Raw genomic sequence first — 70,155 nt, 5'->3', positions numbered from 1 at the left:
AGGGAAGGATTAAGTTAGAAAAACCGAGGGCAGTATACACTTTGGCACCATGGATATGGTGCTGCTGTTTGGAATCTGTTTCTTCTTATGAACACATAATTAATGATGTTACATTCGCTTTACCAACGTGGTACTTTTCTGGGCATGACTTTTCGAACCTGGCTGAATTCCATTTGGTGTGACATAATTGCTCTTATATAATGTAACTATCTTTTTTTGTTCCTGGTGTCGTTTAGAATTGCTTGTGTTCTTTTTAATCCTCTTGTTTTAGTGTTGTTTACGATACACAGTGTTTGTGATTCAGGAATCGTGTATTCAGCCTACGGGGAACACAAATTTTCTTCACAAAATCAGAAATTGCAAGTTGTTCTCTGGGCCGTTATAATCCTGTATTTGCTGAGTCTGAAGTATTAATTGATGGTCTGCTGTCTTCTACTAAATTCTATAGCACATCATCCAGTTCAAAGTTATACATGGCTGTACACACCTTATCTTCTACTAAATTCTGTAGCACATCATCCAGTTCAAAGTTATACACGGCTGTACACACATTTTCTTCACAGGCCGGTACTGAGAGTGGAGAAAACGGTGATGACTTGGAGGATGGTTTTTCTGAACTTGAAGGTCCTACTGATGCTACTCAAGAAGCTTTATCTGGTGATGAAAACATTGATGATCAGTTGATATCTGAAGAGGATTCTGCTGCTACTTATACGAATAATGCGTTTTTGGAAATAGGTACTGAGGTTGATGGTGGAGAGAAAAAATATTCAAAAACAAGAGCTACATCGCCTATGACTGAGGCTATTCTAGCTGCCCCTCCTTTAACTATTCACAAGGTTCTGGATAAATGGGTTGAGGAAGGAAGAGAAGTGACAAGAAAAGAAGTGACATCGACCTTTCTTCATCTTCGAAAAAGGAAATTGTTCTTAAAGGCCTTGAAGGTTTTATTTTAATTCTTCTGTTGCCTCATTTTCCTTTGTGTAACCATCATCTCGGTCTTGTTAATTTTTGTACGCTTTGATGCAAAGGCCTATATTGCGTGATGATGAGTAAGGTAGCCTTTTCTGTGTTATTACTTGCTGTACTCGATCTATTGATTTGAGTTAGACCTCATGAAAGATTATAGGCCTGCTTCTTTGTTATCCATTCCCCTATAGCCAATGCATGCTCAGAAAAAGCCCATTCATGATAAATATAACCAAACTAAGCTAGTGAACTTATATTGTCACATGTTATTACGAGATTGTAGTTAAGTTTTTTGGTTTGCTGCATAAAGCTGGAATGGCTGGAAGCAGTTAAAGGAAATCTGGCCTTAGTTGAGTCTTAACATTCAATATGTTTATAGGATTAAGGGTTATTTTACTCCTATATAAGATCCACAAACTTACACAGTAAAGGAAGTTCATGTCAAAAGTATATTATACCTTTCTCGCTTTTGTACTTGCTGTCACATTGTATTAACTGTTTTTGAAGACTTAGTTGTCTATATGAATCTAAAGCTACTCTTCTTTCTTCTTTGTTCCTAATTTGTTTGCAAAATAACGTTTTGCATTCTATAAGTGATGTTATACTTTTACCTTCTTGAAATGCGTGCTTTTTTCTTGGATATTGTGTTGGTACTTTGATTCTATTCTTTTTTTTCCTATTCTACTGGTACTGACGTCTAAACTCGTTTTGTACAGCTTTCAGAATGGTTGAAGTCAACAAAGCATCTCGATTTTCTGGAGAGAGATTATGCTTCTCATGTTGATTTCATTGCCAAAGCAAGTAGTATTTTTCAAGCAGATGACTACATTAATAAGATACCTGAATCCTTCAGAGGGGAACACGTCTACCGTACATTATTGGCTAACTGTGTCGCAACAACACATGTGAAGAAGTCCGAGGAAGTCTTCAATAGAATGAAGGATTTGAAATTCCCCTTGACAACCTTTACTTGCAACCAGCTGCTTATTCTGTACAAGAGAACCAATAAGAAAAAAATTGCCGATGTTCTGTTGTTGATGGAGAAAGAAAATATTAAGCCATCCCTTTTCACATACCAACTTCTGATTGATATCAAGGGGTTATGTAAAGATATATCGGGTATGGAACATGTTCTCGAGACAATGAAGGCCGAAGGCCTGGAAGTTGATACTCGAATTCAAGCATCTCTTGCGCGGCACTATGCTGCTAACGGGCTGAAAAACAAAGCTGAGGCTGTGTTAAAAGAGATGGAAGGAGAAAACATTCAAAAAAACCGTTGGGTGTGTAAAACACTTCTCCCTATTTATGCTTCTCTCAGAAGGGCTGATGAAGTTGATCGGCTATGGGAAGTTTGTAAGTCTAACCCTGGATTGGAAGAGTGCATGGCCGCTATTGTAGCTTGGGGAGAGCTCGATAGGATTGCAGATGCCGAGGAAACTTTCGAAAAAATGTTGAAAATGTTGAAGAAACCAGCTTCGAAACATTTTTCCGTTCTACTCAAGGTTTACACAGATCGTAAAATGATAGAGAAAGGAAAGGAACTGGTGCGGCGAATGGCTGAAACTTGTCCCACTATTTGGCCATCGACTTTGGATTCACTTGTAAAACTCTATATTGATGCAGGAGAAGTGGAAAAAGCGGAGAAAATTCTTGATGCCGCTCATGTAAGGAACAAAGGGAGACCAATGTTCACTTCTTTCTTAGCTGTAATGGATCAATATGCGAACAGGGGAGATATACACAACGCTGAGAAGATATTCCAAAAGATGAGACAAGCTGGCTATTTCTCAAGACTCCAACAGTATCAGTCCCTTGTTCGGGCATACACAAATGCCAAGTCCCCAGCTTATGGCTTCACTGAGAGGATGAAGGCTGACGACATTTACCCAGATAAGGCGATGTCTAATCTGCTTACTCAAGTCGATCCATTTCGAAAGACAGAGGTGGATGAGTTGCTGGGATGAGGATCATGTAGGTTTTTTAAGGTTATTCGCAGGTCTCGTCTGGCAGAGATAGCTTCTTGAAATGTGAATTTTCATATGTACACGTTCATGGCCTTATTTAATCGTGCCTTTTGAATTCAGTTTTATCACTACCTATATTTTAGAGCATGAACGGAATCATAAATTTTGATCGGGGATCGGTCTAGTATAATTCTTTTTATAATCTCTCTTTCCTGTCTTTTTCGGAGGTTTAGATGAAGAAGGTTTAATTTTTAAAGCTTGCCAAACGGGACCGGTCTGTATAAATTAAATTTGGAAATCCTCCTCACCCGTCTTACTAACAAACCAAATTTCCATGATTTTCCCAAAAAAAAAAACAGATAAATAAATCCAAAAATTAGACGAATCGTGTTACATACGAATTCGAGTTCGGTTTTATTCAGACTATTGTTCGAAAATAAGTATTCGAAAGATTAGAAATTTATTTATTTAATATATAATTATATTAATAAAATATCAAGTTTTGCGAACAATCGAACAAAATAATTTGGGTTTGAGTATGGTTCGAAAAAAGATCGAACATGTTCGAGATTAGATCGAATTTGATAAATTCAAATATAAATCAAATATTTTTCGAGACAGCTCGAAAAACTCGCCAACCGACCCTAATATAGACACGATGACTGTCTTCATACATGGTAGTACGGCCCATTTTGATAAAACTTTGGTGGTATTTCTCTTTGATTTATATAAACTTAATACCATCAATTCTCAATTTTGCTACGCTCCATAAGTTGGAGGTTATGATTTTTTTAAAAAAACTATGAATTTATTTATCACTTCGAAGTTTATGTGGAAGCTCGAATCGGCTATCCAGCTGTTTTTCACAGATTGGAGATACCTTCTTGAAAAACCTTAAAGAGCACAACAGATTCTATCTCATTTGAGTAGCCACTGTCGATTTCTCATTGTAAATATTGAAATTTGAACAGGATATTCTGCAGAACTTGCATCTCTTTATGAATTGGTCTACTGAGATTACGGTCTCCTTGAGCTCAAAAAGGTTCTTGGAAAAAAAATGGCTTGATGTGCTGCCAAATTTCCATTAGAACAACGTAAGCCACTTTCGGGGCAAACTAGGGATAGGTCTCACGAGGAGTCCAATGATCACTTCAATGGGAAAAAAATTAAATCTTGCGCTCAACCCTGTCCAAAATCCACCACCGCAAAGGGTAGATCGTTGTGGGTGATGTCTAATTTAAAATTTTTTACATATACAACAAAATACCAGCAACAAAACACTAGAAACTCCGATAAACGAGACAAAGCTGAGATTTCTAGAATAGAACGACCAGAAAGGACTTGGGAATGATCAAGCAGAGACAGAGAACTAACAAGCGATCAAGAACTGAAGTCTTCCATAAAGTAGAATGGAGAATCTGGAATGATGGGTACGAATAAAGGTTCCTAGTGTTAATTGTCGCACATTGGTTGGATAAATAACCTTTGAGTGATATATATGGAATTGGACAATCTTCCCCTCTTGCGCTAGCTTTTGGGGTTGAGTTAGGTCCAAGTTCCAATCTTAACATGGTATCAGCGTGGACTGCCTATAATTAGGCCACCCGTTCTGCTCATAATTGGGTCATTTGTAAACTACACGCTCCAGATGTTTATTCCTGGACGTGAGGGGGTGTGTTAATTGTCCCACATCGGTTGGATAAATAACTTTTGAGTGGTATATATGGGATTGGACAATCCTCCCCCTTTGAGCTAGCTTTTGGGATTGAGTTAGGTCCAAGTTCCAATCTTAACACCTAATTTGCTAACAGAATCCAGATTACTTTCATGGCATATTCCCAGTTGTATACACAGAAGGTTTCAGTTTCGGTGGTGTTTCAAAATCGGAACCAAAACTACGCACTCACGATTAAACCGCTGTTCCTATATATATAAGATATCACACCGGAACCATGTAGAACTCTAGTGTAAATTGATATTAAATTTTCAAATCGTCTACCACACGAACACATTCAATTATGTAATTAAGTTATTTGATCTATATAAATTAAATTTAATCTCATATTTTTATTTTTTTTAATAAAAACTAAATATTAATAATCGTATATATAAACATGCAATTATCTTATATTGTATTTAGATATAATGATTTGATAAAAAGTTAGAAAAATAAATTTCAAACGACGTTTATTTTACTTCTTTGATGTATATGGACTACATCACAATATCTATTAAATATATATAACTTGGTTATTAAAATATTTGAAATCCACTTGACTTTGATATATTAAAAAAATTGAAATAAATCCATCAATCAACACACAAACTTATGTAAAATTCATATTTTCCGAGAATGCTAAAATCAAAATTTTATAAATCAAACTGTTCTTAATATTCTTTTCCTGATGCTTCTTTCTCTTGCACATTGTTACTATCCTTAGAAAATGAAATTATGGATTTAGTGCAATTTTAGCTGGCTGTTTCTGTGTTCAATTCGAAAAAATAATTGTCACTCTCGCGGTTGTGTTTGAATTGATGGATTTGAATTTGTAAAAAGACTTCAAATTAAATTAAAGCAATTGAAATATATAGATTTGAAATTATTAGATTGAGAAATAAATTTGAAATTGAAGAAAAAAAATATGATTAGCTAACATAAAAATTTTTAAATTATTCATTCTTATTATGAACCAAAAAATACAATGTACTTTTGAAGTGTGAATTTAAATCAAATTCACTCGAATCATTCAATTTAAACACAAACTCATTGGATTTGGATTTAGTGCATCTTTTTTCCTTGATTTTTGATCAAAATAGATAACCATTTAGCTTAGCCATGTAAAAATCTGTCTTGTAATGAGCTAGAAAGTAAATATTTTCTTTAAAACAAACACATAAAATTCTCTATAAAAAATGATTAGATCACTTATGAAAGAGGTCTATATCCACTGTACGAATCGACCTGATCTATATTTAGAGTAAAAAATAATATTTTATTCAAAAAGTCCCCATCTTTAGTAGCATTTACGAAAAAAAAAAAAAAATGGAACACATCCTTCGAACCAAACCTGCATTGATTTTATACTGATCCAGAACCCTTAGCATCTAACACAGCTTCGCGTTCATGGCGCCGACACTCCCTCTGGAAAATTCAGCATCAAAAAGTGAGTGCTTAGGAACAAGAAAAGATGGCTATACAGTAAATCTAGCCAATATTAGCAAGGTGGAATGCGTTTTCTACCACGCAGAACTATAGAAGGAATACCAACATTGCATATACAATCAGAACAACAGATGTCGCCCTAGCCTCTTTGAATATAGCCACACTTAATGCACATCATAAAGTACGAAAAATCCTGCTACGATCAAATTCACGAGCTGCATCCTTTTCCTTATCCAATCGTGGAAAAGACAACATTAAAGTAACTGGTGTACAGCATATGTCACTGGCTCATTATCAGTTGGTGTACACCGTATGTAGCTAACTAAATCCAGTTCACAAAATCCGGTAGTGAGGCAAGGACTGGATCATAAGCAAAAAGAAAATCTCAAATCCAACAGACTAGCCAACGAAAGAGCTCCTAAAACGAATTAGCCACCCCACTTTCGTTGGAAAGTCAATTTGAGACACGTGACATTGCCCACTTCTGGGAAGCCAACTTTTATGGCAGCTCATTTTAGACGCTAATAATCCAACCCCTAACGTAAACTCGGGCAACATTATCGACATTGACTCAGTGGTAGTACAATCCTTTTCGTCCCCATACACTGCATCAGTCTCCATGAGAATATGAAATATTAAACTAAAATCAAGAAGAGGAATCCCAACACAAAGTATGAGCCTTCTCCAGGCTCTCAAGCTTATCAGCACTTCACAATATCCATGGAATCATTGTGCGGCGTATGATAACGATGCAAATAGTAAAGGGACTGAATTGCCTAAACAATCACATTAAATAGGGCCGCCAGAACTTCTATTAAGGATGATTTTACGCTTTGAACTTGAAGAGAAGACAATAATTACTCAACAATTTACCACCCCTTCAACATTTGAACCACAATAGTAAGACACAGGAAATATAAAACTGAGAAGCATACCCTTCTTTCCCAGTATGGAAGGAAGCAAACGGAATCATATACCGGGGATATTGTTGAGATTAAAACAGCATTAAGCCCAGTAAAGAGTAAAAGTGCAGTCATAGGTCGAGTTCTATGAGGCATTTTGTTTAACGACTTGGTCTAACTCTGCAATCAAAAGATGGCCAAAATTAAGCCACGTATTAACAAGAACTAAGATCAAGAAACAACAAAAGAACGTCTAATCAAAGCTACAAAAAATTCAAAATCCGGCCTAAGCAGAAACATTTGCGATTTCCAAAATTCTACCCTTGAAAATTGTGACACTAATACTATACAAAACCCTCCAGTAACGCTTCAACAGAACATTTTGGGAAGACGTACTGTACTTCAACTCATTTCAATTCTAGTAAAAAAACAGAAGAAAAGCCAAATTCTTTTACAACTTTAATAAATTCCCATTTCACATGCAAACAAATATTAGGTCAAATGAATGCTCCAAATCATAATCAGAGGTAAAGTGAGACTATTTTCTGTATGATTTCATATTCTAAATGAAAGTACAAAGTATTGTACAAGGAGAGGGGAGAAGAATCTAGAATAACACCCTACTTAACCTTCAAGAAAAGCGAGGCAGATCCGCATATAAGTTCGCAAATCGATATGAAATCCTACCCATGAAGATTAGGCTAAGAAATTGAAGTCGGAAATTTACCACATTTTTACAGGGCTTACTGAAAGAAAAGAAAGTGGTGTCTTTGAAGGTGAGGGCGGTTTTAGCAAGATAGCGTGTTTATGGAGTTTTCAGTAACCACGATTTTAGATACTATTTGTTTTTAAAGAAATCCATATTACGGTCTGTCTTGTTAACCACGTGGACCAAGCATAAGTTTTAAAATTCAATTCGAATTATATAATATATAACAAAAAATTATTTTGAATTAATGTTTCGAATAATTAATTGGTGCACGTATTTATGTGAGTTAATCATTGAGAAAGAGTTGTTTCAGACATTATTACCAAATTCTAAAAATAAATACACTATTATGAATTTTTTATTTTTTATATATAATATTATCTTTTGAAGTAAAGTTGGCAAACTTTTGTAATGAATTCAATTTTGGTAATTTTTACTTAAAAAAAAGGATTACATTCCCAAGTTGTCAGGCCGCATATTTTTATAAAATTCAATTATTGTAATAAAGTTGAACCACGTAGTCATTTAAATCCACTTTTTACTTCATTATCATATTCCAAACAAATACATTAATGAACATAAAGTAATAATGATTTTCGTAAAATTAACATAAATACTCGAGATATTCATATTACATTTATAGTGGAGAAACATTTACAATTTCACTACCGTAACAAGTAGAAGCGGTATTTCAGAATCAATCTTGAACAAAGAGAATCCATGACCTTTCGGTAACTAAACATCTATCCTAGTATCGCTACCGACCATTCCTGCTAAAATCAAGAACAATTTATCAACTACTAACACTGCTCTATCTTCAACCAAGAAATATTTCAAATTTTCAGTCATAAGAAGACTTAAAGATGACGAAAATGAATTTAATGTCCACCTACTTAGATAGAACCGTATTACTCTTCCTTCGATCTTGATCATTCCCATTTCGCATGACCGAAAATTCTTTTTCCATGGCTGCTACTTCTCTACGCATTTTCTTGGCCTCGACTTCCATCGATTTGTTTAACGTCTCAACCTTTTTCGCTAACATCTGAGATATTTCCATGCCAACAATCCAAAACTCAATCAACATGGATGAAGGGAACAAAAGGGAGAGGATTAACACTACGTACAAACAACAAGAAGAAGAAGAAATGCATCGTCAAACCTCTATTGCACCATTTTTATCTTTCAGGCTTTGATCTTTCTCATGGCTTGCCTTCCGCAGCGTTATGACCTCTTTCTGCAACATATCATACAACGTTCCAGAAACATAATCTTCATCTTTTGTATTTGGGTTCTTCATCAAAGCCCCAACATCAGCATTTTCAAGGAGACTCGTAATCACTCCGTTGTTTTGGTTCTCGTCTGTCCCATTTATGTCTGAATGCATATTGCCACTGATTAATAATATGCAATCACCACAGGAAGAAATAGACAAATTCTTCGCTTGCTTTAACAGCGAACTCGCATCACCAATCTTCGATGATCTGTAATAGTTATCATTTCTTGATAAAGATCCAATAGAGGCTGATCTGGACAGGTTCTGATCTGGTCTTCCAATAGAGATCCCTCGTGCTCTTGAATTGCTCATACTTCGTCTGACGGATGAAGCATGGACTGCACATTTTGAATATGATTTAAGCCTTTCCTCTAATATTTTGAAACGTAACTGGTATTTATCCTACGCATATGACAATAAGAGAATCAAGATTAGCATACATCTGAAACAACATAGCCAGTAAACTGAAAGAGTAATTTATTTCGTTACCTTCAACTGTGCTTCTGACTTTGCAGCACGCTCTGATATTGCGAGCTTACCTTTCAACCGCTGCATTTCTCCCTGGACAGAAACCCGAAAATAAAAGATATTGGATAGTGAATAAATAAAACATGATTAGAAATTCCCCAACAAATACCACATTAGCTAGCAGTTATCATGAAACAACTGCTCCAGCATATTATCAAAGGTATATTCACAAACAAACAACATACCTGGTAAAATTTTCTTTCTTCCAGCCATTGCTTTACAGGCATTACTTTGTCATTGGCATCTTTCCAATCATTTGCAACCACAACAGCAACACGCTCTGCTGAAACCTTGGCACGTGCTAGTTCACGATCTAGCACTCTCTTTTCTTCCTGCCCAACATTAGCAATCAGAAACACCTCGAGAAATTCACATAATACCGAACAGCATACGGTATAAAAATAGATTTTTTGTGCGAAAAAACTAAAAACCATAGTTTCGAGTTATTTACAGTTATCTCTTCGACCTTTCTCCTGTAATCACGCACTGCATTTGCAGCAGCACCGCCAGCCAAAACAGCTTCCTCAAGCTCACAAACAGATTGTGTTAGCTTTTCAACCTCTGCAACCTTTTGCCTATGCATTCTGTCCAATATTTTATTCTCCTCCTAATTTCAAATCAAATTCCATCAGATATCTAGAGTAGCAGCTCATTAACAGACATCAGTTTACTCGCATGAAACACGCACCAAAATTTCTAAATTAGCCAAACCTTACACATTCCAATCTGTTTTATCAACTCCAGGTTTTTGTTCTGCAAATCATCGGCCAAAGATGCTTTTGCTAGAGCCATCTGAACCGAATGTTCTGCTTCCAGGAGAGCATTCTCTTTAGATTTAGCGAGCCTGTCAAGTACTCTATTTTCGTCCTGTAGTTTCGCTACCTGAGACAAAAAAGATACATGCGTGTCAACCGAAAACGTTAGATAGATATGTTGAATCCTGAACAGTAAATATATAGTGAGAAGAAAACATTTCACGGGATTTACGACGTTTGGCCAAAAAGGACCAAGTCCTTGACATGGATAAAATGCCAAGAGGGCTCTAAATATCCACTAATCTCAAAATACAGTCATTTTGAGAAGAAAATCATCGGCCCTTTAATTTATACACATAATATATATATCTACAGATTAGTATGGTAAATATCTTTCTCATTACTAAAGTACAATAAAACCATAATCTTAATAAAATCAAATTTGATTTCATAACGTAGTCTTTGTTTTAAAAATCAATTTGCTGAAGTTTATGTGTACCTCCGACCGTGTCAACTTCAACTCGGCCTCCAAAGGTGTGATGATTGCCTCAATGGGAGGCATCTCATCGTCTTTTTGTGCGGCATGCAGTCTTCGAAGTGTGGCTTCTGCAGCAAATTGTGCAGTGAGAGCTGATTTTTTCTCTTCAGTTAATTTTCTTGATTTCTAGGTTCTGAAATTCACAAGTAACAATGTAATGTCACGTGTTTTTCTTCCGGGTTTATACATCAAAAGCTTCCATGAGCCATTCTCCAGTCCATGTGTACCGTAGATGATAGAAACTAGGATATTAAGAGATGAAAAACAAAATAGTGGAAGTTCAAACAACCAGATATGTACCTTCGTTTCGAGCAGAGCTTCTCTGGCTTTTGACTTATCATCTACTTCTCGAAGCTTGTCAGTAAGCTAAATCAGCATAAAAATGTCTTAAGTATCCTAACAAATAGTGGTAAATGCAGAGCATGCGGTGAAGATATTTTTCAGTTGACATCCTGCAGTTATTCATCATTGCATGAATTTGAAAGGAGACAATCCGAGGATATGTACCTCCACAACTGCCTTCTCTTTAAGACGTTCGGAGTGCTTTAAAGCCTTGATTTCCACATTTGCCTCTCCTAGCTCTCTCTCTTTCTCTGCAATTTATGCAACATTTTTTTGGTAAGAATTCTAAAATCTCAATACTACTTCTTGTCTTAGCGGCAGAAGGTAAAGAAAAATCAAGAAAAGGTTGGGTTCTACCTTCACTGGTTTCTTAATTTCTTTCTTTCTTTGGGTTTTTTTTTTCGAAAAATGAAAATATAAACATGTAAAAAAATGGAGGGATGAAAAGATTTCCGTTTTTATGAACTTTCAAAAGGTTTTAAACGGCCATGAATTTATCATGATGTTTACCACAAATTAACAAGCAAGGAATGACCTGCATTTGATCTTAGTCCAGGTTGCATCTAAAAGCTTGATTATATTTCCGAATGCACAACATTCATATATATTAATCCATGCTTAAAATTCTATTTCCTAGATCATTTAGAAAGCAACCAATTATTTACAATTGTCTTGAACTAGAAAATTCAAATGCCAAATGTAGTTGTGATTCAAGGGTTTAAATAGCTATACATCACTAAGATAAGATAAGATTTTTCATATAGAATGGTGCGTTATTTGGTCCAAGACCAGAAATTTTCACATACACACTCTGTATCCACAAATTTCCCAAAATTTAATTGCACCTCAAAACTTAGTTTTTGTTATAATTAAAACCAAAACAATGCAAATGAACTGTCTGGATCGAGCGATCTACATCATTCATTGATAGAAAACCGAACCTGAGAAAACATATATAATTGCATGGATTCGCGTAAGTTTCTTGCAGAGGCTTCTTAATCAGACCACTTTTCTGTTAAATAAAAAAATCATTGGCATTTGGCAACACACGAATTCTGGTGGATGAAAATGCAATTCTTTTACATAACCTAAAGTTGTGGACTTGTGGTCCCTCATAATGATTAGAAAATGGATTGGCTTCTTGTTCCAACCGTATATTGCAAAACAAAAGGAAATGCATGCATTAACTCCCCAAAACAAAAAATTAATCAACAAACAAAAATCCAGATTTGTGGAAAAATCATGTTTTGAGAAGGAAAAAAAAAACCAAAAACCCATGCACGGAATGACGACAAACCTCGAACTTCGTTTCCGAGACGAGCGAGCTCGATTCTCACAGGATCAGAGCCATGCAACAGGTTGAAGATTCCATCCACCTCCGCCCCAGCTCTATACATAGCCGCCGACTTTGTTTTCTTACCCGTAAACGAGCCCAGTGATGTCATCCTTCGTGGCTCGATCCCACTGCCATTAGAACAATTCTGATAACTTCCCATTTGCTACAAACACCATGAAACCGAAAAACAAGGAACAAATATATAAAAACTAACAGAAACTCTCTAGTTTCCTGAAGAATGCTATCGAAGGTGTGTGTGCGTACATTGAATATGTGTCAACATACAAGAACCATTCGTATCGTAAATATATGATCAGTCATCAGCATATGCATGTACAGAGAGAGAAGCGAGAGAAATGAAGGTGCAAGCGGTAATGGAGTATACATAGGGAATGCCAAGGGGGTTTAGGATGGGGGTTTAGTCAGAGGCAGGAAACACAGAATCAACCCACTTTTGTATTACAAGATAGAAAGCGTGTTTGAAAAAGTAGTAGTAGACGGAGAAAGATAAAAGCGACATTAGCACATGCCAAGTGGGGGAAACGAGAAAGCGCGAGAGTGCACATGCAAATGCCTTTAGAACGTCATTTCTACTTCCCAATGGGTCCTTTGATTTACATATCCATCTACTTATCCTCAACTCCTTTAATTTGATCTTTTTTTCCCTGCCTTTTAAAACTCCCATTTTAACAAATACGAACAACCAAATTCACAAAAAAAGTAAATTTACAAATCAAAATGGTCAATTTTTCATTTTAATTTCAGCATTTTGTGTCCAGCATGCATAGCCCCGGCCCCCAAGAATGTCGATTCCATTATACAACAATGAATGTGGACATTAGCTAGAATGACATCGACTGGACTGAAATTTAATATCCATATAAGACAATAAAAATTCACAAGGCCAAGTAATAAGACAGAAACAAGAAACTAAACTAAATTTATAATAATATTAAAAAAAGTCAGCGTACTCGAGGAGAAATAAAATAAATAAATAATCAACCTTTAATTTGATTTTTGTTTTTGTATCTATACCATATTATAATACACGTGGATTAATTTTGAGGTCATAGTATATTTTTTACTATAAAATTATAAAAACACTTCATCTTTATTTAATAAAAAAATAGCATAAAAACCTATTTTAGTCAAATTTTTTCTTATGTATAAACTATCTTTCGAGTTTTTAAATAATTATATATAAAAAATACCTAAAAAGTTTTTTTAAATTTTTTATATTTTAATATCATCTATAGACACACATTATTTAATGTAAAAAAAATTTAATCTTTATCGCGTGCCAAAAATGCTAGTATCTATAATATATAATGTGTTAAGCTGATCTTGATTAAATCCTAACATAATTAAAAATTTTGATCAAATCTAACTGAATTAGAAAGAGATATCTTTTGGTTGACATAATTTTTAAATAACGGCTAAATAAATAAATTATTTAAGAATAAGATCTGTCTCCGAGTGGATCCGACACATATAATATACTTGCATCTTCATAATTCACAATAAAGACAGCGCTAGCTATGTAACAAACAAGCATCATAATAATAATAATATTTATATATTTGACAAATAAGACAGAAAATCAGTCTCCACAAAATGAAATCCAAATGCAACAACAACCCTTGTTGGCTTCCAAATGGTAAACAACCTTCAACACACGACCAAGAATACTAGTCTCTATTAATTATAATGACCCCCAAATAAATTATTTAACTAAATTATGAATTTTTGACATCATTTTATTATAAACGCTACGGAACGAAGGACTTAACGCGGATCGGTCGAGGATTCATCCATAATATATACACTTCCTATACAGTATAGAGGAACTAAACGAGCAAATTATGATTCAACATATATCTATGCAGTAATTATGGAGTATCATATAAATATAATCAAGAGATTATCATAAGTTATAAATCTTTTAACTATGTGTATCTATTTGAAATAATCAGTCTAACAAGTTCTATCATACTTGTAGGTTTGTCCTTTAAATAGAAGATTTTTGCACTCCATTTGTTTGGTCTGTTTCAAGTGTTAGATATACTGAAGGACACAATTCATGAGTCCAAGGCCCAATACTTAACCAACCATGTCTGCTTTTCTTTATTTTTTTGAAAAATATATATCTCACAAGAGTTTTTTAGAAAGAAAAAAGTGTCGTATTTATATAAATGTAATTTTTTTTATTGGTCTCAACCATATTATTTTGATAAAAAAAATTATAATTAAAAATCCCATGAAGATTTGAGAAACTATATAAAAAAACAATACTGAAAAATAGTATCTGTGGTGGATTCTGGTCCGTAAATGGCCATTCTCCAGCTATCTATGTACTGGTGGCCTGCAGGTTCATGCATTTTGCTCCCAACTCCATACGATCTAATTATGAAAACGTATGCTTGTGGCCGGAATATTTCATCCTGCCCCTGCAGACACCAAGAGCCAGAATTTTTCTGGCCCTTATATATATATTTTTTTTAAAATTTCCCCTCATGAAAGAATCTTGGCCGTTGATTGGGTGTGGAGGCAGTGCCCCCATACCCAGGATACTGCCCCCACACCCAGGATCGACCTTACCCTTGTGGCCGGCCACAAGCCTTTCAAATACCAACAATTATGTCGGCTTTACACCACTTATCTACTTGTCATTGTAGTAATTAAAATACAAGTCATGACATGGAAATCTTAAAAACCGCATACAATGAATTGATGTATGTTAACCGTGTCACTGAATTTCTTTAATTACAAGATTAATAAGTCAAAAAAGGAAATTCTCAGTATCCAATAAAATGTATCAGATCAAGAACAAAGAAATTTGGCTAAAACCAATGTGGTTTGAGTAAAAATCTACAATCTAAAACATTTTATGGTTTTAAAATTTCAAACTATAACAAAATAAAGACTGATTTCAATAACTTATATATAAGGCTAATGTCATAAGACAACGGTTTTCATTAAAACCGTCGTTGTTGTCTTTTGAGTGATGTTAAATCTATATTTTTTTTTATAGTGGCAATGACGCATCACAACCACCAAAATGATAAAGGCCTTCTCTTCTGCATGGGGAGAAATATTATTTGAGCTTATCGACTCAATGCCTCTATTATAGAAATATTCTGTACATTTCATCAAAATAATTGAAAAATTAATGGCATATAAAAAGCACTCAAAAGAATAATGGCAGCTCAAATACATCATAATGCAAATAGCAACAAAAAATTTAAGGATCCGATTATTATGAGTTCTGGTCAAGAATATGGAAATGGGAAAAAAAATGAAAGGACATGTGATTATTTATTGACAAGCATTCCGTGTTTTAAAAAAAATTTGTATGAAAAATATATATATTATTAAAATTTAAAACTTTAAAAATATTTTTACAACAGTTTTTTATGTTATGAATGACGTAACCATTTAAAAATAGAAAAAGATATATATTTTAGGTCATACAATTTGAAATTTTTCTATTTTTAATACTGTTAAATATGAATTTATATTTTTAATCTTATAATTTGCATTATTGTATTTATTTTGGGTTCCTTTATAATGTTTTTGTTTTTATGTGGTAAATTTGTACTTTTTTACTTGTTGCTGCTATTATATTATATCATATTATATTCTCAAAAGAACATCGATTTCATAATAATAATAATAATAATAATAATAATAATTATTATGGACGCCGGAGCGCAGATTCCAGCGTGTCGTAGATAGCGATGCGAAACCCTACTGATTTCTGTCTCGATGACGTCATGAAACAGGTGTAGCAAAACAAGAGGTTGATGCTGAGAAGGAGCGTTCAGTGCTTCACGCGTACATGTAGCGCGTCGAAAACACTGTGCCGACAAGTTATTTCGAAATGTATCCGTAATGAATCTAATTTGGTGTACCCTACACTGGATGATCGAAACCTGGGGAAGATTACGTGAAGTCGGAGCATCGGATCCAAGTCTCTCGAAATATTGCTGTACATCACGTGTCCGGTGGGGACAGATCACGTGGATTAAGCCAAACACCCCCCCGCCCCTCCCCCCCACCCCCCCCCCCCCAACACAAACACACAAAAAAAATTATAATTTTCCCCCCAAAATCATCATGTTTAATCTAAATATTTGATATTTTATTTAATAATTATTATATTTTTTATTGCTTAAAAATCATTGGGATATTATGTGACCTATATCGTGTTTGATCCATTAATATATATGTTTATCATTTGGAGGAAAAAAAAATCTACTTCATTATTATTACAACTTCATATGAGCAATCATTTGGTCTCCCATTTTGACATTTTTAATATCTAAATATATTTTTTTTTACTCAAAAATTAAGGGCGATAATTTATATCATATATTTTCGTAATGAAACTCTTTCATTAAATGCACCTTTTGATTCTTACAAACAAAACGATGATCCAATTGCTAACTTATTTTAACAGTTAATAGTCCAAATCAGTCATTGAACAAAGATTCTTAAGTTCATATATAAATATTTTGAGCAAATTTTTATATGATTAATTATTTTATTGAAAAGTAAACCACTAAAAAAAGAAGAGAAGAGAAGACAGGCTAGGTCAATCACTACACTCGAAAGTTCACCACCAGTTTGTTGTTCTTAATTTATCGTATAATCCGATAAGGAACGTGACAGTAGGAACAAACATATATGGTGTAATTCGATGATATCTTCGAATATTGAAGGATTGATTATTTCAGTCTATTCTTAAAATTTATAATGTAATCACAATAAATAAATTAAACTTCCAATTTCAATGAAATTTTTTCCGTTCCTGGTGACATGCATGCATAGTTTTTTTATATATCTTTTAATTAACTCGAAATTTTAACTAATTTAAAAAATCTCTGCATAATATTTGATGCTATAATTGAAATTTTCATCATTTCTGTGAGAAAGACCTAAATTGACTTATATACATGGGATGGAATTTAAAAGAGGATTTTTATAACAAACCCGTCAATTAAGTTTCATCTGAAAGCAAAATATATATATAATGGAAAATTTTTAATTTCATTGAATAATAATATAATTTATAAAATGTACATAAATATGCTAGCTACTCAAGATTCCTGTGAAACCGGTAACAGGGAAAGTTTTAATATGTAAGATCAGTTTAATGAACAGTACATATGGAATCTCACTTCTCATAAACGTTGTCGTATTTAAGACAAGTATTAAGGATTCATATTATGCAATTTAAGGAAACTATGCAGATTGAAAAGTCGAAGAAATATCAGAAAGCAGCTGACGACCAAACGCCAGAAGTGTCTGTTTCAAACAACAATAGCAAAGTCAAATTAAAGACTATAAAAACCTTACATTTGGAGAAATTATAAATTAATTAATTAAATTACTAAAAAACCATTTTTTATATAGAAATTATGTATTAAATTAGATTATGGGGACGATATATATACGTACATTCTTATTAACAATATTTATTTAAGATGCATAAGGTACGAATATCTACCGGCTTATCTTGTTGAGCAGTGAGCTCTCACTTTCTCCTTTCATTTATTGTTCATTGGTTCTCAATCTTAAAGAGTATATTAGTTGCCTTTTGTGCCTAGAGAAAAGCAGTTCAATAGATTTTCTTGATTTCACCATTTTCGAGTTCTTTTGCTTTATCTTTTTCCTCCCAAAAAAGGGAAAAATCTATTCTTTTTCCTGTAGTAGGAGTGCTAAATCCATTCGAGGTTTAAGCCCAAAAGGATGGACAAAGATGTGAATCAGAAAAAGGGAAACAAACAGCCCAAAATCAAGAAAAAGCAGCCACTTAAAGTTGTGTACATAACAAACCCTATCAAGTTCAAAACCAGCGCTTCAGAGTTCAGGTCCCTAGTGCAAGAGCTCACCGGGCAAGATTCCGATCTGCCCGAATCCTCCTCTAAGTTTGCGGCGGATGGTTTTGCTGATGGCTCTGGCGGCGCCCAACCAGAGAAGGCCGAGGCTGCGAATACAGTACTGGAGGAGAGCAGAAATACTGTTCATGCAGTACTCGAAGATACGAGGAAAATAGGGCAACACAATGGGACAATTCATGGTGCTGTGTCACAAGTATCCGATCCTGCGTCATTCTGGTCGTTCGGTGGTGTACCCCAAGGGTTGGATCCATCGTCGTTTGGGTCATTTGTTGATGAAATGTATTCTCCACAATTGGTTGAGGAATTTCAAGGGATAGTGGATTCAAACTTGAGCCAAGAATCTCCGCATTTTGATGTTTTCAAGAGGCTAGATTCCGTGTAAACTAGGTATGCTTAATTTGGCACGTAACCCTTTATGATTTATGATAGTTTGTTATTCATTTGTTGATTTTATCTACATTTGTTTGGGAAATTTCTAAACTTGGAGTGCTAGCTTTGATTCTTATTAACAAAACCCTTCAATTAGAGTTTGCTTATAAAATTAATTTTATAGCCATAGGCTTGTAGCTAAAACAAGAAGATTAAGCAATTCAATCCAAATTATATATATATATAAATCTATAATTTTAACGAAAGAAAATTGAAATGCATCAAATTCAAATGAAAAATTATTCAAGATAAATGTATTTTTCCCCTTAAGATGGAATTCAATTTAATTTTGCCACTATAAAAAAATTTCGATGTAGAAAATGGATCTACTTTTCGTTGGAATTATTCTAAAATAATCGATCGAAAAATTACACTTTTCCTGATACATTTGATCAACCTTATCACTATTAATCTAAGAAATAACTAATCAAGATAAAATATACCAACCTAGATTATATATATGTTGCAACTTGTGGTTGATCTTGTGATTTACTAGCTATTATTTTGAACTTGTTACTAGAACTTTCCTTTAATTTTCTTATTATTTATATACACATTAAATCATACTCTAACTCAGTGTTCACAGATATTATTGTTCATGCAACTAGGCTGATATTGACGGGCAATTGTTGATATACATTGTATTGCTAGAGTACAAGGGCAACATATATATATATAATGTGAAACAAAACTAATATCATTTGTTTAATAATATAGTACATCATTTGCCATTAAAATGGGTTAATGTCTAATATTGATAATTAGTGATAGCTTAAGCTTATAAATCATGATTTGATTTTCGGAATATATCCGTATATACCTTTGAATATCTAGTATTAATGTTAAGTGATCACCATTCTAGCTTCTACACTCTTATGAATTGTTCTATGAATACCTGGTGATTAATATTCTAAGAGAAGGTTGCAATTTTCTTTTAACTCGTGAAAGTTTGGTTTTCATCCAATAACTTGGATTTCTTTGTTTTAGTATTTTTTTGCCTGAAACTAATAAATCCACCGGACACTGATATTTTTCTATGTAGCTCATGTGACAAGAATTATATTACACACATTAAATATTACATACATTGTAATTTTCTCATATTCTAATTATATATAGATTTCATTCCCTCTGAATATTAATTAAGTACACATATTGATTTATATATGCTGATATTACTTGGAAGAATTTGCAGTTTAACTAATGGTAGAGTAAGAGGTTTCTTGGTAAAGATTGTTATTTCGATGAAGTAAATTATATTGAGGATAACTTTATCCCAGAACTTGGTTATATTTATGCATGCCAATGTCAAAGCATGTAAAATGAGGTCTTATTTTTAGCTTTCATGTGGCATTTTTGTTATCTTTTAATAATTTGTATTGGTCAAGGATTTTAGATGATTAATCTAGACTACTGATGTTGTTCGAGTTGCTTGGTCGGTTGAGTGTTCCAATTGAAATATTATCCTTAGATTATTTATTCGAATGCAAGAATAAGTTTTTACTCTTAGCTTTTCCCCATCCACGCTATTCTATTTCCCCAGTTTTTATGGCATAGCATTTATCTTGAGGCCGGGGGAGGACAGAATATAGATGGACCGTAGCAAATTTTCAAAATTTTTACAGCCGATTCGGAATTCGTGTTCCGCGGCTTGCGATAGAGTTGTAGTTGCTCTGTATTCTTGATAAATATAAATTTGTGAGTATCAGAAAAAAGCAACAAAGGAAGATGAATAAATATGCGGTTTTAAAACGTGCTTCTCTCTTCTTTTGCTTGAGAGTCAGCGGTAACAATTCTAATCACGTGACTCTAATTTAGTGAAGCTCGGACTGTTCTTCATAATATTTTTTTTTTCAGCAATAAATTTATGATATATGAGCTTCAGCTTGAGAATTGATGTGCTTTGGAAACTCTGATCAATGTTATTTTAGCCATCTTCGATATATATTTTGATAGTCATATTTTTCGATTTTCTGATTATCATATTTATGAGTTGGGATTGTTGATCTGGCTTCCCCGGATATGAATACTTGATGCGGTGTGCACTGTACTTAAATATTTTTTAAAACGATACTTAACTACTATGGTAACAGTCACTTCCTCGTTAATAAACGCTTATTAAATACATTATTTTATGAAAAATATATTTTTGATTATGTAATTTATATTTTTCTCACTTTTGATCATGTTAACGTGGATTTGTATTTTTATTCATATAACTTGCATTTTTATTTGTCCCTTTCTTATTGGACTCCAATATTTCCACCGAAAATCGCTTACATGCTGATATGGATTTTTGGAACGAAACTTATATATATTAAGTGTAAGTATTTTGCCTAGTTGACGAATGAATATCATGACATGCAATGTTTTTTTTTTCTAAAAATCCATGTCAACATATGCGATTGCCACATAAGCATTTTTTGGCTGACGTGACAATTTTCTTGCAATAAATGGGTTTCTCAAATTATAATTAATGTAAATTGAAAGTTTTGGAGTTAGCCTTCATTCTAAAAGCTACACACTATATTTTAATTTCTAGTTAACTTATGAGAAAATGAACAGATGTACGTGCGGGGTTTTCTAGTTAACACATAGACTCTCAAATCAGGTATATGGAACATTGATATTTTTTTAATATCAAAAGTTAATATGTTACATATTTTACTAAATAAAAGAGTTTTAGAAGCTTCCACCGGTATGCGCATGATGCATAACTATTTTCGTATCGGAGGACTAGCTGCTGATCTATCTCGTAGCTAGATAGATAAATGTTTGGATTTTTGCAATTATTTTTTAATCGGGGTTGCTGATTATCAAAAGCTTATTACACGAAATCCTTTTTTTTAAAACGAGTAGAAGGCTTGGGCATTATTGCACAGAAGAAGCATTAAATTGGGGTTTATCAGGATCAATGCTACGAGCTTCTGGAATACAATGAGATCTTCATAAAGTTAATCGTTATGAGTGTTACGATGAATTTGATTTGGAGGTTCAATGGCAAAAAAAAAGTATTCATTAACACGATATTTAGTACGAATAAAAATTCTCTTAGAATCGAGAATGAAGTTTTCATTCTGTACAGATTTCTCGATCAAACCAAGAAATAAAAATACAAATGCAAAGGTATTGTTTGGAATATAAATATAACTCCCATTTCTATCTAGTTGTCTTCAAACTAATATTACCGGGAATCATATTCTTTAAATTTAGTAGCAAAACAAGAAACTAATGGAAAGGGTGGCGCTTAATTGTTGGTGAATTCACAAAATTAAACAACCAAACCTAGGCCAGAATAGAATTATTAAATCTTGACGACAAATATCTTTTAACCAGCTTGTAGGGGTTTTTTTTTTTTAAAAAAAATATTAATTTAAAAAATAATGTAGATAGTCGGCCGGTTCTCTAATAACAAAGGACTTTGCAAAAAATGGCAGCATCCAAGCTGGCATGTGCAGTTGCATATCCAAATATAGTGGACGCTGCTTTATTTTTGTTTATTTTTTCATTATTATTGTTTTTTAAATTGAATTAGGATACATATCTTGTTTGTAAAATAAAAAAACATATGCAAAAATGATAGTTGAAACTGAATTTGAATCATTTGAAAAATAAACAAAGGTGAGTAAGTATATATACCCTACGAGTGGTATCCTTGGGAAGGATCATTTTCAGACTATCCAAGAGGCCCAATACTGTACAATATTTGGACCTTCAGTATCTGAGACCCAAAACTAAACGGGCTAAACATCTTATTTAAGCCAGGCCAGGGTCAGTTCAAGCTCACGGACAAAACTTGGGCTTTGGGACCGAAGTGGGTCCCGACGGATCCATCTATGGTGAGCGGTGGCACATCCATGGCCACTGTGCTGATGCAGCTAACGAAAAGATGGAATCGCAGGCTCAGCTGCCCTGGTCGGTCATACATAGTCTATATGTAAATATTTTCCAACAAAGTGGTTTAAAAGGCATTATGCCAAACTGGCTTTTTGCCCCTGATGTGGTCTCTCACGCAAAAGGAATAAATTAGATAATGAAATGATTGTCTGGGAGGGGGGGGACTGTTTGCCAAACTCTATTACCTACGACCAAAGGAATACGCTTGAAAATTTGAGGAGGCTTCTCTGTTCATTAAGGAAATGTGTGGGAAAGGATTCTCCATTGGTTTTGTTTCAATGAACAAAACTAAGTCCGTATCAAACACAATTGAAGGGAAAAATAAGAGCAATGAATCAGCCTCCTTGAGGCTTCAATCAAGCATAGTAAAAATAGAGATAAATAAGTTCTCGAATGTTTCTTGAAAATAAATCCTGTATTTTTTTATAATTAGATTTGATTTAAAAAAAGAACAACACTTGAAAGTGGATGAGATATATATATATATATATAAATTTATTAAAATATATCTTATTTTTTAGTCACGAAAACTTTTTGGAAAGTGGATATCGTGTTTATATATATAAATGTATTAAAATAGATTGTTACGGTATTTAATTTGTTTAACAAATAAAAATGATATAAGGTGTTTTTGTAAAAAAAAATTGCAACAATATTGGATTAGATCTAACATTTATATTATATTATAATTTTTTACTATACATATTTTTGTACGGAGTGAGTCTCATGTGAGACCGTCTCACGGATCATAATCTGTGAGACGGGTCAACCCTACTCATATTCACAATAAAAAGTAATACTCTTAACATAAAAAGTAATACTTTTTCATGGATGACCCAAATAAAAGATCCGTCTCACACATATGACCCGTGAGACCGTCTCACACAAGTTTTTGCTTTTTGTACTACCCTAATTTTCAAATGATTTTTTGGTCGTCGGAATCATGGCACGTGCCGGACAACATTTTTCTCAGACAAGCGTGTGCCAAATCGACACGTCTTACGCGAATTGTGTTTACCATCAAACTAAACCATGATTAGCTAATGCCAATCGCGTGTCCTTCCCGTGGAGTTAAAAAAAGAATAATTACAAATTTTAGGATTCTCTATTTTAAAATAAGGACACATTTAATATATTTTAATTAGGAACTTCTCGAAAAACTAATTATATATAATAAATGAATTTTAAATATATGTCCCCTATATATAAAACAACAAATGTAAACTTTCAGTAAAATGGCACATGAATAATTTCAAATATCATTAGTAAATAAACTTTCCCATAAAACATATAATTCTAATGACTTAATCAATAATTAACGGATAAACCAAAATTACAAATCACAACATAAAATATTTTTTCAAAACACACATTATTTTATGAGTGATGCCAGATATACACTTTTTTTTAAAAGATAAACATTCATAACATTAAGTTGGTAAATCCCGAATTACAAAACAAGAAAACCAAGATGAAATATTTTCATCTAGCCAAAGTAGATTAGAAGGGCTATTGAACGCTCTATGAGCAAGAAAGTATGTCACGATATTGGCCGAACGATACATATGCTTAATAGACATAAAATGATTCATTAACAAAATATTACTTCTTTTTATGGGTAGTTCTGTATCTGATAAAGAAAATGTAAGTTATATATATATATATATATATATATATATATATATATATAGATGATAGAAAGGGACACACACTAAAATAATAGGTGCTGATGTATACAAAATTGACTAACCTAAGATTAAGGATATATAAATACACTCGAGCTTTGTGTCTTCAAACCACATCAAAAAATGGTCGACGTTTCTTCTCATTACTACGGTTTCGGATGGCCGTTGGAGAATCCCATCGGCCATAATGATTATGTTTCCGGGGAAAAATATTCTGATCAGAACTCAGAATCCATTGATCTCCATTGTCATATGACTAGAGAATTTGGCGACACAAATAAGATCTTCGAGAAGTTGAATCATAATGCCAGTGAAAGGGATCGCCGGAAAAAGATGAACACCATGTATTCTACTCTCCGAGAGCTGCTTCCACACGAAGATCTGTCTGTAAGGCTTTTATTTTATATATGTTGTAATATATTTTAGTTAGTATTTGTAAGACTTGGGACCATTTATCAATATTAATTATTTAAATGTATACAGAGAAAAATGAGTATTCCTGCTACAATTTCAAGAGTGCTGAAATACATCCCTGAACTTCAGAAAGAAATGGGGACACTGATTCAAAAGAAAGAGAATCTCATGTCAAAGAAAAGTAAGATGGTATTTCAAGAAGATTCGACCATTGATTTTAGGAGGCAAAGATCAAGGAAACCGACATGTGATAATTCATCGTCAGCATTATCTGCAACACGAATAAGCGATCAAGAAATAGTTCTTCAGATTTCGATGGCTAAATTCGAAAAGGGTTCATTTTCTAATGCTTTGTGGTGTTTGGAGAAAGAAGGGTTTCTCGTGCTAAGTGCATCATGTTTTCAGTCTTCTGGAGGGAGGGTTTTCTACAACGCACATATTCAGGTACTCTAATTATATCCTAGAAAATATCAGTTCATCTTATGATCGATCTCTTGTTTATTTATATATTTTTTTGAAAGAAGATTTCCTAATGTTTTTGCTTGAACTTAGCAGGGACAAGGATGTCAGATCATGGATGTTTCGATTTTGAAGGAAAAGGTTTGGTCTTTTTACGACAAGGGAGAAGAACTTAGATGAAATTGTAACTAAGTTTTAGACGATTAATTAGTTCGATTGTATCCGAGGATGAACATTTTTTTTTGTCACACGAATCAGATGAAATTCCAGATCAGAAAGGACAAAATGACAGGTTCAACTTGTGTTACATCAATTACTATGCAAACTTACCTAAACATTATCAATTGAGCAAACCAATTACTTAATGCATTAAACATTGCATAAGTGTGAATACTCCGGATCCTTTATTTTAACTAATATATATATATATATATATATATATATATATATATATATATATATATATATATCTGTGGGTATTGTGTTTGGATCTATTTAAGTTACAAGGATTTGGGATGTATGTCAAAAGAAATTTTGTAGATCCATTTTCTTTTATAATTAAACAATGAACTTATTTTAGGCTATATAAATTAATATTAAAAGCTACATTTAAATACTTATGTTTTTCTTACATAAAATCAGAATTAAATGGAATTACCCCCATTTTTTTACATTTATTATTAATTTTTTAAAAATAAAATAAAAGTTATTTTTTATGAATAAAATACTAAATCGGTAATTCTTTTATTTTTTGGAGCAATTTTAATTTATTTTCTTAAATATACAAGATTATAAAAATGTACAAAAGAAATATAAAATAACCACTTTTATTTTTATATTGGATCCATTTATAATTTATGGTCGAACCCAACCTGCAGATTCGGTAATTAAAATTCGAACTGCACCGGTTAGATTAGATAGTAATTTTACTAATTTAATATAGTTTTAGACATAATTGAGTCGATAATTAATAGAAACTTGAATTCCTATTTTATTTATTTTCACAATCAAGCAAGGCATGCTATGCATGAAAAATAACATATAAAATCATATTAGAAAGGGAATATATTAGAATCTTCTCGATATCGAAAACAAAATATCGATCGGAAAATAAAATAAGATTACATGATCTAGAATAAAATTATCAAAAAATTATTTTCCAAACATTATGATTTAAGCCGACTGCCGAGTTAGTTGTTAAATGACATCCTAGCTATATGATCAACTATATATAATTGAGTGAGTCTTACATATCTAAATTTATAAGATAAATCGATTCGTTTCATACTTAGATTGAAAATTAATATTTTTTCATCAGTCATATCGAATAACATATTCATCACACCAAAATGATAAAGAGAGATTGTCTCACGAGTTTTGTGTTTAAATATTGGTTAAGCATCCAGTAATTGCATAAACAAATGATGGTATGATACATTCCACCACTGATACCTGGATGGATACATGGAAAAGTAAAGTATCCCTCTATCATATTTTGAAGAATAAAAAGATATGCTGTTCGTCGCATCAGACAAGTTGCCAACCAGCTTGGAATTTAAAAAAAAAAAAAAAAAAAAAACAAAGTGCGCAGCCTCTATCATCTTACTGCGACTGAGAACGACGTCCATCAATATAATATTTTATTTTCAAACTGTATAAATTATAATCTATGTCGTCAAAATATAAAATTATTATTTAATACGTACACCAGAAATTATGAATTCTATTACTCATTCAAAAATTAATCTTTAGGTGAACTACGTAAAATGTAGGAAGCGAAACAAAAGAAAGAAATTTATAATTTTTTTAAAAAAATTCAAGTCATAGCTAGTATACTCTAAAATCACGTACATCAGACTAAAATTAATCGTAATTATCACCATAATAACAGTTGCTTGTTTGGGATAAAAAAAATTGTCAAATATCATTTATCTTAAAAATAGATTTTAGTATTATCTAATTCGTATAAAATACTGCATTTTTTTTATCACCACAATGCGGAGGGATTCGAACTCGGAGAGCCAGCTAATATGCAAAGCACCAATTTATATTAAATAAACGCGAAACTATCTAAGTTCTATAAACAAATTATTGAAACTCTTTAATTTGATCGTTGGTTCAAACATCCTAAGAAAATATTATGCTGCTTAAACAAAGGAAATGATGCTTGACATTGAAAAAAATAAACTCCCAGCATGTTTTGTATTTACAATAATCTGTATGAATTTGCAAATCATAAAAATATAATAACATTGATGAAAATGAATGCTGAAAACTAAATTATGAAACCAAAATTGCTTGAAACTAGAGCTATAGAATTTTGTTTTTATTCTCTGGGAGTTGTTCTTATTCCTACTTTCCCCATTATCTTCCCCACGATTTTCTCAATGACCCATTCAAATTCATTCAAGTTCTTTCTGAGACAAACAATGGGCTTGGCTTAAATTCTATCGGGCTTTAGATATCTTTCTGTCAGCTAGGTAGTTCCTATTACTTGGTTTGTTGGTCAAATTTATATGTGCTCAATTAAAATTTAGTCCAAACAACGAGCTTTCAGATTTCATCTTTGTTGGACTTGTATAATTTTGGTCCAAACATATTCAAAAGTACGGGAAATTGCCCTTCAGTCTCCGGCCGTCGATTTATTTTGTATTCAATCCTTGGGTACTTTTTTAGTACCACATTTCCACATGAAGTGTACCACATTTTGTATGACATAGTGCCATAATTTTGTGGGTAGAGAATGAACCCAAAGAAATGTTTTGATTGAAATTTTTCACCAACTTTCGCTCAAAAGTAATCGCTATTTTCAATATAATTATCCGTAATTTTGAATGAAAAGTTAACTAAGTTTCAAAATAATAATCCAAAAAAATAAAACAAACCACTGCATAGTGCCGCCATAATGATTTAACTACGTTTTTAGAATTTTTCAAGAATATACATATATCCTAATTTTGATGTAAATTTTAAAAAGACAAAAGATGAGCAAAGCCATATTAGGTCGTCACCGACACCGATCCAAGAATCCAATAATAGAAGACATCTATGTAGCAAGGGGCGGAGCCAAAAATATAGCTCCACTCGGACTAAAATTTTAAACTCTAAAATTTTTTAATATTTTAAATTAATATATCCGGGCTAATATCATGTTATTCTAAAATTATAAAAAATTTACCTATAAATTTTTTCAAAAAAAATTGGACCACCCGGGCTAAAGCCCGGGTACAAGCTTACATAGCTCCGCCCCTGCATGTAGCAGAGGAAGGTAGGAGTAGGTCTCTTGTGAGACGGTCTTACAAATCTTTATCTATGAAACGGGTCAATTATACCGATATTCACAATAAAAATAATACTCTTAGTATAAAAAATAATATTTTTTCATGAATAACTCAAATAAGAGATTTGTCTCACAAAATAAAACTCGTCAAATTATCTCACATAATTTTTTGTCGGAAGATAGGAAAGAGCCCCCTACCCATGTTCTTTATGAGAAGCCGACGTGACCCACAATACCCGGCAAGAATCATGATTTGAAAACCCCACATTTTTAACACCAAATCCATTCTTGGAATCGGAGTTTTTGTTTTTGGGGATCATACCACATTCATTTATATCTTTTCTCCGGCCTCTAATAATTAATATCCAATTTAATTTCTTAGACTTTTCTATGGTGCTATACTGCCAATTCAATATTTGATTTTTTCGGTAAGAAAATAATCGTCATATAGTGTAATGAGTGAGTCTCATGTGAGACCGTCTCACGGGTCATAATCCATGAGACGGGTCAACCCTACTCATATTCACAATAAAAAGTAATACTTTTAGCATAAAAAGTAATACTTTTTCATGGGTTACCCAAATAAGAGATCCGTCTCACAAATATGACCCGTGAGACCGTCTCACACAAATTTTTGGCTAGTGTAATTTGATTTGATAGGAAGGACTAAGTCATCAAACATCCATCGTTTTGCGTATGTACTACGCATACCTTCTAAATAAATTGCCATGTCAGAAGGTCCAATGTATCTGAGTAATTTTTTATTATGCCAATTGAAATTATTAGGATCAAATATAAAATTAACAAGACACTTAATTTAAATATATTTAACCAAATTATTATTCACCTCATAGAAGTCAAATTGAATGTAATTCAGGCCTACATACATAGGATCTGTACGTTTTCAGCAGTGTGCGACAAATGAATTTAATTAAAAATTTAAATATATTGAATTTGTGGTATATCTTGATCAAGATTAAAAATGAAATCGACCTTATTTAATATCATTTATTATTGGTAGCTAAATACTTTACCTATACGTGCACTTGTACTTTAAAAAATATTGCAAAGTAGAAAATGGAGGGGTATACATTCTTCGTGTATAATTTGTTTTTTTTTGGTTTATGAATCAAGTCAAAAGATTTTCTTTTGATTCTTGAAAACAATGTTCGATGCATCTTTCCCTTATTTTTTTTTATTTTTTTAATCTTTTTACATACATATTTTTCATTTAACAAAATAGGAAAAATAAAATAAAATAGAGGCTGACTTTCTTTATATTAGAAGGCAAAAAAGTCAAACTTCACCACTCTGAATTTGTTACTTTTTTTAACAAAAATTGAGGTAAAAATGTTCCTAGAAATGAAACCTCGTCTATGAAAGAATTTCATATATGCAAATTCAACGTGAATATGTATCTAACCATCTAGGGTAATATTTTAAGCATATATATAATTATTGATTTTTATTCTAAGATGTAAGGTCCAATGAAAAAGGTAAAAATTTGTGTGAGACGGTTTCACGAGTCATATTTTGTGATACGTGTATCTTAATTGTGTCGTCCATGAAAAAGTATTACTTTTTATGCTAAGAGTATTATTTTTTATCGTGGATATCGATATGGTTGAACCGTCTCACAGATAAAGATTCGTGAGATCGTCTCACAAAAGACCTACTCGATGAAAAAATAGCGGACCTCAAATGTAAAAATAAATACCCATCATCGGATTTAATGTGCCCTCAAGACCAAGATAAAATCGAACTATCCGCTTAATTTCAAGATTGGATGAGGTGTTGACTAAATAAATGCAAAATTCAATGACTAACATAAGTTTATTTTTTTCCCAAAAAAAATAAACTTGAAAGATTAGTTTAGACGAAGTAAACAATTTGAATCAATTCAAATGCATACCTACTCAAATAATTAATATTGAATAAAAACCAATTGAACCGCTTCCCAATCGGTATTTTTACATCTCTATCTAATAGTTTTTCATTTTACAAAGAGTTGTTGTTGCTGTTATTATTATTATTATTGTTATTATTATTATTATAACCAAGTATTTTTATTGGGGAAGTTGGTGAAAAATCCCCAATCAAAACATTTCTTTGGCTTCACTCTCTATCCACAAAATTGTGGTACTATGTTATACAAAATGTGATACACTTCATATGAAAATATAATACTAAAAAAGTACCTAGAGACTGAACACAAAAAAAAAGACGACCGAAGATTGAAGATCAATTTCTCGATTTTTATTATCATGAAAGTGTATATATCTTGGGTGTCATATCCTATGCGATAGAGTGGCACAGAAACCATGAGATTTGTGGATGTATGATGTGGGAAATGCATGATGGGTCCTACTAAATCTTGAAAATTTAATGACAAACATGTAAGGTTTCTGTGGATTCGACACATTTCATTTCGTCGGTTGGGGCTCCACCATTACTCACCAAGCTCCAACTCTCTTTATATATATATATATATATATATATATATATATATATATACACACACTTGTTATTGAACATCTCATGAGTTTCGTGAGTTGTTTGTGCGAACATCTTGAATGAATTAAATGTAACACCATTTTTAAAATTTGAAAAACTGTGTGAGAAGACAATCAGTATAACGTCAGACACATAAAATTTGACACAAAAATATAATTTATCAAAATCTCATGAAAAAATAAATAATAATAAAATCTTATGATATAATTATTGTAATATAGATAAATGATATATTTGTTACACATTTAATATTATCTTAAAAGGGCATGAAACGGAAATTGGGCTCTCTTTGCACCACCCGCGCCACCATGAAGCCACCGATGTGGACATCACCTATATATATATATATATATATATATATATATATATATATATATATATATATATATATATATATATATATATATATATATATATAAGGGTAGTAAATAAATCGAGTCGGTTAATAAGTTTTTTGAGATGACTCGAAAAACATTTGATATGTATTCAAGCTTATCGAATTTGAGTCAAACATGTTCGATCTTTTTCCGAGCAGAACTCGAGCTCAAATTATTTTGTTCGATAATTCATGAACTGTTTGCTAGTATTAATATTTCATTAATATAATATAATTATATATAAAATAAATAAATTTCGAATCTTAATATTTTGAGTACTTGTTTTCGAACAATAATTCGATTAGTTCGCGAACATGTTCGAATTTTTCGAGATAAACTAAAAATCGAGCTTATTTCGATAAGAATTCAAGCAAAAAAAATTTAAAATTTCGAATTTCAAATTGAGCTTGAACTCGAATATAATTAGTTCGAATCGAATTTGAGCTTTCAATTTTTCTTCATATATAATCCCTTGATCACTTATACCACCTCAAACATTTGACAGAAATGAAATTTGAACCTCATATACTAGGGACCTGAGACCTCACACTCGTCCATAGAAAAAAAAACTTTGACGACATTTTTAAAATGAGAAAGAAAAGAAAACAAAAAAAAAAAATTCTTTTAGATAAAATTTTTCACTTTTAAATTTTTTACCACCAACTCCTGCCAATGCCCTCTCCACTTTAGAATTAAATAAAAAAATAAAAAAAAATCAACCGAGCCACTTAATTTATAATGCCTCCAAATATTTGACCCACCATGTTCAAGATTTGTTTGTTTTATATATATAAACACTTAAACATTAGATGCCACCATTTTATTATTGAGTAAGTCTGATGTGAAATCGTCTCACGGATTAATTATTATTGAGTAAGTTTGATGTGAAACCGTCTCACGGATCTTAATCCGTGAGACGAGTCAACCATACCCATATTCACAATAAAAAGTAATATTCTTAGCATAAAAAGTAATATTTTTTCATGGATGACCCAAATAAGAGATCCGTCTCACAAATACGACCCGCGAGAACGTCTCAAACAAGTTTTTGCCTATATTATTAACTTTGTATCGCTTGTCTTGGAATTCAATTCAAAGTAGGAAAAATATTGGGCAAATCTTTAGATGATATTTGGTCAGATCTTGCTTTGTGGATTTTCTCGTGTACTTAATGCCTCATTACAAATCTCATCTTCCCCCACAACTCACACAGAAACCAACGTATACCAAACGAATCCCATTTCAGCTACAAAAATACTATCCAACTTCTCTCCTTCCCACCTATCTTTTCTCCTTCTTGTTCTAATAATAACCTTTTTTGATCAAATTTTGAGCTTTGAATCCCGTTTTCCTCGATAACTTTTGGAGATTAAGAGTTGGCGCAATGGGTATGGCCGCAGCTGATTCTCAGTTCCATGTTCTAGCTGTTGATGATAGCTTGATTGACAGAAAACTTATCGAGAGATTGTTAAAGACTTCTTCTTATCAAGGTTCTTTTTTTATATGATTAAGTTAATGGGTTTTTGGTTTTGTTAACGTTCATGCTTTGATTTTGATTTCTGAGCTTGGTTTGCGCTTAAATTATGGTGCATTTTGGCTTTGGCAGTTACTGCAGTTGATTCTGGTAGCAAAGCTTTAGAGTTTCTCGGTTGGCATGAAGATGAAATCAACAACTTAAGTTCAACCTCCCCATTTCCTAAAAATCAGGTAATTTAATCGGGAATTTTTTAAAATCTCCAAAATGGTTTTTTTTACTCCATTATGGTAATTTATCTTACAATGTTTTAGATCTAAAATCGAGTTCCCAAATTGGCAAATTCTTACTATTATTTTAAAATAGTTTCCTCGAAAGCTCAAAATCGACGCATATGGTTATTGTTTAAATTCATTTTTTTTTTGCTGGAACTCACAGTTGGTTGAGGTGAACCTTGTTATTACAGACTACTGTATGCCCGGAATGACCGGCTATGATTTGCTCAGGAAAATAAAGGTATAACATATGATTTGCTGTATCCTGGAGAAGGTTGTCCAATGGTCCCTTTCTTGCCGTTCAATTTCAGATCAATTGAAATCTTTACCAAAATCTTGCAAAATCTTTCTCCCACCTAACATCCACACACACACACACACATATATGTATATATATATATGTACACAGTAAAATAATAATTATAACGTTATTAAGTCTCTTGTGAGACAGTCTCACGTATCTTTATCTGTGAGACAGTCTCACGTATCTTTATCTGTGAGACATGTCAACCCTACCAATATTCACAATAAAAAATAATATTCTTAACATAAAATGTAATATTTTTTCATGTATGACCCAAATAAGAGATCTGTCTCATAAAATACGACTCATAAAACCGTCTCACACAAGTTTTTGACTAATAATAAAAAGAAAATTCAACAATCTGTCTATTTGTTTTCTATATAAAACTAGAATTTGACATAAGTAGTATATGAATATATTCATAAATGATTAAAGTTTTCAATTTTACAGGAATCGTCATCTCTAAGAAACATACCAGTAATTATCATGTCATCCGAGAATGTTCCTTCAAGAATTACAAGGTAAAAATAATTTATGAAACATCCATCCATGTATGATATACAATTAAAATATAATATAATAAAATAAATGAGAAAATAGAGAAAAAAAATTATTATTATGTGCAAAATTGAAATTAAAGATTTTTTATGTTGGAAAATAACACAGATGCTTGGAAGAAGGAGCAGAAGAATTTCTTTTGAAGCCAGTGAGATTATCTGATGTAAATAAGCTAAGGCCACGTATTATGAAAACCAGAAGTTGGAATGATACTGAAGAAGACCCTGAAAAAAATGAGAAACAAGATTCACCATCGCCGTCTTCGTCGTCGCCGTCATCGGAAGAAACCTCGTTACAGATATTGGCACAATCACAACCACATTACGATCAAACAACACAATCTAGTAATAATAACAACAATAATAAGAGAAAATCAATGGATGAAGGGCTTTCATCACCGGAGAGAACAAGGCCGAGATACAATGATATCACTTTGGCGTCAAATTAAATCAGTATTCCCTTTTTTCTTATTGATTGATTATTATCGTTTTTTCCCACAAAAACTGTAAAAATTTGTATTTTTTTTCTTCTTATTTTAATAGATTTGTACACAAAACTACTACAAAGATATTTTATAGAGAGAAAAGGGAAGAAATTATGATAAAGAAATGTGTACACAATTGACATGTGCTTTTATTATTATTTGATATTTGATTGTATATATTTATTGAATTTATGTTTCCATTAAGAAAATATAAACTTCGTGATTCGTGTTATTTTTATTTCCACATATTTATATATTATATATATGAGTTTTTTTTTTTAAATATGGTTTTTTGGGTGACGGGTTTTTTTTATTTGTGGGAGTAATTTTTGATTGGGAAACGTATCAAGACCTATATTTTTTGGGACTGGTAAACAAAAAAATCGAATAAATTATAATTTAGTAAAATTTCAAGGGCAAAAAAAATCTATAAAATTTATCTTACCAAATAACAAATCCAATCATATATCCCACAAAATTATTTTCTCAATTTATTCTTCAAAACACACAAAGAAATGTGAAAATTAAAGTGTGTGATTGAACAGTTTATTTAAGCGGAAGACAGCCAATTGAGTGCCAACTAAAATTAGTTGTATCAAATCGTAGAATTAGTAGGAAACAGTTGCACATGGCCTTTCTTTCCAATGGCATGAACAGAAGATACACGTAGTATCCCGACAAATATTAATTTTTTTTAAAAATAATAATAATTATTATTCTATTTTTTTTAACAATATAATTTTTTTACCTTATGGTAAGACTTACCAACGTATGAAACAAATAAATTATGATACAAACTCATGAGTTAATCAATAAAATAATTCTAACAATTTGATGGAATGAATCCTTAAAAAAAAAAATCAAACTTTTTTTGTTTATGGGACGGTGTCTTTATAATCTGTAAAGATTTTTTGCTTTACCTTTGTTATTAACATTAAATTATAAAATAATCATTTTTTTTAAAAGGCATCTTTGGAAACGATTGTATAAAATAATCATTTAAGTACTAATATTACAATTTCTTGTCTCATCTCAATCATCACACCTTTGCTTGCACACGAATTGAATGTAACATTGAAGCACATTGGCATATTTGTTCATTTCTACTATCAAAATTCTGAAAATCACATCCTTGTCAAATAACTTTGGAGCTTGAGAATTTCAAATCAGATCCCCGTCTGCGAAACGATTCAAGATCATGGCTTTTTTTGTTTTTGTTTTTGTTTTTTAATAAATTAGCTCAAGGATGTGTATACTAAAGGGCCTAAACCGGTCCAGTTCTAAGAGCATTGTCTAAATCAGCAATCAAGTCATTAACATCCTCTATTCCAACAGAGATGCGCACAAGATCCTCAGTTAAACCTCTGGCCTCACGTACGGCAGCGGGTATGCTTGCATGAGACATAAAGCAAGGCAAACTGATAAGGGACTTCACACTTCCTGCAAAAATTGGTGTCTGAGTTAAACTAAAGATCTTTAAGTATCACCATCAACTGGTAAGAAATAGTGCTGCTGCACCAAATGATTGTGCACGTGCTCGACTTTGTGCACGCGCTTGATTGGCAAGAGACTAAAAAATGATTTAGATTGTGGGGGGATTCAAGAAAATAATTACAGAACAAGGAGTTACCAAAACTGACTGTTATGCTGAAATACTTGGTTGTCTCGGCTATGTGCTTAGAAAGTGCCAGTGACCCCGTCAAGAAACTGAAAACAGATCCAGCGCCCTTCGCCTGCATCAAGTGAATAATTGAACCAATTGATGTACAAGGTTAAATTTCCAATCTCCATGCATTTTTATTCTCAATTTTGTTTTCTTTTTATGGTCCAGGAGATGGCTGCCTTGTGTTGGTGTTTGCATGATAACAACATTAATCGAGCATTTCAGCTGATTTTGTACCTGAGAGTAATGTAAAGATCGCCCGGGATGATCAGGAAGACCGGCATAATTAACCTTTTTGACCAACGGATGAGAGGAGAGGAATTCAGCAATTTTTTGCGCATTTTCCTGTTCGTTGAAGTTTATTGAATCAAAAGACAGAAAAACCAACAAACAAATCGACAAAGAATCTTGGCACAGAATCATTGACAAATACCAATTACATTAGGTGTCAATATAAAACACTAAAATCAAGATCCCACCAGCATTCCATTTAAGGTGCTACAAATATTTTTTAATCTGAGATATTAATAGGATGCAAACAAGAAAATTCTCAACAGCAAGATATTAATAGTTCAACACAATCATTTTTTAAATGGGAGAAGAACCAAAAGAGAGGAATAATGCGCGGAGAAGCAAGTGACTACTGACATTAATCCCTACCCCCCTCCGAAAAAAAGGAAAAAAGTAATAATCCAACAGAGAGACTAGGAAATATCTGAAAATACCTGTTGCTTCTCAACCCGCAGGGCCATTGTTTTAATGCCTCTTAAACAAAGCCAACAATCAAATGGAGCTAGCCCCGAGCCTTCCGCATTCTGTAGGAAATAGAGTTCTTTCGCCAAGCTAATGAGCATTAAAAAAGAGGCAACTGCCAATCAATAAACAATGTTTGTACCAGCACATAGCGAATTCATTTGTCCTAAAGTTCGTAAAAAATTTAATTAGTACAATAACGATTAGAAAGGGGCATGCTTTATTATCGAGATCTGATCAAGCACAACAAAATGGTGAAAGCAGTAACTTAAAGCAAAATAGGATATTAGGAAAAAATCTAACACTAAACACACAAGTAGCATGCGAGATGCAAGTGAATTTCAAATGCTTCCATTCAACGTTCTACATGAAGGTTTTCTAAAATATATAAAACCTCACATCAGTAGACTTTATCATTTTCTTTTCTAATGGATGAAAGATGGACTGATTGATGATTCATCACCATATGTTATCGTTATTTTCAAATGTTAGTGTTAGAATAACTACACCGCATAACCTTTAGATCAAACAAAAGGGTGATGTTTGGATTTGGTTTGGTATTTAGAAATTATACTATAGAATATGACGTATAACTTGTTGTAGTCCTGACGGGTACATTTTTCGCTCTAGATATATTATATGAGAATGTCTTGATTATTCCAGTGATACTACGTGGGGTATATAATTTTTTTAATGGTGTTGGATGTTTTTAAATAAAAAATATAGCTTTTTTGTGTTAGAATAATATAATATCGGAGTACTTTTAGAGCGCGGTGAAAGTAAAATTAAAGCAATGAGTGAAATATATTTTTGGGGAAGATAAGAGTTATGTTTGGTTCATTTTCTAGAAATGGAAAATGAACCGAACATACTCAAAAGTCTTTATGTATTTCCTAAAAATATGGTCAACAAATTGATGACAGTGTTTATCTTCAACCAAGATCAACAAACAGAAACAAGATGGGAAGGTTAAGGAGGAATATCTTTCATCGTTAAAGTTGAGAAGATCAGAATACAAGTACAACATTGTAAATGAGAAGATAGTTATAAAAACATGGAATTAAGGCAGAAGTCAAATATAGGTAAAAAAATCTCTGACTTCAGAATTAGCCAATAGTACCTTTCTCCTTTAATAGAAAGTATGCCGGCCATGAGATCACTGTGACCAGATATGAATTTAGTTGCAGAGTGCATCACAATATCTGAAAAATGATTTGACAATCCAAAGTTGTTCAAAGGTGACTCAACCATACAACAAAATATATTTTTGGTAGCAGAAACAATTACCGGCTCCAAGTTCCAAGGGTTGACACAAAACGGGAGACATGATGCTATTATCTACCAACACAAGAGCCCCTTGAGCATGAGCAATCTCAGCTATTTTCTGAAAAACAAGAAGAAAAAGAACAGGTCATTATGGCAGCAGGAAATAGAAATTCCAAAAATAGGGACGGTGGAGAAGAGAGTAAATATTCTGCGAAGACCCATCCAACAATTTATCCACCCATGCTACTATGATAAAGATAAATACATGGGTATTGAAGGATGTCCCACCAGATACAGAGAAAAGATTTTATATATATGTGTGTGTACATCATCAAACATCGAGATTTAAGAAACTAATTTTCAGGAATTGCTCCTCAATCCAAACATACAAGAGCGAAAAAACACATAAAAATGCCCTAAATACAATGAACACAAAGAAAGTGGAAACCCGATGTGCTACACTAAAGATTTGGCCATAAAAGGTCACCTACACGGATATCAGAAATTTGTTGTCGTGGGTTTGTTGGACTCTCCAACCACACAAGCTTTGTCCAGGGGCCAATTGCAGATGCAACCTCATCCAAATTAGTTGTATCAACACGCCTATACCAGACATGATAATAACTAATCTTGCAACCCAATTTAGGAGGCTGTGGTATGAAAACTGTTATGAAGTAAAATTTTGAAGATAAACAATACGAACTTAACCACAACCCCTGATTTAGGAGTTACTTGCGACAATAAACGGTCAGATCCACCATACATGTCATCACCAGCGACGATCTCCTCACCTGTTATCAAAAGAAGAGAACCTTGTCTTAATTCTTCACCAAGGACTGACAGACTTGGATTGGTCAAACAACAACTTCATGATCTCACACAGTTCCAGATCAAGCTGCCTCAGATGGTGATGATCAGATGATGTTTGCCATGGAGAAAAACCAATAATCTACGCAAAGGAATTGATGATAAATACAGTGAAAATACCAGTTCCAACAAGATGAGTAACTGCTGACAGAGCAGCCATTCCACTAGTGAAGCACAATGCTTGATCGGCCTTGTCAAGCTTTGCAAGAAGTCTTTTGAGTAGGCAAATAATTGATGAAAACAACGTAAGAAAGTGCATGTTAACTGAGAACATAGAAAAAACAACAAAACTAATGGTTCGAGAAATGTACGGACCTTTCCAAAACATCTCGAGTAGGATTTCCACTTCTTGTATAATCGTAAGGCCCGTATTCTGTCGCAGAAGGCTGCAGAACAATCAAGTTGCCCATTGATAGAACTCAAATGTTAGCAGCACATTATTCCAAGAAATACACATAGATTACACAACATACAAGCAAAACTGAAGGTTCTAGAAAACGAATGGCCGATATCACATGCCTAACATATTTATCGACTTAATTCTTCAAAGGGGGGCAACTATAACACAAAAACTACTGAAGACAGATAACTTTATACAAAATTTATAAATGAAGATGTATGTCTTACAATCCAATTTTTTACAAATTGGAGAAAGATTCACAGCCTTGGAAGTCATCTGCAGACCCCTGGCAAGTGATTGAATTTCTATGATAAAAGAATATGGATTGACACCAGAAAATATGAATCAAAGTATAATAAATGCGGTATCTGCTCAGCAGGGATATTATTGAGAAAACAATATATACTAAATTGGTATAAACCTTTTTCATATTAAAAAATATCGGTATAAACCAATATTCTTTTTTCAGGAAAAATCTTTTGGCAGCAGCTGCATTTTTTATCATAATGATGAAGCATCTAAAAGTTGTGTGCATATACACTTATCTTCAAAGATACTTGGTGATGATTACAAATTATAATTGGTGTAGACGAAAATATTAATATTATCCACTCTTGGAAAATTTGAATATATATCCTCAACAGATCCTTAAACAATTAAATATAGTTTGTTTAGCCTTATGATTCAGAACATGCAACATTGAAAATCTACCTGCTTGAAAGTAGCCGTTTGATAGAGAGGTGTGCTTAATGCGCCATAAGGATCAAATTCATTCGCAAAGTGCATCAAAAGAGTAGAAATACTCAGCTCACTTTGTTCCCTCATGTCCATGGTCTCCTTTTCTGCTGAGACAATGTATGGAGCTCTCAAATATATATAATGTAAAAATTACCTCAACACAGGAAACTATCTATCGAAGGATAAATACTATGGAAAAAAAACTACCATTTGAACATTCCGCAATCCCGTCAACCAAAGCTGATGCGCTGACATCCATCTCTTTGTCTCTCATGCAGTTTAATTTTAAATACTGGTGACTCGAAGAACACTTGCCCTTCTCGGCCACAGTTGGTTTGCAAGCATAAAACAAAGGGCAATTCTCTTTGAGCAAACCCTAAAATATCAATATAGATTATCAGAATACCACCCTATTTAGAGCCAGTAGAAAGTTAAATAAAGGAAAAAATACACAATATGATTTCAGACAATTAGCAGTTTTGCCACAATTCCCAGTTTTAGTTCAAAGAGAAACTAAGCATCTGGTTTTCCATCAAAAAAATCAATTGGCTTTGGTAAGATTCAGAAATACGACAAGGTCGCCACACTTCCTCATGTTATATTTCCGTGAATAAAATACCATCATTGCATTTATGGCTTCTCTCTTTCCATCTTTTCACAATCTATATTTATGGCTTCTCTCTTTCCATCCTTTCAGTTTCATGGACTCAATTGGACCCTTGTTCACGTTTTAAAAAGTCTCTAAACAAACGGAAGACTAACCCAAATGCTTGAAATTTCTTCCCTTCTCTGCCAATGGCCCAATATCCTACACGTTCAAGAAACCCTTTTAAGGCTTTAAGAAGCCAGCGAAAAATTTTATGAAAAGGGGGGAAAAACTAACAAAAAGCACATCACTTTTGGTCTTGACACCAGGAAATGCCAACAGTCCCATGTTAAAATAACCACAGCCAGCTAATATGAGCATATATATGATAATTTACCTCAAAACTCCTAATACCATCACCATAGAGTAATAGAACTTCATTTAGGTATCACAGCAATTGATGGATACTCAAAGCTTTCATTTGCTATAATGACAAACGCGTAGAATCAGGCGCAAGTGTACTTCCATGCGAAAAAAATAATACTTACCCCACGGTCAATTGAGTTTGTTGAAAGATATGAAAAGAGTGATCCGAGGGACAAAGCAGAAGCTGCCATCGTTAATTTTCAGCAATGAGACAGACGAGGTTGAATAAAACGGGCGAACAAATACCTACAAAACGTCCAAATAAATTACAAGAATAAATATATACACGGTGTTACACTTCGGTATGTTCGTCAGGTAGTGTCAGTTCTATGAAATTACTCAACGTCCACACTAGTTCAAATCGAGCACATCAGCTCATTTGGCAAATAACCCTGAATCTAGGTGGAGAAAAAGACTTGGCTTGCTTCCGCCGACAGATGTATCGCCGGGCGGGGCTCGGTGGTGGGTCTGTAAAATTAGGTCGGCTCAGCGGCGCGTGTATTTGTGGGAAGGGGTACCAAAAATAAGCAAGCTTTTTCTTGTTCATGATTTTAAGTATTTTTTAGTAAATAATCAATTTTTTTTTTTATAAATCACACCGATAATCCACAAAAGGTCCCTGTAGTTAAATATGTGGATTTCTATTATAGTTTTAGGTTTAACTACGAAACATAAATAAAATGTTAAATCCATAATACTTATTTCACATTAGTTATCAAAATATAATGAATTTCAAATATCATCAATATCATTTGGATGAACTTGTAATTCATCGTAATTAACATAAAATATTACTTAAAAATGCCAACAACGAATTTAAAATTTATGATATCTCTTATCTAAAATTACAAAAATACACTTGAATATATTTAAAATCTCCCGTGAAATTCATTAATCTAATTACAACTTTATTTTTATTCATTATTCGATTTTGTCCTATTTTTATCATTCCATTTTCTTCACACACACACACATAGCACATTTTTAAATAAAAAAACAAACTAACGCATTCAAGCCATAATTTTAATCAAGTTCAAGCCCGAATTTTAATTGAAATTCATCTGAATTCATAATAGTTGATTTTTTTAAAAAAAAATATTCAAAGTAAAGTTTAAATAAATAAACATATTTAAAATTAGAAAGAAAGCAAGAAAATTACTTAAAAGCTAAAGCCTAAAATGAAGAGAGTACAGTAGAAGTTGAATTGGATTAAATGGAACTGGATATCATAATCCTAAATCCAGCCTAACAATATAATAATTGATGTCTTTTTGCCTCCACCATTATGAAGCATCGTGTTTCCCTTACTTAAAATCCACAGCACAGCTGCATTAAATCCCCTTGTTTCCTTTCCAACTTCTGTCCTCCATTAACATTTAACACCACAACTTTCTACACAACCTTGCAGTCCCTATCTGCACATTCATATCAGAAGTTGGTCGCCAAGGAAATCAAGAAAAAGTGACCAACGAAACCCAATCATTGTACTTTTCAAGAGAAGGGAGGTAAAGAAGATAGACCCACTTCATTTTCTTTTATTTTTATTGGTTTGATTTATTTGTTGATTTTGAGAACCTCTCGATAATCCTCATGGGTTGCTCTGCTTCTCGTTCTTGTAATTTCATATCTCAACAGCAAAATCCCACCTCAAATTCATCTTCTTCACGTTCAAATTCACAGTTCCAGTCCCCTTGTTACTCGTTTTCTGACCCTTCTACTACTCCGGTTTCAAGAACTGTTTCCATTGTTACCCCTCTAATACATCACCCGCCATCAAGGAAAGGGGACTCACACCACTTTGTTTCCCTCACTTCTACTACTTATGGTTACCTTGGGCTAATGGAGCCCCAAAACACTGGTTTTAGCGGGCAAGATTTTGCAAAATCGACGGCCCAGATGAAAAAGATTCGAGATTTAGGTGAATCTGAGGACTCTTTTTCCCCGGACTCGGTTGTCAATACGTGGGAGCTCATGGAAGGGCTAGATGACGATGAGTTTAATTTCCAAATAATGGGCTCCCATAAAAGAGAGATGGATGCGAGTGAGATGGTGAAATCTTATGATTTTGTGGAGAATGAGGAATCTAAGCCTTTGTGGAAGCATTTGTCTGAGGAATCTTTGCTTGCAAAATTGGACTTCAATGTGGTGTCGAGTTATCGAAAGGCATTGTTAACTAAACGACATGGATATGAAAGGTTTAAAAACGTTTCAAGTCGATCCCAAAAGATCGAATCTTTGGAGTCAAATGATTCATGTTGTCTGGTGTCCGTTGTTGATGATTTTTGTCATTTGGTCGGAGCTGATGATAGGATTGTATTGTATTATACTAGTTTGAGGGGAATTAGAAAGACTTATGAGGATTGTTGCTCGGTTCGAGTGATTCTTAGGAGTTTTAGAGTGTGTGTAGATGAAAGGGACATCTCAATGGATCAGTCATATAGGAAGGAGTTGCAGGGCGCGTTGAATGGGAAGACACCGAGCTTGCCACAAGTATTTATCAAGGGGAAGCACATTGGCGGAGTGGAGGAGATCAAGCTACTTAATGAGACAGGGAAACTGGCCAATCTTTTGGAAGGTTTCCCTCTAATGGACTTGGGATTTGTATGCAAGAATTGTGGGGATGCAAGGTTTTTGCCTTGCCCAAATTGCAACGGGAGTCGTAAGGTTTATGAAGAAGAAGGGAAATTGAGAAAGTGCCCTGATTGCAACGAGAATGGGTTGGTTCGATGCTCTGGCTGTTGCCGTTGAGTAGATTGTATATTGATCTGAATGCAAATATATTGGTATCTCTATGTGAGGTTGTTTGTTGAAAGGATTATGCTAATGAGTCATGTACCTATGGCTATTGGCGTGGGTTTTTTGTTTATGTAATTTATTCAAATGCTTGGATCGTTCCATCACTAGGTATTCGTGTTCGTTGTCTCCTAAACAATGAGATGATTTCATATAGTACCATATGCTAGCCTCCTTATTTTAATGGCCCCGAGTGTAAATATGCTGGTTTTATGTTGCTAATTAATTGCTTCTTTAATTCTTTTTGTCTATGAGAAAGTGATCGTTGAGATCAAACTGGATAGTCAATCATAGAACGAGACTGCATTAGAATGATTTAGGACTCCATTTATTTGAAGGCAGAATGATGACAGAGGAGTTGATACCAATATTGAAGGTTAAAGTTAAAGCCACGGAACTAGAGAGATTGTATGCTTTGCTATGTTATCCGACTTGTGAGTGAGAAATTTGTTGCTGTTGTTTTATTCTTATCTATAATAAGTGGATACATTGCCGGGATATGAACATGGAACGACAAATATATTCTTAAAAAGTTTATGATACAGTACCAGATGATGCCACTGTTCATAAACATGCATGTGTATGAAAACCAATTTTTTTGCTAGGAACTCGCAATGAGTTTGCTGCACATGTATATGAAATGAATTATTGACACAAGAAGTTATATTTTATTATGGGTATAATTTTCCAATTTAGTTTTACTAGGGGAGGAAAATATAATTAAAACTTTTTGAAGGACTTATACAATTTTCTGTTATTTTTGCTGTCTCGGAGGCTTCTGTTACATTTTCCACCGTCCACCACACGCGCTACCAAATGGCGAGTTCTTCAGCATCGAAGGCCTTCTCAGTTGTCGTTTTAGCTGCGGATCTCGGTATAGACGCTAGACCCTTTTTATCTCTACCGGAGGCGGCGAAGGCTGAGGAGGAGAACTGGAATGAATGCCCTTCTCTTCTACCCTCCGCCGATTATTTCTCTGACCTCGACGTCCTCCAATTCTTTCGCCTGGAAAGCGGCTGCGATAATTCGGGCTACCCTATTTATCGCATCGTCGGAAAGTACTTTCTGGGTAAAGTTTTTGCTTCTCACTTGTAAAGGACTTTTCTTTGTAATGTGCTACTCTGTTCTTGAAAAATCATGATGGAAGAGTCAGAAAAATACTTGCTGTGTCTTTTTGTGTTTTTTACCGTGATGATCAGGTTCATTATTTTCTTATATTTACCATAGTATACCTGACACTCGGAGAAAAGAAGTGTTTTTTTTTTTGCGCTTCTGGGAAACTATGAAATGAATTACGATGTACTGATGTTAATGATGATACAAGTGAAATGGAAATTACAGTAGGCAGGGTTCTTAATTTTTAAATTTAATTTCAGAATATTTTCTGTAGGTGGGAGTGTTTTATACTTTTGTGGGAAAATTTGGCAGTCACATGTATAAGGATTGTAGAGATTAAACTGATAGCAGAGACTCCAATTCATTCGCTTTGATTTTGTAATTGCATCAGTTTTGTTAATAGTGAGGCTGAACGTGTGATCACTGCTGGAGGTCGGAAATAGATTCATAGTGATTTTGCTAATTGTAAATTTTGCAAATTTGTCTTTGAAGTGGGTTTTGTATTTTACTTAAATGGTAATGTAGAGTTGAATTGACATAGATGTAAAATAAGGCTCTGTTGAAGTACAATTGGAATGAAAAGATCATTTATAAAAATAATTATAATAAGTATTTCTCTTGATTAAATCCCTTCCTATTTTATATTCCAGTTGGTAACTTGGTGTTGGCACTTGGCCCGTTTGTGCAGAACATTTTATGAAATGTATGTACCACTAAAATGAAAGGCCAAAATTTCTAGTTGATAAATAGTAGCTCTGTTTCGAGTCTTAATCTTCCATTGTAACGTATTTATAGCCTTGGGACCAACATTCAATTTTTTACATGAAAAACTATGTAGCGAGCTTATGGTTCACTGTTTGCACGTGAAGTTTATATTGATTGTCTTTATATCCTTTCAGCTCACGTGATCCCTGGAGAGAGGCTGAAGAAGTATGTGTTTCACAAAATTTTAACTGAAATGCCAGATGGGCCATTTTGCGTTGTATACATCCATAAGTACTGTGCAGAAAGATGACAATTCCCCTGGCATTACAATCCTGAGGTGGATCGGATCTATGAAGAACTACCCGATGATTGTAAAGACAGACTTCAGGTTGTGTACTTTATTCATCCTGGACTTCGGTCAAGGCTTGTCTTTGCTACACTTGGGAGATTCCTTTTAAGCAAAGGGTTTGTTGTTTTTCTCATTTTTTTTTCACGAGAAATGTCAACATTGTGCACCAATTTATTATGTTCCTCGGTGAAAGTAAATATCTCATTATCCACCTCCATATGATTTGAAAGGATAAATCAGTTTTGTGCTACTACAATCTACATCTTAATGTTTATGGTTGCATCTATGCAAGGATCCCTGATGTGTCCAGGATGTCCAAATTCTCCAAATGTGGCTTTTACATCTTCCAAGCTGCTCTTCAACTTTGAGTTTCCTCGATCATTATATGTCTTCTGAATGTCTAGCTTAAGTTCTATTTAACCAGTCCATGGAATCTAAAGCTTAGAGTATCTATAGTTTATGCTAACACCCCTCCCTCCCTTATTCTCTTGTTATAGTTTATATTGGAAAATCAAGTATATCAGTAGGCTTCAATATCTCTGGCAAGATATAAAGAAGGAAGATATAGAGATTCCAGAATTTGTTCAAGAGCATGACAAGATCCTGGAGCACAGGCCCCTTACAGATTATGGGATTGAATCTGAGCCCTTTCATTTGACCGAGGTGCCTTCAACATCCTATTCATTTGGAAGATATGAATCAGGATGGTCATCTCGAGAATAGATGTCCTACTTTGGTCATGGTTCACTGTATACGGTGTAATGGTGTGTGCTATAAATAATGACCATTTGCACATACCTGCTGCACTGGTTTGGTCATGGTTCACTGTATGCGGTAAAATGGTGTGGTGAGCTATAAGTAATGACCATTTGCACATATCCGCTGCAAGCAAATACTTCATCTAGAGGGGTGCAATTGTATTTAGGCATAGATTATCTCATGTATTGCCTCCCGTAACAGTATCTTATGAGGTGTTTTAATGGAAAAAATGGATTTCCGATGGATTAGCTGCTTGAATTCAGGTCTAAATCATCTTTTTTCTTTGACGTTGCCTGTACTCTATTAAATTTTGCATAACTGATAATCTTAATATAATCAAAATATCATGTCGAGAAGATAGCATTTTGCAGAAAAAAATGTCTCAGGATTATACAGAATGATAAGAAACTAAATTTGGTGTTTTAAACTGTTTAAGTTGGGTCTATATAAACTGTAACTGCGGCTAACGTTTATTGGCTTCGTTTGTGGCTCAACAATTAAAACAGCGGTTTATTTTTCAAAATAAAAGATTGAGTTGCATTATTACTAACAATCATGACCCTTTAGACAATATATAAAAGATTGAGTTGCATAATTGCTAACAACCATAACTTATTATACAACGGTAGACATCCAGAACAAAAAGTTGATACCTGAACGAAAGTTACGTGTTAAATTTGCACAAGTCGCAGGATCAGTTGTTAGGAGGAGTTTGTTTTGTCTGTAAGCGGCAATTGCATCATTTATCTTGAGTGATTGTTTATGTGGCATCATAATGAAAAGTAGTGTTTAGTTTGTTGTAAGGTTTAGAAATTTTGAGTTGTAGCGATAATAACTTTTGGCACAGTAATGGACACTTGGTCCAACTTTTGCACGTTTTTGAAAGAGGCGCATTAATGAATGACATTTTTGTTCATTTTATGGGAGCTGATAACATGATATAATTGGGAAACAAACGCAAAACACACTTCTGCTAGATCTTGATGAGTTACAGTTGAGTGAGGAAATTATGTCAAGAAAAGACCTCTATGTGATGACACATATAGCCAGGGAGAGCACAAGATATCTGCATACATAGTTGCATATCTATGAAAACAAAATCATCAAACAAAGTAATTCCAATAAAAGCATACATCTGAAAGACGCGGCAGTCATCAAAGTGAGTGAAACAACGCCAATCAATTTAATAGATACTTGTGTCCCTTATATCTCAGTGTTCAATCAGAAGCATACTTCACACATCCAGCAGCAACATAACGCGAAGAGGCTGCACGAAACAAGGAGGGTCACTAAAGTTAGCAGGAGGCTTCAAACTTGTTGCTTTTTCGCAAGATTTGTTGGACTTTAAATAAAAACGGTGGAAGTTTGCGATTTGGTGTCTTATCAAAAATCCAACATATAATTGCAGGTATTGTTTCTTAAAAGTAGTTTGACATGAATATGAATTAAGATCTTTACCATCCCTCAATGAATCCCTTGTCTCCTTTGGCTTTTGTTTGTGACCAGCACTTCATCCTCTTCTTATATGGTGGGAGATTTTCCATAGGATAACCTTCATGCAAAAGTTTCAGAAAGGTTAGTTAATGTACAGAAGTTCTGTGCTTTTTTGTGTGTATGTGAGAGAGAGAGACCTGGAGCAGGAGGTTGTGTTGTTTGGTTCTGCATGTTGGAAAAGGAATAGGCGAAGTTTCAATGTATGTCAGATTTATTGAGGATTTTAGTGATGCTTTGGGCACGCAAGAGCCTCTCTATATATAACACGGTCGATCTTGGGATGTACTTTTGGAAGCATTTGGGCAGATTAGCATGCGTTCCCACTGCATTTGATGGAAAAGTGAAGAATCATCTAATCAAGTTTGAACCAAATGGCAACAATTGAGGTCTCAAGATTTAAACTTTATATCTGATATAATGATTTTTTCAATTGTTGGATTCCTTGCTTGGTGTAGATTGAATAATAAAAGGCAAAAAAAGTACTTGATCACAATGCCAAAGTCAATAGAATACACGAAAGTAACTTTGGTGGAATTTTCTTTAGTTGAGAATATATTCTTCATTTCCTGTAGATGAATGAATATATTAAAGCAGAACACGTTATTAAAGAACTGGGAGTAGACGAGTTTTACATGAATTGTTTATATAGTTAAAAATTCAAATGATATTCTATATTACGTGTTTCTTGAGATAACTAAATTATTTCTAAATTTAGTTTTACAAAAAATAACCATTAACTTAATATCAGGCAAGCCATGTTTTTAACTCGTGTTTAAATTTAGTCCCTGCGAGCAGGCCAACTTATCGGTATCTTATAGTTAGCTGGTGGCGGCACCAAACAAAATAAACGCCTACCGAGTGGAAGGGCAATGCCTCTCTAGCTCCTCTTTTCTGGGAAGATCTAACTTTGGTAGTAACTCTTTGGTGTGAGAACGTCGTGGCAAGGAATAAGTCACCAAGCCCAACAAACTCAATTTTCAGATACCACACAGTCAGCATAATCTCACGCCAGTTAAAAATCCAAGAATCCATTTTCTAAACAAATGGCAATTCTGCTGTTGCATCAACTAATTAGCAGTAATTAGTGAATTCATTAATATCAAATACTAATGCATTAACCAGAGTTAACTGAATCATTGGAGATTGATACAGATATTTCGTCCTGTTGCACGGCCGGCTGTTCAAATGGTACATAGGGAGACGTACGTGGAGCTGTTTCCGAAGAGTGTGTCGACATAGAAAGAAGCAACCATTGTTAAAAGGATGAACATTATGCGTTGGCCCGTCTTCCAATCAAAGGCTCCTGCAGTTGAACAAATGAATCAGATTAAATTGGGGTTTTAAATTTTAACAAGTACGACAAAACTCCATGCAAAATTTCTAGTCCTACTTCAAATAAGCAAACTAAATTGAATGCCTAATGATGAAAAAAACCATGAGTAATTTTGTAAGACGATCTCACAAATCTTTATAGGTAAAACGATTAAACTCTATCGATATTCACAATAAAAATTAATATTCTTAGCATAAACATAAATTTTTGTCAAAAAATATTTGTAAGCTACTAGCGAAGTTGATTTTTGAATTTCCTCTGTAATTTTTTCAAAATTATAAACTTTGTTATCACAGATTTCTTTCACCCTTTGGGTTTTTTTTTATATATAGAATCTTTTATTCAAATTTAAGGCGAAAAATAAAAAAAATCATAATTCCCAAAATCATCTACTGTTTATTAATCAGAAAATCATCCACTTGTGAGTTCAAAGCAAATTCAGAAAAGGATTCCTGATTGTTATCTGCAAGCATTAGTTATTTCGGTTGAGTGGTGAGTAGGCTTCTGTACTTCTTTGGCTTCCCATCTGAAATCTAACCCCTGGAATCTAATTTTGGCACCGTAGATTTCAACCCGAAGACACTTTTTTTGGATTATTCTTTATTTTATATCACACAAATAATTCCACTGATATCCAGTGAGAACGAAGATAAAGTGATTTTTTAAAAAAAAGTTAAAAAATATATTACACTCCGGCTTAGAATGATTCGTGTCAGCTAATTCTTGGCATTTTCAGATTTTATTTTTTTGCAGAACTCTTCAGTTTCTTGAAAAAGATGATGAAATACAGTGTCTCAGCTAAGATTTTACGGACCCTTACGTCATCATGCAGAAATCCCAGATCATTTTCCACGGGACAATACGATTCGATACCCGAGGAAAAGGCGGATGCGGTGGTTATCGGTGCCGGCGTGGTGGGCATAGCGGTGGCGCGTGCGCTTGCCATGAGAGACGGGAGAGATGTTGTAGTGATAGAGTCTGCTCCCACTTTTGGGACAGGCACAAGCTCTCGAAACAGTGAAGTTATTCACGCTGGGATTTACTATCCTCGGAATTCGCTCAAGGTTCTTGCTTTCTTGAATACCATCGAACTTTCTTTTTTTGTTCTCCCGTGAGTTTGCTTCGAGTTTAATAGCTCTGAACAATTGGTCTTTTGATGCTTATGTTGCCATGGCTGAAACACTGGTGTTGGATTTCTTGAATTATGCAAGACTGAGGTTGGTTATGACTTTTGATGAAATTAATGAAGAAATAGTTGAACTGGTTAACCAGCAAAATCTACCTTATATAACTTTCATGTGCTAAAAAATTAGATTCAGGGTGGTTTGGAGTTTCTGTAATGTGAAGCAACAGTCTAAAGTTGATGTCTGGAATTGAGATTGGATTTGGATTTGGATTTGGAATCTATTCGAATGTAATTTTGTTGTTTTAGATAAACAAGATCATGATCTTCAAATACAACTCTTTGCATAGTGTTTCATGTTAATTATGATGAATTTCAAATTCAACAAATAATGTCATTTGAAATTTATTCGATTTTGTGTAAATAAGAAAGATATGAATTTAAAATTTGATTTATTGTTTCATGGTTAACAATAAAACTATAATCGAAATTCACGAATTTTAATTCATTTTCCCAAATACAAGCTGAATGAATTTTTACGCATTTGCAAAAGCATACGTCAGTCGCACGGGACAACCATCTCACAGCCAGAGAATTTTTAGTCCATTTTTACAAGTTAAAGCGTTTTATCTGAGGAGTATCAACTCTCTGTGGAGCTTCTTCGCTGCTGAAACTTAATGTTTAGATGTTGTTTCATTTAGAGTAAGAGATGATTTAGTTTCAGATTTCAGTTTCCCGAAACATCTCCGAAAGATCAAAGGTTAAACAAAGTTTGAGGTCTCTTAATATTTGCACCATGATATGGTTGACGTGCCTTGCTGGCTATATTTGTAAAAAGATCATGCTTCCAACAAATCATATATATTGTTGAATAAGTTTGATAAGAAGAAGAGGAGGAAAAAAATACACGCCTAAGTATAGTAAATGTATAAATCGTTTAGTGTAAATGATATTTGCAGGCACTTTTCTGTGTCAGAGGAAGACAACTGATGTACAAATACTGTAAAGAGCATGAAATTCCCCATCGGCAAATTGGCAAGCTTATTGTTGCTACAAGCCCATCAGAAATTCCGAAGTTGAACTTGTTGATGGCTAGAGGAGTAGAGAATGGAGTTGAAGGGCTTAGGATGATGGAAGGTCACGAAGCTACAAGAATGGAACCTGAATTACAATGCATGAAAGCCTTACTATCACCCGTTTCTGGGATAGTCGACAGCCATTCATTTATGCTATCGTTATTGGTATATATCTTATCTTGTAACATCCATTTAACTGGATCTCATAAAAATCAAGAATTTATCGTGTCAATCTAGGGGGAAGCTGAAACCCATGGCACAATTTTCTCTTACAGTACCACTGTAATTGGCGGTCACCGTGGAGATGACGGTATCCATCTGCACATTTCCGAGAGCAAATCCCTTCAAAGCTGGGATAAGAAATCTAAGCTAAAGCCAGACCTCATTCTCACGCCCAGGCTTGTCGTGAACTGTGCTGGCCTTGGTGCCTTGGCTCTTTGTAAGAGAATGCAAGGCATAAACGAAGGAACCATTCCCAGACCCTATTTTGCTCGTGGTTGCTATTTCACACTATCAAATGTTAAAACTCCCCCGTTTAAACATTTGATCTATCCCCTTCCAGAAGATGGTGGCATTGGCATCCATGTTACGTTGGATTTGAATGGACAGGTCAAATTCGGTCCCAATGTTGAATGGATTAATGGTGCAGATGATGTCTCAAGCTTCCTTAACTTGTATGATATCTCAAGTTAATGTGTTATACGGCAAATATTTAACTTCTCTTTTACAGGTTTTAGTTCAAGAAAATAAAGCTCCTCTTGTGTTTCTGTCTACAAAGGTTTGATTATTCAGTGCCCAGAGATCATGCAAACCGGTTTTATTCTGAGATAAGAAGGTACTACCCTAGTTTGAAGGATGGATCATTGGAACCAGGCTATGCTGGCATTCGACCAAAACTTTGTGGGCCGGGACAGAGTCCCACTGATTTTGTGATACAGGTGATAATAATATATGTCAATTTCTTCTTTTGTTGCCAGTACATTGCATTTAACTTGACTTTAAATGCAATCTTCATCTTCAAAATTGGATTTCCCCTCTCCAACTTATTGTGGCAGCAACTCTAGTTACATATACTTCCATGAATAAAAATGTGAGTAGCACAGATAAATGACCAAACTGGCCATGAAAATTCCGATTTTTCTGTTTCATTCCACCAAGTAATATAACTATTGATCAGTTTTGAGTTATTGCAAATCCCTCATAAGCATTCATTTGTCTTTTCTACAGGGAGAGGAGATTCATGGTATACCAGGCCTCATTAACCTTCTTGGTATAGAATCACCTGGGCTCACTTCAAGTATGGCCATTGCAGAGCATATCACTGCCACTTTATCAAAATAAATCTTTTCTCTCACATGGTTCATGGGAGGAGACGACACCCGACAGCTCGAGAGGCAATTGCATAGGACCGAAAGGAGCTATGTGGTATATCCAATCACACCCTTTTCACCGACGTTGCTTCTAAATTGAATGTATGGAGATGTTGGATTTACGTGCGAGGAAAGTGGCACCAATGTTGTTGATATTATTGTGATATGGATGAATATTTTTTCACTTTTATTGTGAGAAAGGTGTAGAAGACAGGGACGATTATTTCTTATCATGTTCATCGGATATCAAAACTGGTGTTTGCAATCTATTGCTTATATTTGATAATTTAAATTTGTCATGTCCACGTAGTATTGGAGGACAAAGGAGATGGTGGCTCAATTCTATGATTGGTATGAGGAGTTGCTTGATGGTTGATAGTAATAGTTGTTACTGTCAAGGAGAACATTAATATTCGACTGGTGATGCTTGGGAGATCATAGGAATTAAAATTTATTAACCCAACATGCCAACTACTACTACTGATGGACACCATGTCCCAACTTTTATACCTTCATTGATTCAATTTTTTTCAACTCCGTCTATGTTTCAAACAAGTTAGACGCCACAGGGCAACGACTTTTTGTAAAGATAAGTTGCAGTGTTGCACCATCTCTTTGATAATGCATCGAAATTTAAAGAATGCGGCTTTGTGCGTAGAAGCTGAAATCCTCTGAAACTTCGACGAAATTACACTATTTGATTATAATATCGTCGCGAGTCCAAAACGCACACGGCCGTCGCATAACTTTGGTACAAGTCAGAATAATTAAAAAAGAAAACGTGAACTATTAATGAATTACTGTGAAAAGTAATGCCATGCCACCACCCACGCGAAGACCGAGACCCTTCGAGCTCCAGTTGGGCAGCCTAACGAAAATACATGATCAAGTCCGAAACCCAACCGGAAATCGACAGGAATAAAATATCTTATTTTATTAAATAATATAGTATTAAAACTTAAAATATTTATAATACATTTAACGTAAAAATCCTCCATGCGATTTATTCTTCTTTCGGTTATTAAGTTGTGATTTCTTCGCGCTTCATATTTAATCTGCTTAATGACAAAATTAATCTAATTAATGACGACATTGCAGTTATCGATCATCAATTGTTTTTGAGTCAGCCAGCTTAAGCGACAATGTTACTTAGAAGTGGTTGGGCTTTTTATTTTTGTTTCTGTTAAAAAATTTGATCTTTTAATTCTAAATTAAAAATTCGATCTTTATTTCCAATCTAAACTTCAAGAGAATGACTTCGAATCCAAAAATCAAGAAACCAGATATTTCCAATAAAAATATAAAATGCTTTCGATTTCTTGAGCATCGAAACAAGCCAATGATAGAACACTCCTTGTATTTTTGCTAATTTTTTTTGATAAAACAAAGAAAATTGAGTTCATCTTTGCTGCTCCATCATACGGCTGAAATCCTCGAAGCACACAAATCCGTCCCTGTTCCGGTCCACATCTCCGATCATCCGTCGGCAGTCTTCCACAGTGCACCGCGCGTCGCCGAGTATTTCGAAGACTTTGTAAAGCTCCTCTGCAGATATCTTCCCATCCCCATCGGAGTCGAAAAAGGCGAATACCTCCCTCAGTTCCCAGTCGCAAGCCGGCTTCGCAAAAGCCGAGCCGATCGCGTAGAACTCCTCCAAAGAGATGCACCCATCCCCATCTTTATCCACCTCACTCAACATCATGTTCAGCTCCTCGTCGCTCGGCGGCTCGGCTCCCAGACGGCTGAGCAAGGCCACCAGCTGCTCCTTCTTCACCTTCCCTTCCCGGCCTCTGTCGATCATCTCGAACGCTTGTTTGAGTTCGAGGTAAACATCAGGTGAGCCCTCAAACCACTCGCTGGATTGGATCTCCGGTGACGATGATGGGATAACGCTCGTGGGTGTGGATAACCCGCGGGGCTTCTTGAATGATCCGTCGTCGTCGTCGGAAGACGAAGCCGTGCGGAATCCGAAAGATGACGGGTCCGTTTCGGATTTGGAAACGGAGCGAGATTTCTTGTGTCTCTTGAAAATCTTGGTGGGGATGATCTTGGTGAGTTTCATGATGGAAACTGGAACAAGAAATAACAAAAATTGCGAAGAAAAAGGTCTTGTGATTTGAAGGGGAAGAGGGAGCTTGCGGGGCTTATATCCATATCCATGCGTAAGCTTCCAGGAAGTTTCCTAGAGAGAGAAAGGGCGGCGAGTCGAGAATCGGTAGTTCGGTTTACGTGGAAATAGGTTATAGTTTAAAGTCGGTTGAATCCGTTTTATTCCATAATTTATTATTTTAAAATATAATTATGAATATTTTATATCATAATTAATATATATTCGTCAAAACACATTTTTAAAATATTTTTGACAAAATTGTAATCAATGATCGAACCTAACCGTTGGTTTCAGCTTTTATAGGGTTCATTACTTCTCTCTTGTTTCTTCTTTACGTTTCAAAGAGTAAATTTCAAATTAATACCATTTAAATTTGTAATTTTCCAAATTTCAAACATGTTACCTTACAAAATAATTAAGAAGCGGATTAGCAACTTTGCATTATTAATTTTGAATTGGTCTCTTGTGAGATGGTTTCACGAATCTCTATCTTTGAGACATGTCAACCATACTCATATTCACAACAAAAAGTAATATTTTTTCATGGATGACTCAAATAAAATATCTATATCACAAAATATGATCTGTGAGATACTGAATCGTCTCACACAAATTTTTGTCGTATCAATATGAAATTACGTTTAAGAGTATACTAATTAAATGATTTCCACCGTATATTTGACAAATGACTTGAGCTGATGTATATTCGAATATGAGACCACATTCTTTCTCATATTTTGAATGGTTGAAAAATTATCGGTGTTTTTTGTTTCTCATTATTTATAAATACTAAATAGGTATAAATATCATATCGGCCAATCAATCAAATATTATGGTAAACAGCCAAATTAATTTTTTAGTGTTGAAATTAGTGAAAATAACATATAAATTTTATGCTTGATACTTTAAATTTATAAAAATTATTAACAATGTATTTATTTAATCATCAAAATGATATATGTCAACAAATACTTGATCTGAAATATCCAAAACAAAATTATATAAGAAATCAAATATTTGGACAAAATTCAATTTATTAACTACAGTCTATACAGAGAAAATAATTTTTTAATGTGTAATATTTAAAAATAATATAATGATTATATAATTTATATGTGTGGTGTAGCTCAATTCCAACACACCACTTGTGAGATACCGACTTCCATTGTCATTTTCCCTTTTGGGTTATTTTTTTTAAAAAAATTCAAATTCAATTATGGTTGCGTCCATTATGAACTTTTCTTCGAAATTTCCTTGGCTTTTCATTAGGGACAAGTCATCGTCAAGGCGTGTGTCGTTTGCTTATTCATAATAAAGAAATTTCTCAACAAAATCCACGTAATTCTTTTAGATTGAATTTGGATTCATGACTTTGAAGCTAGAAATTTCATATTTGCTTTGTTTGATAAAATCAATTTTACAATCAAAATTTTTCTCAAATCCCAATCATCCAATCCAAACATAAAACTTGGTTATTTCAGTTTGTCGTTGTCTGAAAATTGTTAGATACATAAATAAAAATCTTCAAATATGATCCAAAGATATTCCCTTGAGATGACTTAAAAAGAAAAATGGTTGCCCTTCATCCAAATATGCTTACTACAACAGATTCATTGAAGAAAATGTATCAGTGCTTGCTTGTGCCTATTATTCTCTTTTCGCGATAGACAACTCCTTTCTAATCAGGGAGTCATAACCGTATGGACCAAATTGTGATTTTTACATAGTAAACAACAAGAACAGGGGGGGGGAGGGGGTGTTATACAACCTCAACCATCCATAGCATGCTTATCACATATACCGCCACTAGAATTACCATCATTCGAGATACCGCTCGAATCAACATCATCTACATAAAGTTGGCCTACTCTTACATCGTCCTCATTTTCAGAAACCGAGCTAATATCCATCTCCTTTTCCAGAGAGTCCAGTTGCACACACTCTGCGACAGAATCGTGTGGCGAGCTATTATGGTCTGAATCATGACTACTCTTATTTGATGGCGTCAAGGATTCCTTTCTCACAACATTGAACACTATACCGTTGCGAATTCTTTCAGGCTGCAAAAAATCTCCTTCGGCCACCATAATGCTTGAACCCGGTGCCAGGAAGAGCTCGGTTATTCAAATCTATTTGATCAAATTCTGTATCAGATGTTCTATCCGGTGTTGTAACACTCGAGCATAGATGGATTTGATCTCTTCCCGAAATCTGGACTCGAAGGTAGTTTCTGTTCATCCTTGAATCAGTCTCAAGATTCTGTACAAAGTCGACAAACTTGTCTGCCGAAGTTGTTCTCATCAAGGGACCGCCAGATCGTGTCCATGTGTTGAGATCAACGCTTTCAGATTCACTGTCACTTCCGTCATGGGCGCCATGTTGTGCAGCCACGTTTCTGCCTGTGCCAACTACTTGGTGAAAAGATGACTCGACATCTGCCAGAAGGTCATCTTCCAGGGAGCCCGTTGAATTTTCTCGAGCAATGACGTTCCAAGAAGGGATTCTTTTGGATGCATTGAATCGGACTGTGCTGGCTAGACCATGAGAAGCGGCAGCTGCTCTTTCAGCACTTCTCTTCAACCTTCGCATATGGTTAAGTATGGCAACACACTCGTCAAGAGAAAGCTCGATGGCACAGTTGGCTTTTATCGCTGACAGCTTCTCCCAGATGCATCTTCTGCCTTGGTTTGCTGCCTTTTGAAGTTCAACGTACGATGGGTTCTGTATAATTTTTGCTAACTGCAATCACAAGCAAAGAATTTGAGAAGCCGGACAACTAAACAAACTACAAATTCACGTAAAAGGAGCTTCCTCTACTATATGTGATTCAAGATTATATCTTTATTAGCAGAAAAAAAGTAAAGAAATAATATCGAGCTATTATCCTGAACTTGCCTTGGTCACAAATGCTCTTTCTATGAGATTTAATTTGACTAAACGAGATGATAAGAGTTTAATCTAGCATATACCTGAGCAAGAGTTACAGGCATTACAACAGTTACATCACCCTCCCAGTCCTGAGCAAAAAGCTTGGCAATTCCCCCCAATGGAAAACCAAGCTCCAATATTTGATTGCATCTGTGTTTCACCTCCATCTCAACTAGTTGGGCAAACTGCGAGGGTAAAATAACTCCATCTGTCAGTTGCTCATTCACATAAAAGATAATGCAAACAAAAAGGAAATTCTAGGTGAATAGAAGTATTGAAATCCCATATAATCATTAATCAACCTGAGCATCAAACAACCATCTGCCTAGCTTCCATCTTTGTTTATTTCAAAAATGTAAGCGGCAGCAGTATTCAAGTAACATCAAGAATCTGACCCAAACTAGCGACAAGTTATCCAATAGTGGCATACAGATTATACTAATACAACCGAGCTCATTGTTCCTTTAAACAACATCACAGACAAAAACAAATCAAGCATATTACAATAGCTTCCATGTATGCAGGTTAAAGCATTTAATTGATTAGATATGCACATCGGAAACCAATAAAATATACCTTTGCAGCAAAGTTGCCTCCATAAGCTCTAACAATCTCTTTCACCCTCAGTAAAGGTGCGATATGAGGATTTGCCTGACTCACAATAAAATGATTGACATTGAAGAGTTCTTTCAACTGCATCATCGGCAAATCAATCTCCAAGCTACCATCCCGCCAGCGACGCGATGCTGCACCAGAAGCCACATCAGGTTCCAAATGAAAGGGTGGATGGTAAGGCACAATTTCACCAGACCTATCCTTGGCCATTAGTTCTTGAGCTTCAAATAGACCAGGAAACGCACAAGAAGCTGTCACTGCACTCCATATAACGACATGAGGTGAAGTCAAGTAATTGAGGCATCTCGGTGGTTCATGCTTTCTCGGGGAGCAAACTGTAATGCCCAAGATCCTCCCTGTCAGGTCATAAGCTTCTTGAAAAGTTAGATTGTTTGTAAGGTGCCTCAGCATCATCTGCAATTGCCTAATCTCATGAACAGCACCTTGCGTCACAATCCTTTTGGAAACCGTAAAAATTCCACCCAACTGGTCAAAAAATTGAATAGAATGCCAAGAATCCTCAAAGAAACTTTGAAGCTCTGGCCAAGATCTAGTAGCAACAACAGAACACATCACCGATCCCACACTAGAGCCGGCAATTATCCGAGGCAAAAGTTTGTGCTCTACCAAAGTTTTGACAACCCCTACATGAAAAGCTCCCAAAGAAGCCCCACCGCTTAATAGCAAAGCGGTTCTACCAAAGGCATGTCTAGTCTCATGCATAAAAGCAAGCTTCTCCTCCAATAGAAGCTCTTCTGAATCAAAGTCACAGACCATTCTTAATTGGGTTGTGACCTCATCTATATACTCCTTTATGAGTCTCGGTACCTGTAGCCTCTCCTTGTGAAGCTCGGGGTTGCACATATTACCAAGATTTCGCACGAGGTCGGCCCTCATACAAAACATAATATCTCGAAGGGAACCATCTTGACGACGGTGGCGGAGCTCTTGAAGTTTATTTCTTACAAGCTCCTCATCATAGAGATCCGATTCATTCATTCTAAACGTCTCCTTATCAAGCATCTTAGCAGCATGCGCCCACTCGTCATAGGTCAAAGCAGATCTCATCATATTCCTCCAAAACTTCCTCTTATAGGCCATTTCGGCCCTCATTTTCAGATTAGTGTATCGCTTCAATGAAAAAGCAATCACCGTCACCATAACTAAAATCCCTTGTGGATTTCGAGGATGAAACCATGAGACTACCGGTGCTAGAAACTCCCTCAAAATGTTCCTCGATTTGTAAAAGCATATTAACAGCGTTCGAAAGATTTGGTGCCTAAAATGTGATAGAGACTTACAAAAGAGAATTCTGAAAGCAATCATTCGACCAAACAGAGTCGAAGGTCCGATCGAGAATGGATCAACACTTGCATCATTACTTATATCCATGTCGTGCAGTGTCAAATTTTAGTGTAAACTATATTTTGGGAACCTCAAAATTGGATTAACAATTTCCTAGCTAATAGCAGTGTTATGCAAAAAGCCACTTGCTCTTCTCTCAGAAAAAGTGATCAAGATAACTACGACTCATAAACAATCCCATACAGAGGAATCTCGATGTGCAACAGAAAAACGAGAAATAAAAATAATCAACAGCTTAAGAAACGAAAAACAAGCTGAAGAAAGCAATATCAGAATCTCCAAATTTCAAATCTTGGATAACAAATTTAGGGGGAAAAATCCAGCTCTATACACAGAATCATCAAAAATATAAATGAAAAGACGTCTCAATCCGATTCTGAATTCTTCTAAACTAATTAATTGTCAAACGACTTTTCACAACCATTCCGCGGAAAACCCACGAGTCAAATTAATAAGCTACAAAAACTTCAACCCCAATGAAAACAAATTTCCCGGAACACGATTATCCTTTGTTCCCGAGAAAGGTGAATTATGAAGCAGCAACCCGAAGAACCAACAACGAATTAAACGCGTACGGTCAAAGCCATCGTGGAAGATGGAACAATAAATGATAAATCCAACCAAAGCATAGGGATTTGCAAAATCTGAGTCTGGATAAGATCCGATCACGACACCGTTTTGCGGTTACAAGGTGACGTCTGGCGATTGATAATTGCGGAATCGAGATTAAACATATACCATCACGACCTTCGTTCTTGGATTGATGTTCACCTCCAGCATTACCATTCTTTTTCTCGTGATTTATGTCTTCGTCTTGAATTTTTTTTATTTTATTTTGTTACACATAAGTATTTTGGTTTCAATTTCCCATTTAATATTAATTCAAATATAAAAATTTATATGAGACGGTCTCACATATCGTATTTTGTGAGACAGATCTATTATTTGGGTCATCCATATAAAGTATTATTTTTTTATGTCAAGAGTATTACTTTTTATTCTGAATATCGTTAAAATTGACATGTCACACAGATAAAAATTCAAGAGACCGTTTCACAAAAAATCTACTTTAATTTAAAAAACCGATCTTGAACGTATTATACAATTAATTTAGGTTTAGACCTACTCAAAATTGATTCTAACAATTTCTCGAATAAATCACTTTTAAAAGCTCCATTAATTTGATTTGACAAATATATAAAATCGTGTGTTCCAAAAGGCATAAGCGTGCCAAAAAAAATAAATTTTAGCGCGAGGATTTGTTAATTATAACGACGTCATTTTCAGAAGATAGTATCTAAAGTTGCAATCGTTGGCTTTAAAAAACGTGGGGTTTGTACAAGTCAACTTTTCCAAAGCAATATATAAATTTATTACCTATTTATTTTTAATGGGTTAAAGTCGTATGATTAGCAAAGTTCTAATATTATAATTGTAATTATGATAATAAAAAGAATCGAGGTTGCAAGTTAAAAGATATGGAAACGATGAGGTGTGCATTTAATGTTATACTAAGTTTATATTTTGGATGATAATTATAAAATATGCTTCAATCTAATTAGATTTTTTTATTTTTTAATTCTCTATTATTATGGGGGAAAAAATCTTCTTGTCTTAATTTAAATGTAAATCTTGCACGACTCTACTTTTCAACATATATATATATATATATATATATATATATATATATATATATATATATATATCTTTTGTGATATGGTCTCGCAAATCTTTATCTATGAGACAGGTCAATCTTACTGATATTCACAATAAAAGTAATATTCTTAGCATAAAAAATAATGACTCAAATAAAAGACTTGTCTCACAAAATATAACTCGTGAGACCATTTCACACAAGTTTTTGTCTATATATTGCATGACTCTAAAAATATATGTACAAATTTAATCTCACATATGGCAAACTCTGATACGAACATTAATTGTTGCTGCCTAAGCAAAATCTTAGAGTTGATTAATCTTTTTAAAAATTATCGATTGTGTTAATGTAATTCATTTAATTTTATTGATGAAATCGATAACAAACAATGATACTGATCTTAATATATCCACGACATTTTCATATTATATTTTTTTATTGAGAAAGAAAAGAAAAGAAAAAGGCTCTTGGACTTTAGGCTATTGGATATGCCCAATGACCTTTTTTAGAGAAAGCCCAATAACTTTCAAATATCGGCTTCTGTTCACTCTCGGAATTAGTCAAACTTTATGCTAATTGGTTTTTTAGCCCAATAATTTTAATCATAATTCTTTTTGGAGAAACTCGTTTTATTATTAATATTTAGCAAAAGATATAAAATTGAACTAAAATAAATAAAATTAAAATTATCTCTGAAAATTATATATTTGAATAAAACTCTGTTTTTTTTAGAGATGAAAGATCATGGATAATTTTTTTTTCCTTCTGATTACCTTGAACTGAATCTAAGTTCGAGTTTTAAATATAATTTCCTCTTCTGTTCAATATATTACATATAAAAATGTTTTTATTTTTTATATGCAAGTTCATTAACACACAACCATATGGAGTTACCTGTCAAACTTAAAGTTTTAAAAATCAAATAAAATTTATGAAATTTCATGCAATTCAAATTATTAGGACTGAAATGCAAGAAAGTCAGATTCGTGCAAATAAACTTTCATAGAAACAAGTTTCTATCCAAACTCGGCTCAGAATTACTTCAACAACTATAATATTTTTTCTATAAATAAATAAATATTAGTAAAATAGTTCAAAATTACAATTACATAGATGTGGGTCTTCCTAAATATTATATTAATATTCGGTTTTTCCTTCTAAAAAATACCACAGTTCCTTGCAAACTCGAGCTCAAATTCAAGCTCCTCTATCGAAGAAAATAGCAACACCGATCTTACTGTAAACTGTAAAGAGCGCACTCTGGCCCACACGTTTTTCTGAGCTACTTCATGTTACACATCCATGTGGGACGTATTTATTATTCATTCCATAATAATTACTTTCGATCTTCTATTTTTTTTCCTTCGAAAATGGCTACGTACAATTCATTTGTCGGCATTTTTAGTATTTACAAAATCAAAATGATCATAAATATTATTTATGGTAGTGTTTTGTTAAGACAAAGTCAAGGGAAGAAAACAAGGCCAAGTCAAGGCACCGGTTTTGCCCATCCTTCATATTAATCTAGAATGAAGTTGCTGGCTGGTCTTCATAAACACGAGACCAAAGTTTTGGAATCTATCTGTAATTTCGCAGTAATTATTGCCATTTCTTTTGTTAAATTCCAATAGCTTTGTCAAACAAAGACAACTCTAAACTTTTACTCCAAATACTAACAAAATCTTTTGCCACTTCAGACTTAGCAAATCCCACCCGATTCACACATCCCCTGTTTCTTGAATCTGTTAAAAAAATTGTCCAGTAGTTTGCTTTGGAAAATATATGCTGAGTTGGCTATTGTGATCTGTTGAAATGTATGTAATCTGGGGAGGCTTTGATTGCAGTTGACTCCTCGGATTCTTTTGTTTTCTTAAAAAAAAAAAAGATTTTGGCAGAAAACAGAGGAGTTGGACTTGAATGAGAAGCAGAGACTTCTGAAATCAGTGGTCCATCAAACTAAATTTTGAAATCCCAGTTTGATTTTTTTGGGTTGTTCTGTCCATTTCAGTGATATTAATCAGAAGTAACGGAAGGTAGATTCAATGGAGTTTTCTGATTCATCGCTGAATTATATGAAGGCTACAAGCAGTTCTCATACGAAGAAAGAAAACTCTCCGGTGAGTTTCCGACTATTCAGTATGAATTTCATTTTCTTACGTAATAATATATTTATTACTATATTTCCCCATATATTTTTTTATAGATTTACTGACTGGTATGGACTGAATCGAAATAACTAAGATTCATATATAGGGAAGCTAAAGTTGTAATTAAATAAAAAAACTTGTCAGTTTTGTTTGTTTTCTGTTCTGATATTTCTTCAGTGAATTGCAAATCTTGAGAAATTATGAGTAGTTTAAGGAGAAGCTCAAAGGATTTGGAATTTCCTATTCTATTTATTACAGGGAGAAAGTGAACTCGAGGACACCTTTTCAGTCAGTTTTTCAACTGTTGGATCACCAATTAATGGACAATATGCTCCACGGGATAAATATGGAATCCATTACAGAACTAACAATAAGAAGACGCCGAAAAAGTTGGGCAATTCGAAGTCACTCCGGAGAAGGGCGAAATCAAGAATTCTTCAGCCTATTGAAATGCCTGATGATACTTCAGCCTCTTGCCGCGAATCTTTAGTTGAGGCATCTGAAGCGTCAACTCATCATTTGAAGTCAACAAGCTGTTCCCAAGGCAAGAAAATGAATTCTCAATCAAGTAGTGATGGAAGCAGTTCGACTTTTTTGGGATCAAAGTTGCCTTCTTCTCGTCGTAGAGCATTTAAAACTATGTCAAGAACATCAAGCCTTAAAAATGTGGGGATTTTGATAAAGAAAACTAGCTTTAAACCGAGGAGGCCTTTGTTCGATGAAAGCTGTTTCTGAGGATCTTGCTGTTGATAGAGCGACATATTCTTCAACTGTAAAGGACTCGAAGTTTCCCCAGCCAGTTGAGATTTCTTTCGGAGAAACACAATCCGGAAAGAACTCGGGGATGAAAGTTTGCCGGTATCATCGTTGTTCTCTCCATGGCCATTGTCGGGAGGATCACGACTCTGTTTCACCTCCTAAACGATTCCTACACAAAAGAGGCAGCCTTCTATAAAGCCGAAGAACGAGATAGTGAAATCCGGTCAATGTAGCTGTAAAACGAAAGATCATTCTGGGAAAATGAAGAATCACCAGAAATCCCAAATGGTTTATGTTACAAAATCATCAGTTCAAGAGGGGGAAATGGGTAAGGGGATGGATCTTTACCTGCCATTCAATGATGAACAGAATTCTGAGGCACATGTAGAGGGATATGGTGGCATTCAAGAGTTCGATTTTCTTGAAATTGCTTTTGGCGAAACCTCATTTCCCGAGCGAAGTTATGAAGAGAATCTGATCATAATGAGGAAGTATTCTCCTCAGGACCAACAAATCGGGTATTGTTTGAAGTGTTCTGGCAACATTACAGAACAAAGTTTGTCAACTCCCAGGTGTTCTGATCATGCTACCCATTCGAGTCTTGACAAGGAAAATAATTATGTGATCCTTCCGAACAGAGATGCTGATGTTTTGGATACACACCCATTAGCTAACTTCGAGAATTCCAGAGAACTCAAAATTCACGTTGAGGATCATGCAAGTTTCATTACAGGCGAATGTGAAAATGGAACATCCAGCAATGATTTCCCAGAAACTCCAGTTGTCTTTGATGAAGGAACCAAAGACAAAAGTGTGTCCTCATCACTTTCAGATAGCCCAACTTTAAGTGATAACAATTCTGAGGTTGAAGCAGAGCTTACAACTGTATCTTCTATCACTGAAACTTCTATTACCAGTGAAGTAGTGCAAATTCCAGTATCTGAGAATGACGCATCTACAAGTGAAGGCAACAAACTTCAATTCAGCAAGCCTAGGCACATGAGCATGTGGCACTTGATACATCAGCATATGGCCTCAGAGTTGGCTACAGAAGCTGTGAACAAGCCATTTCCATCTGCTGAAGATCAAGATTTTGTTGATAATAAAAGTTCATTTCTTGTGAAGGAAAGTTTGGTTGCAAGCCCGGATTTTTCTGATTCCAATATAGGTGCGGAAAATGGCTCAGAAACTCAGGAGATTGAAATCCGAAAACTTTTTGCTATCAAGCTAGTTCGAGAAGCAATTGAGAAGATTCTTCTTCCAGAGGTTCAAGATGACCTGTCTGTTACAAGTGAAAACATCTCTCCAAAAGAAGACGCTGAAAAGAAGCAAAATGAAGGTAGAGTATGTGTGTGGGGGTGCGTGTGTGTGTTTGTGTGTATATCATTAGATGTATATTTTATACGAGTCATCTTATTTTCTACAGATTGCACTGAAGAAAGTTATGGAGATCCGTATGCTGACAAGGGCAAAGGCTGTGTGCCCTCGACCCCCGAAGAGATGGGCCCCATCGCTGAAGATTCTTTTAGTATGAAGGTGATGAAAACTGGAGAATCGGCTATAAGAAAATCTGATAAGAAAGCACCTAAGCACTGGAGTAATCTCAAGAAGTGGATTCTACTTCAAAGATTCATCAGAGAATTGGAGAAAGTGAGGAAATTTAACCCCAGGAAGCCTCGGCATCTGCCAATGAGTCCTGATCTAGAGGCAGAAAAGGTCAATCTGAGACCTCTGGCATTAGATGAGAAGAAAAGAGGAGAAGAATGGATGCTCGATTATGCACTTCGTCAGGCAGTGAATGAACTAGCCCCAACTCAAAAAAGAAAAGTCGTATTGCTTGTAAAAGCATTTGAAACTGTTGTTCCACCCCCGGAAGATAATCAATCTCTGCGCCGAAGAGGCAAAAATGGAGCACCCGTTGAAGGAAAAGGAACGCTACTTGGCAATGATAAAGTTTCAGGCCTAGTTACTGCAAGACAAGAAAGAAGCGCTACACTGATCAAGAAGTATAGTAATCTTTTAACTTCAAATCAGAACGTCAGCAAATCAGAATGTGGTGATAGTGATCCATCTGTTGCTACTAAAAGCCTGATCATCGATGATATGGGGAAATCAATAGTAACCGAGAAAGTGATACTGGCCGAGCCAGATGTCAAAATTCCTCGAGAAGAGAAAACATCTGAACACAAAGATACAAATGGGGATGTAGATGACCAAGTAAACAGGAAAGATCGTATAAATATGTGGCATATGATATATCAGCATGTGCTGTGTGGTATTGCCGAAAAAATGGGAAGCCAACTTCTTGATGGATCAGACGATGGAGGTGATAAATCACCGGGCACAAGTAAAGAAAATCATGTATCCAACAATCCCGGAAGTGGGTTCACTAAATCAGATGCTCTCAAACTTGTAAAAGAGGCGGTCGATGAGATTCTTCTTCCTGATACTCAAGGCAATACCTCTGATTCTCTATCTGTTTCTACAGAGAAAGAGATCTCCGAGGAAAATATCAGGGAAGTTGGAGAACAAGAAAAATTAAAACCTGAGAACTGGAAGAAGCTGAAAAAGCAATTACTCCTCAAAAAATCGATCAAGGCATTGGAGAAAGCTAGAAAACGCACACAAGCTCATGAACTCCTCACCCAGGAGCTCGATTCAGGACCAGGGCGAATTGACTTAAAACGTCAAATAATGGATGAGAAGAAAAAGGCTGAACAGTGGATGCTGGATTATGCTGTTCAACACATTGTCACGAAACTCAATCCAGCCGGAAAAGAAGGGTGTACATGCTAGTCGAAGCCTTCGAAGCAGTGGTTCCATTTCCAGAAATCTGAATACTATGAAGGTTCAAAGTTACAGAAGTCCGTCAAAATCATTAGATTCTGTTCATGAAGGTAAAGTTCTTGTGATCTGATTAAGCAGTTACTCATTGGAGACTTGCTTACATTTGGAAAGAAACTTAAGCTATGATTTTACAATCCCAGATAAATAATTGCAGATCATTTTCGAAGGATGAGTTCTCGCCCCACGGCGAAAATCCATACTGATGCAGGTCACCCTTTCATGCGATGAAATATTTTTTCTAGCAAATATATAGCATGTTTTGTGAATCTTTCTGGTATATATGGAGTGCATGTTTTGTGAAGTTCTTACTGAAGGAGGATTTTGAATCTCTATGCAATCAACATATTTGTATATGTGTAATATATGTTAAATATATCATAAAATCTGAGATTTGAATGTATCTTAGATGTTTGATGTAATTGTAACAAGTATATATCCATATTGTTTATTTGTTGACTTCTATGTTCTTACTCATTGTTAATCGACAGAATACTCAGAAATTCATTCAAATTGGTTCCTGTTTGAAAAAAACAATTAGACTGACCTTGTGAACTCTTCTTGATAACACATCTATTTTTTTACATACCTTTATTTAATAACCTAATCTGAATGATGAACTAGTGTTGATTAAAAAATATTTTCTTTCCTTTTTAAGTTCATTTTCCATTATTTTTATGTTTTTCTTATAAGTCCAGTTTCTGGGTTATACACAAAAAAAAAAAAAAAAAATCTTATTGATTTCATTTCCCTACCTATACAATCTCTTACGAGTATGTAGTACAAAGTTTACTTAGTACGATTTACTTGGTTAACGTAATTTTCACGCTACCGTCTCCTCGGTCCATTATGTTCAATAGAAAATATTTTATTTAGATAATTTAACCACGAGCACCTCTAATTTTTTATTTTATTAAAAATAAGAGTAATAGATAACGTAAAATAATATAAATATAATACAGGTTCTAAACCATTTCATTCCACTTTTTGCGAACGTGATTCTATAAAATATGTTTGGGATAAAGTGTTGAAAATTCAAATTTTTGATATTGTACCTTGGTTCTCTATTTTTAGATAATTTATCTTAAAGCCACTATTTTTAAGTTTTTTTAATTGTAATAAATGTTGTTTCCATAATGAATTGTTTTGTTAGAATATATTTAAAAATATAATAGTGTCTATTATTTTATACGTATATATCAAGTACTATATTTGGATTTAACTTTTTTGATATTTAATTATATAATAAAAAAATATTTTTGCCCCTCTATTTAAATTTTCTGGCTTCGTCTCAGATAATAATGGATATGTATATATGAGCTGAAAACTCAACGAAAACCATAGTATATAACAGTAAATTATAAGAATATACAATGAATTGATATGAAAATAAAGCAGGCATTCAAAGAAGGAAATATCTATGTAAATATTTTTTCATTCAAATATTTTATAAATCTGACCAGTCTATACTTTGAGTGAAAAGTAATATTTTTATCATTAATTAAAAAACCAATATTTGTCATGAGTTGTTTCGGTAGAAAATCCTTCTATCCAAACACTACCTAAAGTGATTTTACATGCTGTACAATGCATCTTTATATGATAGAATGGTGATAAAATAAGAAATATTATCAACATTCTATGATCCTAATATTTCGGACTTAATACGATATTTGGGAAGCATCTCTTGGTTTCCTTGCAGAACTACAACAAGTCACCAATTAACAAAGTCCTAGTCCAATTCTCCGTGCTCGCACGTGAACCCAAATACGTACGATCGCCTATATATATATATATATATATATTCTTTAAAATCTTGGTTAGTTTTCTCTGCGGACATGGCCAACCTTCTTCAGTATTGCTTCTTCCCAACAGATTTCTATTACCCTAGGATGTCGAATAAAATGCAGACAAATAATGATCAACGGCAGGTGATTCTTCCAGCCAAGAATCCAAATACTGCAGGGAACAATATCAAGGAACATGGTGATCATGAGATGAAGGATGCAGCCGATAAAAACTCTACTAGTGTTAAGGCGACGTCGTTCGGAATGAGCTTTGTTCCAGATAACAAACAGATATTGGGTCTGCATTGCAGGAGTGATCGGATTTTGATGAATGCCAAACTTTCAAGACAAGTAACAGATAAATATCTGGACAATCAAATTTCCACTTCTCTTTGAATTTCTTTAATTACTACAAGTTTTTTTTCAATGTGTTTCTCTTATATGAATAAGACTATATGGTATACCAAGGATAAATCAAGGATAAATATAATGATAAGATAATATTTGAATGTTTGGTATGATTTTAACAAGAGTGATTAAATTTATAGATAATATGTTGAATGTTTGGTATGATTTTAACAAGAGTGATTA

General features: G+C 34.1%; 9 protein-coding genes, 1 long non-coding RNA gene and 2 pseudogenes across 21 annotated transcripts in view; 7 read left to right on the top strand and 5 right to left on the bottom strand.

The window, feature by feature from the left end:
- LOC140832245 (pentatricopeptide repeat-containing protein At1g80270, mitochondrial-like) overlaps positions 1-3,106 on the top strand; it is a 4,073-nt gene extending 967 nt beyond the window's left edge. The window contains exons 2-3 of the mRNA XM_073196148.1: positions 305-944; positions 1,686-3,106. Coding sequence (XP_073052249.1) covers positions 305-944; positions 1,686-2,933 — 1,888 coding nt within the window. The 3' untranslated portion in view covers positions 2,934-3,106. The remainder of the gene's footprint in view (positions 1-304; positions 945-1,685) is intronic.
- A 2,736-nt stretch (positions 3,107-5,842) lies between these two features.
- LOC140832244 (microtubule-associated protein 70-1-like) lies at positions 5,843-12,930 on the bottom strand (annotated as a pseudogene).
- Positions 12,931-24,427: 11,497 nt separating this feature from the next.
- On the top strand, positions 24,428-25,596 carry LOC140831588 (transcription factor ORG2-like). 2 transcript variants are annotated; one of them, XM_073195330.1, is made up of 3 exons: positions 24,428-24,783; positions 24,880-25,254; positions 25,363-25,596. In XM_073195330.1, exons 1-3 carry the CDS (start codon positions 24,520-24,522, stop codon positions 25,447-25,449), a joined length of 726 nt encoding a protein of 241 aa, XP_073051431.1. In that variant the 5' UTR covers positions 24,428-24,519; the 3' UTR covers positions 25,450-25,596. The 2 variants fall into 2 exon arrangements, with proteins under 2 accessions (XP_073051431.1, XP_073051432.1); XM_073195331.1 differs by having other exon boundaries at positions 24,432-24,783; positions 25,366-25,593.
- A 6,908-nt stretch (positions 25,597-32,504) lies between these two features.
- On the top strand, positions 32,505-34,670 carry LOC140831587 (two-component response regulator ORR3-like). Its single transcript, XM_073195328.1, has 5 exons — positions 32,505-32,930; positions 33,047-33,147; positions 33,353-33,430; positions 33,944-34,014; positions 34,160-34,670. The coding sequence occupies exons 1-5, from the start codon at positions 32,825-32,827 to the stop codon at positions 34,497-34,499; spliced, it is 696 nt and encodes a 231-aa protein (XP_073051429.1). The 5' UTR covers positions 32,505-32,824; the 3' UTR covers positions 34,500-34,670.
- A 927-nt stretch (positions 34,671-35,597) lies between these two features.
- On the bottom strand, positions 35,598-41,776 carry LOC140832242 (cystathionine beta-lyase, chloroplastic-like). 7 transcript variants are annotated; one of them, XM_073196145.1, is made up of 14 exons: positions 41,521-41,776; positions 41,357-41,418; positions 40,430-40,598; positions 40,196-40,329; positions 39,400-39,470; positions 39,205-39,296; positions 38,950-39,008; positions 38,709-38,867; positions 38,239-38,335; positions 38,072-38,153; positions 36,924-37,041; positions 36,436-36,543; positions 36,166-36,268; positions 35,598-35,975 (listed from the first exon to the last, which is right to left on the bottom strand). In XM_073196145.1, the coding sequence occupies exons 3-14, from the start codon at positions 40,494-40,496 to the stop codon at positions 35,800-35,802; spliced, it is 1,266 nt and encodes a 421-aa protein (XP_073052246.1). In that variant the 5' UTR covers positions 40,497-40,598; positions 41,357-41,418; positions 41,521-41,776; the 3' UTR covers positions 35,598-35,799. The 7 variants fall into 7 exon arrangements, with proteins under 7 accessions (XP_073052246.1, XP_073052247.1, XP_073052242.1 ...); XM_073196146.1 differs by having other exon boundaries at positions 41,531-41,776; XM_073196141.1 differs by having other exon boundaries at positions 41,357-41,480; positions 41,574-41,776.
- A 747-nt stretch (positions 41,777-42,523) lies between these two features.
- Positions 42,524-44,189, top strand: LOC140832239 (uncharacterized protein At5g39865-like). The gene has a single exon (XM_073196139.1). The coding sequence runs from the start codon at positions 42,825-42,827 to the stop codon at positions 43,980-43,982; it is 1,158 nt and encodes a 385-aa protein (XP_073052240.1). The 5' UTR covers positions 42,524-42,824; the 3' UTR covers positions 43,983-44,189.
- A 164-nt stretch (positions 44,190-44,353) lies between these two features.
- On the top strand, positions 44,354-47,246 carry LOC140832240 (uncharacterized; annotated as a pseudogene).
- A 667-nt stretch (positions 47,247-47,913) lies between these two features.
- Positions 47,914-48,836, bottom strand: LOC140832241 (uncharacterized). The gene is made up of 3 exons (XR_012118093.1): positions 48,588-48,836; positions 48,415-48,508; positions 47,914-48,223 (listed from the first exon to the last, which is right to left on the bottom strand). It is a non-coding gene; the product is annotated as an uncharacterized lncRNA (long non-coding RNA).
- A 1,311-nt stretch (positions 48,837-50,147) lies between these two features.
- On the top strand, positions 50,148-53,638 carry LOC140832238 (L-2-hydroxyglutarate dehydrogenase, mitochondrial). Of its 2 annotated transcripts, XM_073196138.1 has the most exons (6): positions 50,148-50,275; positions 50,616-50,847; positions 51,866-52,147; positions 52,220-52,656; positions 52,761-52,920; positions 53,210-53,638. In XM_073196138.1, exons 2-6 carry the CDS (start codon positions 50,728-50,730, stop codon positions 53,321-53,323), a joined length of 1,113 nt encoding a protein of 370 aa, XP_073052239.1. In that variant the 5' UTR covers positions 50,148-50,275; positions 50,616-50,727; the 3' UTR covers positions 53,324-53,638. The 2 variants fall into 2 exon arrangements, with proteins under 2 accessions (XP_073052239.1, XP_073052238.1); XM_073196137.1 differs by lacking the exon at positions 50,148-50,275 and having other exon boundaries at positions 50,295-50,847.
- A 985-nt stretch (positions 53,639-54,623) lies between these two features.
- On the bottom strand, positions 54,624-55,506 carry LOC140832237 (probable calcium-binding protein CML35). Its single transcript, XM_073196135.1, has one exon. It carries the CDS (start codon positions 55,412-55,414, stop codon positions 54,752-54,754), a length of 663 nt encoding a protein of 220 aa, XP_073052236.1. The 5' UTR covers positions 55,415-55,506; the 3' UTR covers positions 54,624-54,751.
- A 1,517-nt stretch (positions 55,507-57,023) lies between these two features.
- Positions 57,024-61,193, bottom strand: LOC140832236 (triacylglycerol lipase SDP1-like). The gene is given in 4 exon segments (XM_073196134.1): positions 57,024-57,561; positions 57,563-58,201; positions 58,432-58,575; positions 58,967-61,193. Coding segments are annotated over 4 exon segments (2,544 nt in total). The 5' UTR covers positions 60,398-61,193; the 3' UTR covers positions 57,024-57,231.
- A 2,353-nt stretch (positions 61,194-63,546) lies between these two features.
- Positions 63,547-68,242, top strand: LOC140832234 (calmodulin binding protein PICBP-like). Of its 4 annotated transcripts, none has more exons than XR_012118090.1 (4): positions 63,547-64,144; positions 64,433-66,272; positions 66,360-67,830; positions 67,935-68,242. XR_012118090.1 is itself a non-coding variant. In XM_073196133.1 (3 exons), exons 2-3 carry the CDS (start codon positions 65,195-65,197, stop codon positions 67,727-67,729), a joined length of 2,448 nt encoding a protein of 815 aa, XP_073052234.1. In that variant the 5' UTR covers positions 63,547-64,144; positions 64,433-65,194; the 3' UTR covers positions 67,730-68,242. The 4 variants fall into 4 exon arrangements, 1 of the variants encoding a protein (XP_073052234.1); XR_012118091.1 differs by having other exon boundaries at positions 67,921-68,242; XR_012118092.1 differs by having other exon boundaries at positions 66,360-67,952; positions 68,034-68,242.
- The last annotated feature ends 1,913 nt before the right edge of the window (positions 68,243-70,155 follow it).

Source organism: Primulina eburnea, chromosome 5, assembly GCF_022965805.1.
Source record: "Primulina eburnea isolate SZY01 chromosome 5, ASM2296580v1, whole genome shotgun sequence".
NCBI classification, from domain to species: Eukaryota; Viridiplantae; Streptophyta; class Magnoliopsida; order Lamiales; family Gesneriaceae; genus Primulina; species Primulina eburnea.
Note: the sequence above shows the minus strand (reverse complement) of the source record. Positions and strands in the feature narration are given on the sequence as shown.

What these genes read in the sequence shown, in the direction of transcription:
- LOC140831587 (XM_073195328.1), top strand. Translation starts at nt 32,825, where the DNA reads ATGGGTATGGCCGCAGCTGATTCTCAGTTCCATGTTCTAGCTGTTGAT. An exon ending in CCCCATTTCCTAAAAATCAG is followed by an intron (nt 33,148 to 33,352) that starts GTAATTTAATCG and finishes TGGAACTCACAG; the next exon opens with TTGGTTGAGGTGAACCTTGT. An exon ending in ATTTGCTCAGGAAAATAAAG is followed by an intron (nt 33,431 to 33,943) that starts GTATAACATATG and finishes TCAATTTTACAG; the next exon opens with GAATCGTCATCTCTAAGAAA.
- LOC140832238 (XM_073196137.1), top strand. Translation starts at nt 50,560, where the DNA reads ATGATGAAATACAGTGTCTCAGCTAAGATTTTACGGACCCTTACGTCA. An exon ending in ATCCTCGGAATTCGCTCAAG is followed by an intron (nt 50,848 to 51,865) that starts GTTCTTGCTTTC and finishes TGATATTTGCAG; the next exon opens with GCACTTTTCTGTGTCAGAGG. An exon ending in CATTTATGCTATCGTTATTG is followed by an intron (nt 52,148 to 52,219) that starts GTATATATCTTA and finishes GTGTCAATCTAG; the next exon opens with GGGGAAGCTGAAACCCATGG.
- LOC140832234 (XM_073196133.1), top strand. Translation starts at nt 65,195, where the DNA reads ATGAAGAATCACCAGAAATCCCAAATGGTTTATGTTACAAAATCATCA. An exon ending in TGAAAAGAAGCAAAATGAAG is followed by an intron (nt 66,273 to 66,359) that starts GTAGAGTATGTG and finishes TATTTTCTACAG; the next exon opens with ATTGCACTGAAGAAAGTTAT.
- LOC140832242 (XM_073196140.1), bottom strand. Translation starts at nt 41,425, where the DNA reads ATGGCAGCTTCTGCTTTGTCCCTCGGATCACTCTTTTCATATCTTTCA. An exon ending in CAAACTCAATTGACCGTGGG is followed by an intron (nt 40,599 to 41,356) that starts GTAAGTATTATT and finishes TTGATATTTTAG; the next exon opens with GGTTTGCTCAAAGAGAATTG. An exon ending in TGCGGGTTGAGAAGCAACAG is followed by an intron (nt 36,544 to 36,923) that starts GTATTTTCAGAT and finishes TTCAACGAACAG; the next exon opens with GAAAATGCGCAAAAAATTGC.
- LOC140832239 (XM_073196139.1), top strand. Translation starts at nt 42,825, where the DNA reads ATGGGTTGCTCTGCTTCTCGTTCTTGTAATTTCATATCTCAACAGCAA.
- LOC140832237 (XM_073196135.1), bottom strand. Translation starts at nt 55,414, where the DNA reads ATGAAACTCACCAAGATCATCCCCACCAAGATTTTCAAGAGACACAAG.
- LOC140831588 (XM_073195330.1), top strand. Translation starts at nt 24,520, where the DNA reads ATGGTCGACGTTTCTTCTCATTACTACGGTTTCGGATGGCCGTTGGAG. An exon ending in TTCCACACGAAGATCTGTCT is followed by an intron (nt 24,784 to 24,879) that starts GTAAGGCTTTTA and finishes AAATGTATACAG; the next exon opens with AGAAAAATGAGTATTCCTGC. An exon ending in TCTACAACGCACATATTCAG is followed by an intron (nt 25,255 to 25,362) that starts GTACTCTAATTA and finishes GCTTGAACTTAG; the next exon opens with CAGGGACAAGGATGTCAGAT.